Source organism: Solenopsis invicta, chromosome 5 (genome assembly GCF_016802725.1).
Source record: "Solenopsis invicta isolate M01_SB chromosome 5, UNIL_Sinv_3.0, whole genome shotgun sequence".
Lineage (NCBI taxonomy): Eukaryota > Metazoa > Arthropoda > Insecta > Hymenoptera > Formicidae > Solenopsis > Solenopsis invicta.
This window is the reverse complement of record NC_052668.1, coordinates 3,801,207-3,873,295: the sequence shown is the minus strand read 5'-3', so window position 1 is coordinate 3,873,295 and position 72,089 is coordinate 3,801,207. Positions and strand designations below refer to the sequence as shown.

General features: G+C 33.4%; 2 protein-coding genes across 11 annotated transcripts; both read left to right on the top strand.

The window, feature by feature from the left end:
• Positions 1 to 1,091: 1,091 nt before the first annotated feature.
• Positions 1,092 to 8,832, top strand: LOC105204283. Of its 4 annotated transcripts, none has more exons than XM_039449447.1 (9): positions 1,092 to 1,490; positions 1,582 to 1,879; positions 1,975 to 2,110; positions 3,448 to 6,474; positions 6,582 to 7,064; positions 7,186 to 7,403; positions 7,504 to 7,663; positions 7,758 to 7,872; positions 8,627 to 8,832. In XM_039449447.1, the coding sequence occupies exons 4-9, from the start codon at positions 6,279 to 6,281 to the stop codon at positions 8,661 to 8,663; spliced, it is 1,209 nt and encodes a 402-aa protein (XP_039305381.1). In that variant the 5' UTR covers positions 1,092 to 1,490; positions 1,582 to 1,879; positions 1,975 to 2,110; positions 3,448 to 6,278; the 3' UTR covers positions 8,664 to 8,832. The 4 variants fall into 4 exon arrangements, with proteins under 4 accessions (XP_039305381.1, XP_039305382.1, XP_039305384.1 ...); XM_039449448.1 differs by having other exon boundaries at positions 1,092 to 1,879; positions 3,448 to 3,589; positions 6,247 to 6,474; XM_039449450.1 differs by having other exon boundaries at positions 1,092 to 1,879; positions 1,975 to 2,022; positions 6,247 to 6,474.
• Positions 8,833 to 36,352: 27,520 nt separating this feature from the next.
• On the top strand, positions 36,353 to 64,387 carry LOC105195922 (guanylate kinase). Of its 7 annotated transcripts, none has more exons than XM_039449104.1 (7): positions 36,358 to 36,510; positions 39,023 to 39,128; positions 39,526 to 39,579; positions 42,421 to 42,688; positions 42,767 to 42,990; positions 43,104 to 43,214; positions 62,631 to 64,387. In XM_039449104.1, exons 3-7 carry the CDS (start codon positions 39,546 to 39,548, stop codon positions 62,645 to 62,647), a joined length of 654 nt encoding a protein of 217 aa, XP_039305038.1. In that variant the 5' UTR covers positions 36,358 to 36,510; positions 39,023 to 39,128; positions 39,526 to 39,545; the 3' UTR covers positions 62,648 to 64,387. The 7 variants fall into 7 exon arrangements, with proteins under 7 accessions (XP_025996610.2, XP_039305038.1, XP_039305034.1 ...); XM_039449100.1 differs by lacking the exon at positions 62,631 to 64,387 and adding an exon at positions 46,878 to 50,352; XM_039449101.1 differs by lacking the exon at positions 62,631 to 64,387 and adding an exon at positions 46,878 to 50,352 and having other exon boundaries at positions 39,504 to 39,579.
• Positions 64,388 to 72,089: the final 7,702 nt, after the last annotated feature.

Below are 72,089 nucleotides of genomic sequence, written 5' to 3'. Positions count from 1 at the left end.
CAGTTCTCCTCTACAGTCAGTTTTGACAATTTGTTTATAACAACTAATTGCAAAATTAACTTTGGCAACGGGCTTTTTACGTCATTAATGTTTTTTCATGCTTCGATACTATTTCTAATTGTTGTTTTTTGACTGATTTGGCCATGGGCAGAAACAAGTTTTAATTATTTATATAATTTATATTAAAAATATCTAAGGCTAAATAAACAAAAGGTTAATAAGAGTGTTCGCGCGATACCCAAGACGCCAGTTTTTTCTTGTTCAAATCAGCTTTACTTCAAATATAACTTTTTATTAACAATCTCACAAGTGTACGTTTAGCTCAGTGTTAAGATACTAGGTTATCGTTCCGAAGATCTTAGGTTCGAATCCCGCCGGCGCCGATGCGTTTCAAAAATTTATAAAATAGTACGTAATTGTAATTAGTAAATTAAAATGTTATATGTGAAACAGTGAATACAGATTAAGCTATAAAAATAATAAAATTTGTTTAAAAAAAATTTTTTTTACCGTCCATTAGATGTCCACTGAAGGTCCGAACCTCCACGATACACGTCCATTAATAATCTAAGTAACATCTGCTGAGACTCCATAAAGCCTCTATTAATAATCCACGTGACATCGGTTTGTCATCCACTAAGGCTCTATGAACCCTTTATTAATGATCCACGTAACGTCTAATGGACATCCGTTGTTAACGTCTAATGGACGTCCAATGGACGTGCACAATGCGGAACTGTGGATGTCTAGTGGCCGTCCATTGGATGTCCATGGGACGTCCATTGGAAGGTCCGAACTTCCACGGCAAACGTCCATTAGACGTCCATTGGAGGTTTTAGTTCTATGTGGGAATTGGGATATTTCTGCAAGCATCTTGATTAAAACCTTACATTTGAAAGGTTTTTGCAATGTAATATTTTGCAACATTGCAAATGTAACTTTCAAAGAGATTTCTGAAATGTCTCAACTGATAAATGCGCGCGCATATCATATATTATTGAAAATCAAGCCGTACTGCGCTGCGATCTACTGCGCACGTGATCGATGCCTATAACCTATAACCTTGTAAACGTTGAACTACGTTGAACAAATATATTTTATCTTCGTTTTGACGTGCGGCGGGATTAAGTGTTAAGTGCGTGTGTGCAACCATTCGAAATAAGGCAAGACAAAGTCTTTTTGGATACAAAAGAATCACGCTCACTGGTACGCGGTCATAAAAAAAAGGTGGATATAGGATTGGCGAAAGAAGATCCTTCTTAGTGGTGAGACATTGTTTCAATGTTATCTTTTATTATTATTTCCTTTTGCACGATTCTTAAATACACAGAAAAATATATTTTAAACAATTATTTTATAGGCGAGGAGCAGTTTTGAGAGCAAAATCATATGTTATGCGTTTATGATTATGTATCTAATCTAATGTGTCTGTATGAGTGCCCTGAATTAATTGAAGCTTGGGGTAATGAATTTGAAGCTTTGTATACCAGGTAATTGATATGTATTTCGAATATTATTGAAAATTACACTACTGGAGCTTATATAATTTATGAAAAGAATATATTTCTCTGTCATATTTAGATATGAAAAAAAAAACAGGTTCTCTCATCTGTATTGTACGTCTCGAAGACAAATTAAAGCCAGAGAGTTGATGAGGCTTTTCATTATTCAAATACAATTCAAAACAGGAGTGCCATATATAGTTTTTAAAGATCATTGTAATCGCACATCAAACCATCAGAATCTGAGCACAAAGCTATAAACGAACTCAACGTCCAAATTTTTGAGACTTTATTATGGCGCTCTAGAAGCAAGTTGCGAAATAATTACCGAGAAAGGTCCTTATGAGTCATATGAAGGCAGTCCAGTTAGTAAAGGTGTATGTATCTAAGATAAATATTTTTCAATTATCTATTAATTGTTAGGAATTATTTACATCTGGAACATGTAAAATTCTTTTTGTACATTTTCTAGTACGACATGTGAAACCAACAAATTTATGGAATTTTGGATATTTTGAAGGTAAAAATTGCTAAACACGGAGTGCGCAATTCTTTGTCGGATAGCTTCAGCTCATTTTTCTTCAGTTTATTTTCTCCTGAACTCTATTGTGAGTACTACAATGATCACTTAAAAAAATTATCTATATTAAAGAACGGAGAGATATGCATAAACTTTTGCATGGTAAAATAAATATTTTTATATGATAAAAATAGTACCGTTATTTCTAATAAGTATAATAATGTACAGTATAACAAAATTATTTTACCAATTATACAAGTTATGTTGGTTTAAAGTTTTGCAAGCGAATACAATTTTTTCAATTTCGGCCCTGCAGTGTGGCTAACTTCCGACTCTCATTCTAAAATCAGATGCCAACATGTTACACATCAATCGCTAAAGTGCGGTCGAAACTAAAAAGGAAGTATTTGCTTTTAAAACTTTACACTGACATAACTTGTATAATTTGTAAAATTATTTTAATATATCGTACATCATTATATATTCTCTCTCATTAGAAAGAATTCTACAACTTTTATCATATAAAAATATTCACTATACCATATAAATTCCTCATTATAAAGTCAGATGGTGGTCTCGAGCTCTCAATTTCAAGCTTTCCAAATGTTTAAGTAACTTTCATATTATAGAAATAATATTGTAAGCAACAATTTAAAATTAAATCGCGCGCCCTCAGTATAGTGTCTCACAAGGGGTTCCCCTTGGTAACAGCGAGCGGTCCAAGTCGCCAACAGATGGCGAATGTGGCGTACGGCAGGATCGAGGACGATCGTTCGATCGCTGTTCTTTTTAATAAATATCTCTCGAGGACGATCGTGCCGCGTGGCGACTGACGATTATTGTTGCATCAGTATTATATGAATTAAGACTAAATAAATTGTGAGTTACCACGAGGAAGGATTCTCATAAGAATACGCAGAATAGATTAAGTATTTTGTTAATGCATTGACTCATACACTGACTGCGATAAAATGATATGAACACATATTTCTCTGTCTTCCATATTACACATTTATAGAAAAGATAGAGAAAATGTCGTTTACATTGTCTTTTATCAGTTTTACCCATTTCATAAATGACATTTCGCAAAAAAAAACATGATTTGAAGCAAGTGTTGTTTAACGCTTTTTATTATTTTGGCACTGCATTGACAATGAGTTCAAAGACATCACGTATATTTTTATTTAGAAGTAACCTGTTCAATATGAAAATATGCAGTACTATAATTTTTTTATATACAAATTTTTGAAGTTGGACAAAATTTTCTATTTATTTAAAAATTGAACGATTTATTCTAAAATTAATTAAACTAAATAATTGAAGTATAAACGTATTTATTTTTCTCATTTTTTCAATTTGTCATTACTCTGGATTTTTATTGTTACAATTTTTTTTAAAGTAACAACTTATGTTATATCGTTCCAGGTCTTTATTGTTCTATACAGAGAGTCGATTCAAAGGAGAACAAAAAGTTGACATTTATTGAAACCAAATTTATTATAAATCTATTGGTACTAGTATACAGCATTTGCCGTTTGTGCGTGCCAGGAAAATTTCTCGGAAAAGCGTATGTATAATCACATATTTTCTTAATGGATAAAAAACGGAAAAGATTTTCATGTTACTCTCAAAGACATATTCGAAGATTGATTGCACAAAATACTGCTATAGATGTAGATAGTAATATAGTCGAACCAACACCAGGTTGTTCTTATGTATCTTCCACTGAAAAAAAAATTTCAGGCAAAATATTTCAAAATCAAAATGATAATACAATTCCAAAATCAAGTACCGATTCTGATAGTGACGATGATAATTTTGACAATAATGTTAACTTTAATATTGTTAATAATATAGATTCAACAGAAAATATCGATGATGTACGTTTATCTGACGAAGTTGAAGATTATTTACAGTCAACAAGTGAAGTTGAAGAGTTTGAGTCAGAAAGTGAATCGGCAAATGAAAATGATAATGCAAATGTACAAAATTATAATGATTTTAAAAATGATTTGTGTCATTGGTTTATAAATGATCGTATATCGCATAAATCTGTACGCAATTTATTGGTTATTTTACGGAAACGTACAGGTTTGCCATTTCCTAAAGATCCGCGGACTTTGCTAAATACTCCCAAAAATGTCGAATATATTCCTGCAGAAATGAAGTATTATCATTTTGGTTTTAAGAAAGCTCTTACGAAAATGCTGCGAGAACATGTTCATCAAGTTGGTCCCACTAATATTCTTAAAGTTTTTATAAATATTGATGGATTACCGATTACGAAATCTGGTAATGCTTCTTTGTGGCCTATATTATTATGTTCGAATTCTGTTACGAAATCGGTATATATTGTTGGGGCATACTATGGCGAAGCAAAACCTGCAAATAATAATCTCTTCTTGCAACAATTTGTCGATGAAGCAATTTTAGTAATAAATAATCCATTAATAATGATGACGGACAAAGAGTTGAAATTAAGATCCATGGGTTAATATGTGACGCCCCAGCTAAGTCTTTTATTTTAAATATTAAAAACCATAATGGATATAATAGTTGTACGAAGTGCACTATTCAAGGAAAGTACATTAACGGACGAGTATGTTTTCCTACAGAAAATTTTGCTTTAAGAACTGACGAAGATTTTAGAAATTATAAGTATGATCATCAGATAGGAGAAACAATATTAAACAGTATTCCTAACTTTAAACCTGTAACAGACGTACCGCTGGATTATATGCATTTAGTGTGTTTAGGAGTTGTCAAAAAACTAATTTTACTTTGGCATATTGGACCAAATTCAGTGAAACTTTCGAATTATATGAAACAAATGATATCAGACGCATTAATTAATTTACGAAACACAGTGCCTTCTGAGTATCATCGAAGACCGAGATCTTTGAAAGATTTTAGACTATGGAAGGCAACTGAATTTCGCCAATTCCTTTTATATACTGGTCCGGTCGTACTAAAAAATATTTTAAGAAAAGAAATTTATTTAAATTTTTTAAGTTTACATGTTGCAATGACTATTCTTACAAGCCCAATTCTTTCAAAACATATTGTTAATGTAGACTATGCGCAAAGTTTATTAGAATATTTTGTTAATTCATTTACTCAAATTTATGGTGAGCAATACGTTTCTCATAATATTCACAATTTGTTACATATTTGTACAGACGTTAAAAAATATGGTTCTGTAGATGAGTTTAGTGCATTTCCGTTTGAAAATCACATGACATATATTAAAACACTGATTCGTAAATCAGATAAATCTCTTCAGCAATTAGTAAAATGGTACGCTGAAATAGAAATGTTGGGTTTTAAGACCTTAAATTCCATTAACTGTTATAATAACATGAGTTTCAAAAAATCTCACAAAGCCGGACCTCTCATAGACGGATATAATGTTGTTTCTCAATTCAAAATACTTCAGACTAATTCATACTCAATGCACTGCGCTAATCAACAAAATAATTGTATACTTTTAGAAAATGGAAATGTAATTTTAGTTTTAAATTTTGTAAAATCTGAAGATTCTAAAAAATTAATTATTGGTAAAAAATTAAAACGTATTAAAAATCTGTACTTGGTACCTTGCGAATCAAGTACATTTAATATACAAATTGTGACTGAAGAGAATCGCATACGTGTATGGCCATGCGAAAAAATTCAAGCTAAAATGTGGAAAATGCCTTATAAAAATAATTTAAGTATTGTGTTTCCTATCATACACACGTAAAATTTATTTTATTAATTTTTAAAAAATCTGACTACATTTCTTTAATATAAAATATGCTCATAGTAAATTATTAAATAATGTAGCTAGGATAACATCTAATATAATAATGTAGCTAGGATAACATCTAATATAATATTTAAAATATAATGGATTTCAATTAATTCTACAAATACTTGATAATTAATAATATATACGAAAATTACGATAACATTATAGTTTCATTACATACATTAAAAAACGACATTCTAAAGCTTCTTTTTTATTTTATTTCCTTTTTTTATTTACTTATTTACTTTCATTAACTTTATTTATCTTTTCCTTTTATTTACTACTATTATTATGCAAGATAATTTAAATTAATGTTAAATTAATTCTTTTAGTTGCTCATATTAAATTGCTGTAGCAAAATTCCGACAAGAAAATCCGAAATCAATTACGTAATACGTTTTGTATAGAAAAATGTATTCATTTATTTTAATTAGTTTTTAGGATATTTATAGGATATTTAACAAAAATGTCGGAATTTACAATTGCGCTTTTTGATGACGGACTCCAATTGGTGCCTTCATCGTGGATTTATAATGATAATACAATGTGTCACTGGCCGCCTTATATGAGCGAACAGAAAATTCGGAAAATAATTATCGCAAAAACCAGTCCTGATTGCACCTGGACTACTCATAAAATTCTGCGCATTTTCGGAACGTCAAGTGAGTAAATTTATTTTGCGACAACTTTAATTTACGTCAATAAATAACATATTAATATAATAAAATGTTGCGATTTTATACATTGTATTCTCAATTAATTTTTGCAGGTACATATGAGTCAGGAATTGAAAAAGTAAAACTTGCCCAAGAATATTCCGACTTGGATACTTCCGACATCGACATTTCACGTCACAAACGTACAGCACGCCAAAAAAAGACATTTAAAAATGATAATTTTGTATATCCTTCGTCAGGTTCTGACGACAGCGATCAAAACAATAACACTGTTCCTGAAAAAGAAGTGACTGAGAAAATAAGAACATTTGCAACATCACCGCCGCCGTTGCCGAAATCATTTATTGCTAATGAACCAACAAACACAAAAGTAACACAAAACAAAGATCTGCAAAGCGAAGAACTTTTTTCTAAAAAAAATATGAACAAAGAGTCCTCATCTACTTTGTTAGCCACTCGAGACACTACAAACATAAAAGTAATACAAAACGAAGATCTACGAAGTGAAGAACTCTTTTGTAAAAAAAATATGAACAAAGAGTCCTCATCCACTTTAGTAGACACTCCAGGCAAAAGTTAATACTATACAAAATTATATATTTCATATATTATATTAACACTAACAAAATTACTTATTTTTTATAGTACGATAGCAATTATTATGTATGTATTCAAAAATATTTCTACTTTTTCTAGATATTCAGCCTGAAATATTGAGACGATTAAACCAAATATTGGCAAAATTAAATTCAATAGATGATCGTCTCTGCAAAGTAGAAGAAAATCAAAATATTACCCAAAAGAATAAAGAAATATCAGTTTTGCAAGAACTTGTAACTCTACCCTTAAAAACTAACGAGGAATTACAAAACATGGAGAAGGACCTCGAAAATCAAGATTTTTTCGAACAAATGGTAAATATTTTTCCAACATATTTCTTTAAATGTACACCCAGCATCATTGATTCTGGTAAAATTTTTCAAACTGAGAAGTAATAAATTATAATTTTTCTAGGCAATTTCATTTAATAGAATCGGAGGACGTGACAGTCACGAATTGATTATAAACATTTTAAAAAGATCAATCGCAAATGAGTTAGCAATACAATACAGCTGGGCCGGAAAATTAAAGAAAATGGGATTTAAGGATCTGCTGCTTTCGAAATGTATTATGCGTAAGTTTCGAGATATTAAATTATTTTTAGAGAGAGAGAGAGTTTATTAATACAATATTAAAAATATAAATATGATTAATAAATATGTTAATAGGAGCTGTGCGTATTACGGACGATAAAGTAACTGACAAAGACATGATACAAAACATATCTAAATGGCTCGTACAAGCCACATTAAGATATGAACGCAGCCTCGAACCAAAGAAAACGTAAGTTTTTAGAAATTGGATTAAATTAATAAATTTTTGAAAGATATTGAACAATATAATGTTAATTTTCTACAAATTTGCTGTATAATTGGATTTATTAATAACTTAATATAAAAACGGAGTTTATACACAAAAAATCGGCCTTTAAAAAATATATATATATACACATTCAACCAAATATAAAACTAAAATATATATCAACGTCAAAGTTGACTTAATAATTTAATTTTTTTTTAGTCGATCGTGCTTTTTGATCAATGAAATAATGAACCGTTTATTTTACATTGCATTTTTAAATGTTACTTAAGTAACAATGAAACTTTTATAACACTTAATAACATATTCATATAAAACACATTATATAAATACTATATACATTTTTATATGATAGTGTTTAAATTTTAATTGGTTCAACATCTTTCATCACCATCTTTCGCCGAAAGCGGAGTCGACTTATATATGGAAAAAAAATGATAACATTTACTATATAATTATAATACATTTATATATTTTTTTAAAGGCCGATGTTCGATCTAGAAGTAAAGTGAATATATGAGAAAATTAAATACTGAATCTTTAATTATTTCATTTTAGAAATACAAAGTTATTCAACTTTGTATTTTTCTCATTTGCTTCAATTTTTTACTATCAAGTCTTTTGAACAAATAATAAATTATATATATAAATATATATATATATGTATATATTTATATGGTATCAATAATTTTAATATATTTTATTATTTCATTTTTAGTAAATATCAGAATAAGACGGCAAATGACGACAAATAATATATTTAACTTATATATATATTTTATATATATTTCTTTTTAATTATAAATGAGGTAAGCAATATGCGACCATTCTGCAATAGCGTAGTTGTAAAATATTGCAAGGCACAGTTACAAGTCCATTTTTATTAACGAAAATAGAATAGTATCGTAACTTCCTTATATATTATCAATTATTTGTAGAATTAATTCTACAAATAATTGATAATATATAAGGAAGTTACGATAATATTACATTTTGATAACGTACATAACGTACATAAAAAAAACCACAATTCTAAAGCTTCTTTTTTATTTCATTTATTTAATTATTTATTTAATTATTTTCTTTTACTAACTTCATTTATCTTTCCTTTTTATTTACTACTGTCAATATTATTTACTATCACATTAATTTCATAGAATAATTATTCATATGTTAATGATATTTACGTGAGAAAAAAGTATTTATATATTGTACTATTTTATTATTATATATATTATATTATAAATATTTTATAATTTCATTATTAATATATATATCAATATAAAAAATAAAATCATTATTATTTAATATCTATTTTCTTAATTTATTTTTTCCGTACCTGTAATATTAGAAATGAAACCAAAGACATTGCAGCAACCTTACCGAGACATTCCATAACCAATTTGTAACATTGCAGAAATCTTGCAAGAAACATTATGTAATATTTCAGAAATGTTTCTTGTAACATTTCTGCAATGTTGCAAATGTAACCGAAGCGGACATTTTGACATTTCTGCAATCTTGCAGAGACGTCTCAGAGACATTACGCAATGTTACTGAAATAGTTTCAAGATTTCAATGTAATGTTCCTGCAACGTTGCAGAAATCTTTTTGTGCTATCAGGGTTATGATGACCTGTAAACACTTTATGCTGATATGTGTATATAACTGGTAGATCAGATCAATATATGTTATCAAAAAAAATGAAATATGTATAATTAAAGCTCAGTATTTATATAAACAAATATAAAATTATAGTTTTTTTTTACTAATTTTGCAAATACAGAATAGCATTTGGAATAACTTTTCTGTTATTTGTTTAAATAAGAATGTAATTAGAAAATATATATCAATGTAATACAATAATTAAATTAAATATGAAAAAATTTAATAAAAAATTTTTATTAAAAATACAATTAAAAAATATTGTTTGTTCATTGGGTTATAGATTGAGTTTCTTCATATATGGACCTATTTCGTGTATTGATATAAATATTAAAAAATTATGATATTGCAATGTTTCCGGAATATTACTGGCATATGCCATGAGACATTGCAGGCATATTGTTAATTTATGTTTCTGCAATGTCTCCGTAATATTACATTGCAATCTGCAACATTGCAACATTGCTGCAACGTTGCTGCAATTTTCTGTGCTGTATGGGATTATAACCTACCACCGGCCTACCCAGAAAACATTTTGCGGGTGAACGTCCAGTAAATCACGCGCAAAAGGGACTCCTACAACGCAAGCAAAACCTTATCCAACTGCGTCGTTATAGCGCTAGCAAAACACTAGCACACTTTGTGCGCAATTTCAATAAGCGATATGCACGCAAAACGCTAGCACACTTTGCGCGTGATCTCAATAAGCCGATACCCTGCCGAAAATGTGCTATTAAAACCGATTTAAAAAAAGGTAATCCGAATTGATCGGGATTTCTGCACCGAAAATACGGTATTAAGACCGATTGAAAAATAAGATCTGAACCCAAATAGATTTATTAGAACAGAATACATTAATGTAAACGTAATAAATGTTTAGTTTACAAAAAAAAATATTTCTTGTATTCTTGTCGTTAAAAAAAATTTTATAAAAGATTAAATTTGAATTAAACATTTAATTTGTGCACAAGATTAAATAACAATACAAATTGTTATTTACATGTAAAAATATAAAATTTTACAAACAAAACAAAATAAAAGTTAAGGCTCTTATAAGTGAATTAATTTAGAGAAAAGTGAGCTCAAGAGCCGCGCAGAATGTCGGGTGCAAATAAATAATAAAACTCTTCAATGTCAGGCAAACGTTTCGACCTTTAATAACGGTCTTCCTCAGTGATAATACAATTCTATAAAACAATCGCACTAATTAAGATATGAATTTATCACAATAAACAAATAAAGAACAGAAATAAGAAATGAAAACAAGTTACCAAATAGATAGAGATTGTGCAAAACCGTGGTGTACATGTTATTATAACATCTTAGAATAAAAAAATTATGAAAAACCTCACAGAGCGTGTGCCGAGACAAGAGCTTTGTGAAACCGCATAGTTGGTTGCTAGCAAATAAATAAATAAATAAGAGAAACATATTAAAATGATGACTTTAGAACTTGTGACAAACAACCATAAAAATTAATTGATTAAAAAAGTGAATAAAGGGAAACTCAATAAAAAATTAAATAAATAAATAAAAAAGAATAAGAATGGAAGATGTACAAGTCATTAGATAAAAATTGTAAAAAAACACTTATATAAATTAATGTAAATTCAACAAAACGGGGGAAAAAAGAAAATAAGCTAAAGCGAAAATTATATACAAAATACCTCTAAGCACCAAAACTCGTGTCACAGCCTTGAGATGGGATGTTACATCTCGGTGAGAATAGATACGAATAATAAGGTCTGAAACGAGATAGCCTCGGTGGCCTGAACAGAAGGAATAGAAGAAGGAGGGGTGATGAACCTAAGAAGGGGAAATACGCTCGAGGATAGGAAGATACGCATCCGAGAGAAGTTCCGTGTCGCTTTGTTTATTGAGTCCGTGCATTTGATTTTTGATGTGTAGCATCTCAGATATGGATCTTTTGACATAAGATGGTTCCTTGTCTAAAATTTCAACGTTCTCCCAATCGAATTCGTGATTTTCTCCGATGCGGTGTAGCGAAATAACTGAAGGAGAATTGGCCTTTCTAATGTCTGTTTTATGTTCGCTAACTCTTGTTTTTAATTGGCGTTTTGTCTGTCCCACGTTAGAAGAATCGCAGTCTTTACAGTTAATTTTATAAACTACGTCATTACAAGAAAGACGCTCTATATGGTCTTTGCCAGTAGTTATAAATTTGTTCAGTTTGGAAGGGATTGTAAACGCGACACTGCAGTCAAACTTACATGAGAAAGACGAAAATTTTTCTGATACGAACTCAATGTAAGGGATCGTAAAAAGTCTTCTCACACGTTTATCATCCACGCAGGTGTCATCTTTATAAAAAAGGTGTCTGAGTCTGAAATTTATCATAGAAAAGATAAAATTTAATGAATAGTTATTTTCCAATAAAATGTTAACTAAAATTGTAAAGTTCTTACGGTGGAATTGAGGATGTGATAATAACAGTACTTTGTCAACCATATCAAAAATAACACCCTTTTTATGACACAGGGGATGGTGTGAGAAAAAATTTAAGTATCTTCCTGAGAAAGTAGGTTTGCGGTATTGATCGAAAATAAATCTATTATTCACATTTATAAGCATAACATCAAGAAAACTGATTTTCCCCTCGATCTCTCTCTCCATGGTTAATTGTAAACGGTCATGCATGGAATTAAACGTGTCAAGGATGCTCGATAGCGAGTTAGCCGGGGCTGCTAATATAATGTCATCTACATATCTGCAGTAAAAATGTAGATGAAAAGAAAGAAGTTTTAACGCTTTGCACTCCAGGTCCTGCATGATCAAATCTGCCAAGATAGGAGACAACGGTGATCCCATCGGCAGACTAAAGATCTGTTTATAACAAGTATTATTAAATTTAAAATACGTGGAATCTATTATTAAATTTAAAGCTTTCAGAAATTCATTGACCGGAATAGTAGTGTTTTTTGAAATCAGATCCCATCTGGTCGTGACGCTTTCCATAAAATTTTATGTGGGACAGCGTTTCACACACACGCCATATTTAAAAAGAATGAAAGCGAGTATTCGTCTCGAGGTTACAAAAAGCAGCTCCTAAAAGTGTCACTAAATTATGAGCTGACGAGTCGGCGGCGGTGACGCCTAGATATTACGCCTGTGGCCGCACTCAACTCACGAGAAAATCTCCTGCGGTGTGGCCGCTTAGCGGTGGCGTTAGCACTCACTAGTTAAATCCATTTCAATCTGAAATTACAGAATTTCAACTTGCGGGCAAAACTCACGCAAACCGCTTGCACAGTTTACATGCATAAGACGCGCAAACTTTGCGCGCAAAAAATGTTATCTGGGTATATAGCAAGCACGTACATAAGCACGTTCTGTTTTGCGTATGATGCGCATAATGCATTATTTATTCTTGTTTAATATTTAGTGAACGATAAGGATAAATAATACATGAAACTCATTATGCGTGAAATGCCAAAACGCAGTCTATGTATGTGCAGATTAATGGTATTATAAGTTATGGAATAGATAGATTAATAAGATTAACAAAGAACATGCAAGAATCAAAGTAAATACTATACCTATATATCATATTTATTAGAAAATATACTTACAGATAAACTTCTCGTTTGTTTTTCTAAAATATATAATTTGATCTGCACTCGCAATTAATTGCACACGGCACACGTGGGCACAAGGACCCAATTAGCACACAATATTTTTTAAATGTTTTTTTAATATATATTTAATATTCATTTTCTATTGTAGAATTTATTATAACAAAAATATTTATTAAACATTTATTAAATATTTATTTAACATTAATTAAATATTTAAAATAATTAAAAAAATATTTATTTAATGTGTATATAAATATAATATATATATATATATATATATATATATATATATATATATATATATATATATGAGTGAGGCCTGATTGCGCACATAAACTATCGGACACAAGAGCATTTCTTAATCGGACACGGACCCGTTCAGACACAGACCCAATCGGACACAGTAATGATTGGACACACATCGTTTCAATCGGACACGGAACTGATTGCGCACGGGCTCGATTGCCCACAGACCCAATTGCACACGGACCCAATTGCCCACAGATCCTATTGCACACGGACTCGATTGCACACAGACCCGATTGCACACAACCCGATTGCACACCAACCCGATTGCGCACCGACCCGATTGCACACCGACCCGATTGCACACCGACCCGATCGCCCACCGACCCTATTGCTCAACGATTCGATTGCGTAAGACCCGATTGCCCACCGACTCGAATTCGCACCAACCTGATTGCGCACGGACTCGATTGCACACGGATCCGATTCTACACAAAGAAAAATTATTTTAAAAACAGAAATGTCATCTAACGAAAATACAGTTAAGAAATAATGTAAAGATAAAATTTTTTGGTGTATGTACTTTAAGTATCCAAAATGATTCATGTGATGTTTTAATGCGAATATCAGCTGTTTTATTAATAAACGAAATATTTTTATTACTTACGACAAAAGTAAGTTCAGAATTAATCGCAATGAAGTTTTGCACACATCATCCTGAATATTTAAAGTATATAAATGTTTACACAGAAAAATTGAAACTTTTATATGTTTTTAAACAACTTAATTTGTAATAACAAAACAAAATAAATCGCAAAAAAGTATTATTAAAAAAAAATATTTGTCGTTATTTACATAATGCAATATAATTTATTTAAAATATAAACGATTAATACATTCATTTTATCATGAGATACATGTTTCAAACGTTAATTGTTTAAAACTACACATTGCATTGACAGGAAAGCCATTACAACAATGACTTGATGACATTTCTGTTTGAGCGGCATACAATTTTCCTGAATAATGTGACATACGCCTTTGAGAATGAAAGAAAGATCAAAACAGCTTTTATTATGTTTATTCGACCCAATTAGCTTTATTTTGTGATCATGTTCATTTACAATTCATCAATCAAAATAGTTAAAAGATATGAATAGTAACATTTATATGTTGCAATGTATGTTATTTTATTTATATCATTTACATGAAAGCAACAAATTACTGAATATAAATCAAATGTTTTCGTAAAATTCACATTTCTATTATGTGGTTCTAACATTTATTTCTTTAATAAAAACAAGGGACGTAACCTCATAACCTTACATCTGTCAAACTCCATGAAAGTGAATTATACATGAACATTAGGTGAAAGCTCTCAATGTTAATAACATTGCTTCTATCTAATGTTTATGTATAATTCATTCTCACTCTTTTTCATGTAGTTTGACAGGTGTAAGGTTATAAGGTTATGACCCTTGGTTTAATTAATGAAATAAATGTTAGAACCACATAAAAGAAATGTGAACTTTAAGAAAACGTTTGATTCATATTTAATTTGTTGCTTTCATGTTCCAGGTGTAAATGATGAAAATAAGATAACATACATTGCAACATATGAATGCTACTCTTCATATCTTCTAACTATTTTGAATAATGAATTGTAAATGAACATGATCACAAAATAAAACTAATTGGGTCGAATAAACATAATAAAAGCTATTTTGATCTTTCTTTCATTCTCGAAGGCGTATGTCACATTATTCAAGAAAAATATATACCGCTCGAACAGAAATGTCACCAAGTCATTGTTGTAATAGCTTTCCTGTCAATGCAATGTGTAGTTTCAAACAATTAACGTTTGAAACATGTATCTCATGATAAAATGAATGTATTAATCCTTTTATATAAATTTTATATAAATCCTTTTAAATAAATTATATTGCATTATGTACGAGGTGTGTTCAAAAAGTATCGCGAATTTTGTGTTTTTTCAAAAATTATTTATTTATTCATGAATATCTATTTTGTCCCCTTCAAAGTAATCCCCATGAGATATTATACACTTGTGCCAACGGTTTTTCCAATCTTCGAAGCACTTCAAAAAATCATTTTTTTTTATCTTGTTCAGCTCCTCCTTCGATGCCGTCTTTATCTCGTCAAGCGTAGCGTAACGTCGTCCTTTCATGGGCCTCTTCAGTTTAGGGAACAAGAAAAAGTCACAGGGGGCCAGATCTGGGGAATACGGTGGCTGCGGCATCATTAGTGTGTTGTTTTTGGCCAAAAAGTCGCGCACAAGCAACAATGTGTGAGCAGGGGTGTTATCGTGGTGCAAAAGCCAATTTTTGTTCTTCCACAAATCCGGGCGTTTCTGGCGGATTGCTTCGCGCAAATTGCGCATAACTTGCAGGTAATATTCCTTATTGACCGTTCTACCCTGTGGCAAGAACTCATGATGCACCACGCCCCTGCAATCGAAGAAAACTGTCAACAAAACTTTCACATTCGACCGAACTTGGCGCGCTTTTTTCGGTCTTGGTTCGTGCGGCAGCTTCCATTGAGATGATTGAGCTTTGGTTTCCACGTCATAACCATAAACCCACGATTCGTCACCAGTTATGACCCTCTGGAGCAAATTTGGGTCGTCGCGGACAGAGTCCAACATCTCATTAGCAATGTTCATGCGATGCTGTTTTTGGTCGCAATTGAGCAATTTTGGTACGAATTTTGCGGCGACCCGTCTCATGCCCAAATCATTGATAAAAATCGAATGGCACGAGCCAATCGATATGTTTAGGTCCTCAGCAACTTCTCTAACGGTGATTCGACGATTGGCCAATACCATTTTCTCCACTTCATTAATTTTTTCGTCTGTTGTTGAAGTGCTCGGGCGTCCGGCACGCTCTTCGTCGTTCACATCTTCTCGGCCTTCTGAGAACATTTTGTACCACCGATAAACGTTGCTTCGGTCCAAGGTAGCTTCTCCGTATGCCACAGTCAACATTCGGAATGCATCCGCGCACTTAATTTCGTTTTTCACACAAAATTTGATACAGGTTCTTTGATCCATTTTTTTGAATAGGTAAAAATCGAAGACGATCCAAAACACGTGCAAGCAAAGCAGCTGTCAACAATTAAGTGAACATTCAAAATGGCCGAGCTTGTCGGCATAAGTGAGAGACATGAGTACCAACATAACGCCACAAAAAGATCGAAATTCGAATATACGTAACCCGCGAAAATTCAAAATTCGCGATACTTTTTGAACACACCTCGTAAATAACAACGAATATTTTTTTTTAATAATACTTTTTTACAATTTATTTTGTTTTGTTATTACAAATTAAGTTGTTTAAAAACATATAAAGGTTTCAATTTTTCTGTCCAAACATTTATATACTTTAAATATTCAGGATGATGTGTGCAAAGCTTCATTGCGATTAATTCTGAACTTACTTTTGTCGTAAGTGATACAAATATTTCGTTTATTAACAAAACAGCTGATATTCGCACTAAAGGTGCAATTTCACGCAGCGAGTAAAAGCTGGCGTTTTACCCCCACTCAATCGCAACGCAAAGCAGCGTTAAAAAGCTAAACGCTATCGCCTCTATCCTTTTCATGTAGCGAATAAAAGCTGGCGTTTTACCCTTACTCCACCCAACTCCACCGCAACGCAAAGTAGCGTTAAAAGCGGCAATTGCTAAGTACATAATCTGACATAACCGCAAAAATGGAGTTGGAATATTATAATCAATATATCGAGTATGTAAAATATTATAAATGCACAGTGGCGGTTATAGTTGAAATTAGAAGACGACGTATAACTGCTGCAATTGCTGCAATGTATTTGTTAAAAAAAAAAAAAAGAAATAGATAAAAAAAAGTTTTGGGTAGCTCCGATTTTTGTAAATTGTAATGAGCACAGTTTCTTTTTTGCATCGGGCCGAAATTGTTACTAATGTATTTACCGCTTTTAGGATAAAAATAATATGAAATTTTATCTATGTAACATTCATCTCTCCATACAAGAGTGCCGATATATTTCTTCACTTTCTTGGTACAAACAATTGTTTTGCACACACCACAAGTATATGAGGGTATAACAGAAGTATAACAGAATTTTCTACAATATAAAAAACACAGTTATTAACACAATATAACAAATAAAGCTATCTAACATAAATAAAAAACAAAAAGCAACCTAGCCTAAAAGTATGCTTACTATATGTATATAATATATATTAACTTCGTTTGTATTTTCAGATGATGTCGATTGATTTAACCTTTCAGTCATAATTTTTTTCTTATATATTCACTTTTGGAAGGTAATTAATTTGGAATGTAATATTTAAATTTCAGCGTCGTTTTGCTAAAAGTTGGACTGTGTCGAACTTTGAGCGTTTATCCTCTGAATTTGCCAAATTGATGAAAATTGGTGGAGAAGGGGTAAACGCCAGCGTTTAGTCGCTAAAAGTTGAACTGTGTCGAACTTTGAGCGTTTATTCGCTGGATTCGCCAAACTGATGGAGAGGGGGTAAAACGCCAGCTTTTATTCGCTGCGTGAACTTGCGCCTTAAAGCGTCACACGAATCATCTTGGATACTTAAAGTGCATACACCAAAAAATTTTATATTTATATTATTTCTTAACTGTATTTTCGTCAGACGATATTTCTGTTTTTAAAATAATTTTTCTTCGTGTAGAATCGGATCCGTGTGCAATCGAGTCCGTGCGTAATCGGGTCCGTGCGCAATCAGGTCGATGCGCAATCGAGTCGGTGCGCAATCGGTTCCGTGTCCGATTAAAACGATGTGTGTCCGATCATTACTGTGTCCGATCGGGTCTGTGTCCGAACGGGTCAGTGTCCAATAGGGTCCGTGTCCGATTGGGAAATACTCTTATGTCCGATAGTTTATGTGGGCAATCGGGACAGTCTCATACACACACGCACACGCGCACGCGCACACGCACACGCACACACACACATAAAGGTACTTTATTCCTTGCGTAGTACACTGCGGACCTCCGCTCCGCTTACATAGTTTCAACATTTTATTCTTCGCATCCTTTACAACGCACGAGAGATAGAGAGAGAGAAAGATCACTCATCCATTCATACCTCTACACTCATTCTCTGAACCTCCGTTTCCGCCGCATTTTCCTCTCTTCCTTCCACACTCTCATTCATACCCAGCCACCCTCCTCCCTCCCTCATTTCCTCCAATTTCTTCATCCAAATCTCTTCTTCCCTTCTCACCTAAACCATTTCCTGCCATCCCTTTTCCGTCCCCCAATCCGTGCATTCCTCTCATATATGTTTCCACGTTTCCTCTCCCCATCCACATATCCTACACTTTCTTTCCTCTTTCGTTTCCCAGTATCTACCTCCTCTCATACCGTCTCCTAACCTAAACCTCGCAATCCTTTTCCATCTTTCCTCCTTCCAATCCCTCTTCAAGTACTCCGGCACTCCCTTTCCCTTCACTCTGTTATACCATCTCTTGAACTTTGAGCTCCTAATTCTTTCCCACCTTTTCTCTTCCTGCCGCCTCTTCTCTCTTGCTACCACCTCTTCCCCCCTTAACCATCCCTCTTCACTCAATTTTTCTATCTCCTTGATATTCCAGCTCTTTTCTTCATAGAAACCTCTTCTTTCTTCTTCCCATTTTCCCATCACCTTTCCCTCTTTTGCTCTACCTCTTATCTCCTCCCAACACAACCTTGCCAAATCCCCCTCTTCTCCTTCTCCCAGTTTTTTTTCATAACTCCATGCCCTCATTCCTGCCTTTCCCCTTAATTTTTCTCTCTGTATCTCCTCCCTTACCATGTACCCTGGTGTGTACCTTTCTACCCCTATTACCTATTTCAAATATCTGTTCTGTATCCTCTCTACCCCTTCCCTTTTTTTCCACCTCCAAATTTCAGCACCATAGCTAACCACTGTCCACACCAACCTATCAAATAACCGCATCCTTCTAGCCCAGTCCTTTCCGAATTTCTTCTTTCCTATTCCCCATACCTCTCTCATCACCACCGCTCCTTTTTTGACTCTCTCCTCTATATGCTCTTTGTGTTCCCCATTTACCATCATCATGTACCCTAGATGTTTATACCTTTTCACTTCCTCTATTTCATTTTCTTTCCATTTCCATATTATCTTTTTCTGTCTTCCACCCCCTTTTCTACACCTCATCACTTTTGTTTTCTCCACATTTATCTCTAATCTTTTCTGTTCTATATATCCTTCTAAGGTTTTTATTAACCCTTCCATCCCTGCTTCATTCTCTGCCATCATCGCCACATTATCCGCATACGCCAGGTAATAGATTTTTCTTCTCTTCACACTTAGTCCCCCCCAAACCCCTTTTCTAACTCCTTATCTAAATCCGCTAGCAGTAGTGTGAACATGCATGGGCAAATATTTATTTAATATTTATTTAACATTTATTTAACATTAATTAAATATTTAAAATAATGATTTGGGAAAATATTTATTTAACTTTTATTTAATATTTAATTCACACTAATTTTTTATTTGAAAAAACATTTTTTAAAAACATTAATTTTTTATTTGAAAAACATTTTTTGAAAACATTAATTTAGCGTTTATTCAACATTAATTTAAAATTTATTTTACATTAATTTTTTATTTGAAACAACAATTTCAAAAACATTAATTTAACATTTATTGGACATTAATTTAATATTTATTTAATATTTATTTTAATTTTTTTTAAATAAACGTTTTTAAACATTTAATATTGTTTAAGTATTTATTTTCATGAATTATTTAATCGAAAAAATGATTTTAGTAAGCATTTTTTAAATGTTTATTTAATATTTATTTAATGTTTATTTGATATTATTTTTTTATTTGTTTTTCATCTCTATAAAATTAGGTTTCTTTATTATTTATTTAACATTTAATTATTTTCAATTATTAATTTTAAAATTTGTTTAAAAAATGTTTCATTAACATCTATGAAAATCAGTAAAATATTAACTTAATTATATATATATATATTTATATAAATAATATACTTTAATTATATATATTTTGTCTTTTTGATAACATGTATTGACCTGATCTATCAGGGATGTACACGTATTAGCACAAAGTGTTTACAGATCATGACGAGGGATCAGTTCGCAGCGATCACAAAAGTCGAGCAATGTTCACCGGGGTCGCAACTTGGATGGGTGACCGCGTGGAAATTTTCGAAAAAAAAGTTCTTAAGAAAAAACCTCAATATTAAAAAAAAAATTTGTTTAATGTTAAAAGAGATCCACTAATTTTAACGTTTTTGAAAAATTTTTTTTTGCAAAAATTTTTTAAATGTTTTTTTAAATATTGTTTTGCTAATTTATGCTTTTGAAAAAAAAAACGTTTCTTTAACGTTTAATAAACGTTTTCTTTAAATGTTTAAAAAACGTTTTTATAGTATTTACAAACATTTTTTTAAATATTAAAATAAACATTTTTTTAATGAAAAAAGGGCACTTAACACATTATTTTTAACGTTTTTACAAATGTTTTTAAAAATGTTTTTTAAATGTTAAAAACATTTTTTAAATATACCGTCTGTTCCTGAACTCCCTAAATTAGTGTACACTTAAAATAAAATAGATATATATTTGAAAGTTAGTGAAAGCAAGAAAGAACGTTCCAGTGCAGTCTAGTGCAGAAATAGAAAACAAGCCTATTGTGTGTTGATTGGGGACGAGCAACGTATAACGCATCCAATCGACTTTCATGGAAAGTTGACCGAGCGTGCGCAGTAGCATTTTGCTGTGACTAATGGAATACATGCATATACACACAAATATATATATATATATATATGTATAAATACTTGTAAAAATATACTTTTTTTCTAATAATTTTCAAGTAACTATTGGTGAAAGTTCATATTGCCCTTACGTGTGATTATCACATTGTGCGTGTGAGAACGCCATCATATTGCTTCGTATTGTCTCATCACGCGTGATTGCACAGTGGTATCATTGGTCTAGTTTCCACCATTAGTCCGCATTAATCCGCATCCAATCCGGTGTAGAACCAAATTGAAGTCGATGGAAACATGTCGGATTGAGCTCACTTTACTCCAAAGAAGTAAGAATATCAGGAAGGAAGCTTTCTAGTAACCTGTGAAACGGAAATAGCCCTCCTAAGATCAAGGTCCGTGGATTGGCGTTGGAGGGGAAGGAAGGTCGTTGCATCCACTTCAACGATGTGGAACGAAAATGGCGGCGGCCATACTTTTACCATAGACATAGGATCTATAGACCGAGCATTCGAGGAGTGGGGGTAAAGTTCTCGCGTGAAAAACTAGAAAGAGATAGCCTGTTTTGGACCACTATTTTGTCTTCGTCTAATGACGCGCGTGGGGGTACAGTAAAGGTAATGAAACTCTCGATAAGGTTAGGGAAAAAGAAAAGGGAAATGTAAGTGAATGTGAAAAAAGAATGAAGGGGAATTGAAAAGCATTGGAAAAAGTACCAAAATATAGAATTATATATAATGTAAAATTGTGTATTAAAATTTAAACAATAAAGTATTGAATAAACATTTAAAGCACCTGGCATAACAGTAATAAAAAAATTAACTCTGCTGATCTTTATATATATCTATATATATATGTTATTGATTTTTCAATAAAATGAGTTTTGTGAATTTAGATCTTATTTGTCTAATTTTGTTATTCTTAGAAGCAGCATAATGATGTATACAAAGAGTGAAAAACTTTTCTAAGAGAATACAAATCAATTGATTTCTATGATCCATCAATGGAGCTTGATTAAAAGCATGTTTCTTTTCAGTAAATAAATCATTTATTCTTAGTTTTATTAATGTTAAATTTATCAGTTTCTTTATTATCTTTGTAGACGTCAAAATATAAAAAAAGAAACAAGTGAAGATTCCCCACGCGCGTCATTAGACAAAGACAGAATAGTGGTCCAAAGCTTGCTATCTCTTTCTAGTTTTTCACGTCCCCACTCCTCGAATGCTCGGTCTATAGATCCTATGTCTATGACTTTTACTGCACACTTGCTCACTCATGCAACTAATAGCTGTAGTACCTATGTACACTAACATTGACTCGCTGTCTCGAAAATGGTGGCTATGCAACGACCTTCCTTCCCCTCCAACGCCAATCCACGGACCTTGCCTAAGATGGCTGCCAAATCGTTAAACGCCATTATTTGAACCTCTATTCTCGTGACCTCTACACGAGATTTATATGTAGTAATATTGAAATTTTTAAGTTGTACAAATATATATATATATATATATATATATATATATATATATGTTTGTATAACTTAAAAATTTCATGTTATATGTACATTACACAAATAATCAATTAATTTTAGAGGACAATGTATATTCTGTAAAAATAGCATGTATTGTACAGATATATAGTCCTGTTCATTACAGCTGCGACACTTTTTCTTAGATGCGTCTCTGAACACGCAACTGTAACACGAGCTGAGAACATGATTGGTTCTTACTTGTGGATCCAACCAATTACGTTCGCCGCTCGATGAGCAAGGCTACATTCCAAAAACCATCGAAAAAAAGTGTCGCAACTATAATGAACACGACTGTACATTGATGCTACATACATCATAACTGAAAGTTAAGCCTGCCGCAGACGATACGTTTTTTCTTACTGGATTTCTAACTGGATTTTCTTACTTGCTACCGTACGGACAATGGTACTGGCAGTGCTACTGGCCGTGGCTTCACACGGTGTGAGTTTTCGTACGGGCTGAGCAACTGAAATTTGTTTCATAGAAGCGGCACGCTTAAATATGGATGAGATAGATGAGATGGATGAAATTATTGCAACAGTTATACATTGTCGTAAAATTGCTATTGCATTATTTTTAATTATTGAAAAATTGCGACAACAAAATAAATATCGTCGACGTTTATGGAGTCGACAGTCAATACGTTCTTTAATGCCTTACTTTTACTGTGCTTATTATGGTAATTTGGTGTGTTTATCGCAAATAAACATGGTTCCTATTAGTAGGCCTCTATTAAACATAAAATACTTTTTTTGGACTATTTTGAAGTTTTTTCATTTTTGCACGACGTCATGTTTGTGAAGTGAATTCACGTTTGAACTTTGACAACACTTCGACAGTATAACCTGGTATAACCCAGTATAACCTATACAGACTGCGTCCTGATTGGCTTTCACAATAAATCAGTACAGAATCACGTAAGAAAAATAGGACATGATCTATTACGAAAATCCAGTACGCGAGCCAATAGCGTAGCCCGTAAGCTACCCATTTCCAGTACGGGAGCACGTAAGACTGCCAGTATAGGAGCACGTAAGCAATCCCGTAAGAAAAAACGTATCGTCTGCGGCAGGCTTTATATGAACCATAAGAATATTGTTAAATAACTGAAATAGAAATGTGCGTTTTTAAATTACTTTAATTATTTATACTAAGAAAGTAATGTTTGACACATTTGTAATTTCAAACGCAGAACTGTTAATTTGACAAATATATACTTATTATGTGTCAATGAGTCATTAACAGATGGTAGTAAATTATTTTTATTACTTTTAACATGTCAGCGTTTATCTAAAAAATATAAGTTTTATAAATAAATTTATAATCAAATTATCAATTTGTAATACATATTAATAGATATACACATTTGAATCGATTAATGTGAATTTATGGAATGGCATACAATAGTAAAAAACTATCTCTATAAACATTTTAATATATGTAATAGAATATGCAAAAAGAATAAGTAATACTTACTTATGAAACGTAACATTTTCAATTTTTTTTGTACAGCTACACACACAACAACTCACCATTTTTTAATAATAATTTTGATAATTTTTAAAATTATGAATGAACTTTGGAGTATAGGCTATATAAATGAGATTATGAACGACTATTGCAAAGGCAATCGGCAATCTAGAAACGAAAAATCTTCATATTTACTGAAGTTATTAGAAGGCTTCTTCCGTTTCAAGCGTAACCATGGGATTCTCGCCAAATGCTTCTTCCTGATCTTTTTACTTTTTTGCTTTACTTTCACTCATGATGGAAGGGATAACATGGCGTGTGCAGTTCAGGGGGTCGATTATGAAACTTTTACCCTAAAGGGCCTCGCACATAAAATGCATAACATAACATATGCACAACTTAAGACCGACGGACCAATAAAAATGTTATGTAAATCAATATGACAACTTTATGCTGGATGCTCATTGGCCCATTGGTCTTATGTTATGTTATGCATTTCATATGCAAGGCCCTTAAGGCAGAAACGTGAAAAGTGAAAAATTTCTCCATTAACTTCAATGGTAAAATTTTCACTTTTCACGTTTTTGCTCTAGGGAAAAAGTTTCATGATCGACCCCCAGCCGTGTTTCTCTAAAAATCTGCTCTCTCCCTCTATCTGTCGATTATAGTTGACCAGACAGCCAACTGTAAAAAGTAAAATTATTTAGCGTTGACTAGTTAGTATGCCGAGTCATCTGTTCTTGTTTTATGCATTTATTTAAGTATCTGGGGGATAATCATGAAACTTTTTCTCTAGGGCGGAAACGTGAAAAGTGAAAATCTTTACCATTGAAGTGAATGAAGAAATTTTTCACTTTTCACGTTTCTGCCTTAGGGAAAAAGTTTCATAATTGACCCCCTGAACTTCTCTTTTTAACGGGAACAGTTATGCACATGAAATGTTAAACTAATTTTTGACCGAAGGTTAGATTAATTTCATCTTCATCGCGAGAACACGTACACAAGCGGTCATTAATGCCTTCCCTAAGGGTGCAGTCCCATGGAGCGTATCAGGCGTATCGCGGATTGCGCGTATCGAAAATCTGACCAATCGCGAACGTTCCGCTGCTTCCGCTGTTCTTGGTTCGCTGCCGTTCCGCCGAAGTTATTCTTTAGCGTATTCAATCGAGCGGATCAGAGCGGATTGAGGTTAACATAAAGAAAAATAGCAGTTTCTTGTAATTGATACAATTAAAACAATTATGAACAAAGGAAATATAAGTCCTGTGAGTAGCATATAGCATTTTAAAATATTATTTTTGTAATACTTATTAATTATAATATTTTAAGGTTAGTTTAGAATTTGACGAAGCATATTTTTGATTAGTCTACACTGATTATTTCAGTTTAATATAAATACGGATATAAATATTGTATTATGAATTGCAAATTACAAATTGCAAATTACAAATATTGGTCTGACCCAATATTTCCGTTTTCCTTTATTCGCAATTTTTCTCTCGTTTTTTAATGCTTAATAATAAAGCGCATAAAGATTAATAATTTTACGATGTATTTCATGCCTGGTAAAAACATCGTAATTTATTCGTTTTAAACGTTTTATTAATAAAGCAATTGAAAGCAATATTGTTTTCGATTTCATTCTGCACCTGTTAAAAGTCAAATGTTTTATTTACTTATACTAAATAAATTAATAAATTAAATAAAATTCACTTTATATATACTGTGAATATTCGACTATTCTTCCGTCTGCTTTTGTTCCTACGGTCCCATGAAGCGGAATTCGCGTAAGCGGATCAGCGGTTCACCAATCACAAGACTGTTTGGATGAGAGAAATAACAAAATTCGTTTCGTGATTGAGCATCCGCTTAATACGCTTACGCAAATTCCGCTTCATGGGACCGTAGGAACAAAACGTTCACGTACCGAAAGCAGCGGAACGTTCGCGATTGGTCAGATTTTCGATACGCGCAATCCGCGATACGCCTGATACGCTCCATGGGACTGCACCCTAAGGAGATTAAGCGCGTTCCAGACACATCCATCGCATCTAGGTTTTCATCATACGCAATTATTAAAGGGCCTCGCACATGAAATGTATAACGTAACATAAGCACAACATAAGAGCGACGGACCAATGAAAATGCTATGTAAATCAATATGGCAACTTTATGTTAGATGCTCATTGGCCCATCGGGGCCGCGTACAGTTTCGGTCGGTGCGGTGCGAGGGCGGGAACTTCGGGATCGGACCGGATAAAGCTCGTCGGTTGGTCAAGTGTCCGTAATGATTATACCCAGTGTTTTAAGTAGCAAAAGATAGAGTACGATTTATTGCTGAACAAAAGAAAAAGAAAAAGCGTTGACAAGATGCATGAGATAACAAAGATAAGGAGATCGCAAAGAGATAATGATAGCGATAATAATATAGAGATCGCAATGAGATAATGATAGAGATAATAATATAGAGATCGCAAAGAGATAATAATATAGCTGGTATTCGGATTACCAGTTGCGCGGCGGAGTGCCTGTAAAGATCTTTTTACGCGGTTTACATCTAAATGCAAGAACTATCTACTTACAAGTTTTGGCTAGACTAGTGAGTTATGCGGACTTGCCCGTACGGTCGGGGAGTCGCGGGGCGCGGCGGGATTGGCTAACGCGGTCGTGTAAGCGTGTGCGCAAATGCGGGTCGTTGTCGGCGCGATCGCCGCCGCGATTCGCCCGAGCGCGCCCCGTGCAAGTGGGGCGCTCGATCGACAGATTGCTTGTACCCTGCCGATGAATGGGTTACGAAATTTGTCGATTCGACAGTAGAGATATTCGGGGACGACGGTGATTAGTCGAGAATGCTCGTCGAGGATATCTGAGACGACTGGTCGAGGATACTCGGCCGAGGATAGCGACGGGAATGCCCGTCGAGGATATCGGAGTGCGACGAGAATGCTCGTCTTTAAGGAGCGATCGAGAATGCTCGGTCTTGTGGACGGGTCGGATAGTCGGACGGATCTGCCTTGTGCGTTCTCACTGCCGGCTTATATATCCGAACGCGCGGCTGAGCAAGCCAATCCGCGCGCTCGGTCGGCTGAGCCGGAGTGGGAGCGTTACGGAACGCCACGCGATCGGCGCGCGTGTCGCCGCGTGGTCGCACGGTGAAGTTCGGTCGTGCGCGCACGTGGTCCCTGGCTACATTCGGTGTTGTCGTTCGGAGGACGGAACGGTGGCGCACGGACGGCGGAGGGGCGTATCGTTACAAGTTTAAGATTAATGTAACGACCAATAAAATCTAGTCGTTACATTAATCATAAACTGCGAGTATGTAGAAAGTGGTGACTTTTCAATTTAGAAAATTTCCTCATGAACAGAATCAAATTCCATGGGTGTACGTGAGAAAAAAATAATAAATTTAATTTGTTTTGCACGTTGAAAAAAAAAGAAAAAAAATGAAAAAATTACTTCCTCCAGAGTAAAGTAAAAATTTATAAATACGCTGCATATATTGTACACCCATGGACTGCTGCAGCAACATTGCAGCAGTGTTGCAATGTTGCAGATTGCAATGCAATATTACGGAGACATTGCAAAAACATAAATTAACAATATGCCTGCAACATCGCATGGCATATGCCAGTAATATTCCGAAAATATTGCAATATCATAATTTTTTAATAAAGTAGTGCACCGACAAGAGACTATTAAAGACCGCTAATTTTACGGGAGTTTGTGTGAGTGTTACATTTTTAATGATAAACTGACAATACAGTACTAATTTTATAATTTATTGTTATCTTGAAGTTTCATAGATATGCTTATGTATTTGTAATTAAAAAATTCTCGATTTTTATTAAAAATTGCAGTTTTAATGTTAACATCCATGTTTGATTATCGATAGAGATAATAACTGATTAAAAAGAATTACAATTTGAAAGCAATAGACAATGATATTATTAAATACAAGTATGCACACTTGTTTATGAAATATTTGTATAATAAAAAAATCAAGATTTTAATAAGGTATTACTCAAATATTTGTATTAACAATCATATAGTCGATAACGTCATCGCTTTTCAATTACCGCCGGGCCTCTGGGACCTTAGTGACGGCCTCGAAAATTTACCCAAGGTTGACGGTCTTTAATAGTTTCTTGTCGGTGGTAGTGGCAATAAAAAATCAAAGCAAAATTAAAACATTAAAAAAAAATTAAAATTAAAATAAAAAATTAAAATTAAAATTAAAATTATTATTTAATTATTAATTTTATTAATTATTCATCGAAATTAATAAAAATTTCAAAAATTTTTGACTTGCATTTTTGACATCGAAACATTGTTTCGACAAACCATTTCTGACTGGGTATATTTAACTTCCAATATTGATAATTATAAATCATATGTATATACAGGATGATTTAGAATGACCTATGTGTCTCTGTAAAGACGTGTTCTTGAATAAATTCTGAGACGATTTTTCCTATACAAAAATTTTGTCCGACGCTTACTTTTTGAATAATAAAAGGATAAAGTTAGCGAATCACGGGCCGTGTACAGTCGTGTTCATTATAGTTGCGACACTTTTTCTTCGATGTGTTTCTGAACGCGCAACTATAACGAGAGCTGAGAACATGATTGGTTCTTACTTATGGATCCAACCAATTACGTTTGCCGCTCGATGAGCAAAGCTACATTCCAAAAACCATCAAAGAAAAAGTGTCGCAACTATAATGAACATGACTGTACACATGGTAGATAAAGGGCCTGAGCAGAATGGCTGACTTATAACCTTAAGACAAGTTTTATGACTTAAGTCTTTGTCTTTAGGAACGCACAATAACTGTCTTATGTCTTATGTCTCAAGCAGTCTCAAGGGGCCAGTGAGGTGTTTATCGTTACGAAGAATATTACGTATTTAAACATGTAATTACTTTACTGCATAATAAATGAATAATTTATAAATATCAGTAATTATATTTAATTTTTTTAAATATGTAAAACGTGAAATATGTTTTATATATTGAAATACATTTCAATAAATGTATATAACCTAACTTCTATGTTTAAGAAGATTTATTTAATGTACTTGAAAATTAAGTTTTTATTAAATTTGAGAAGAATTTTTATTAGTTTTTATAAAGAAATTTAATACATTTTTTATAGAGACTGTTTGCTTTAACGTTGGCATGTTAATCTGTATTTTTCAGAAAAGTTTGCTGTAAATCCTGGCACGTTGTGCAATTGACAAAGTTCGTCCCAGCACCTCGCCAGCAGCAATTCGACGGGATTGGCGAAGGAATTTTCGAGGCCGACGCCGCCTGTCATCAGGAACATCATCAAGAGCTGACTCTGCTTGTTCAGCAAGTTCATAGTGGTTCACAGATAGCAGGAGCGAGAAAAGCAGCTTGTAGTTCTCGAAAAGCGAGCAGCATATATTGATTTTTTTATAGGAAATTGTAAAAAATTTTAAGTATTAAATGAAGAAAGATAAAATATTTTGGTCAATTATTTTATATTGGATACTTTTATATAAATTATTAAAACGTAAAAAAAACAAATAAGATGGTATAATAGAAGATGGCGTGTGAGACCTGTAAATCAAATAAGACATTTATATGGCGATTATGAAATACTTTTTCAACACTTAAAAAATGATGAGACTTTATTTTTTCGTTACACAAGGATGAGTTTGCCATTGTTTAATAAACTAGTTCAATTAACTGAACCTTATTTAAGAAAAAATAGTTATCAAGCACTTCCTGCAGAACAAAGACTGCTAATAGTATTAAGGTAATAAAGCAATTTTCTTATCTGTGTTTGAAAAAAATTACATCCTTTATAAAGTACAAATAAACACAAGTTTTGTAATAGGCACATTTGACAGATAAAAAATTAGTTTAGGGCAATTTTGTTAAATATTGAATTATTAGTATTTATTTTTTTAAGAATCTGTTGATTGGTAAAAAATAAAATAGTATATACTTAAACATTGTGCAGAATAATTAACTATTTGTTTTGAAATGTGCCTTGATAGTGATTTTTTATTATAATCAATGTTAATAATATAGGTATTGAAACAAATGTTTGTTAGATATCTTGCCACTGGAGATCTTCCCTTATCTATTGCTCTAGCTTTTCGCATTGGTGAATCGACAGTGCGTATGTTAATTAAAGAAGTATGTCAGGTTTTAATAAATGTATTACAACCAATATATATGTCACCACCAAATGAAGAAGAATGGAAATGTTATGCTGAAGGTTTTTGGAAAAGATGGAATATGCCAAATTGTGGGGGAGCAGTCGACGGCAAACACATTACTTTGCAATATCCCCCTAATTCAGGAAGTCTTTTCTTTAATTATAAAAAATATTACAGTATTGTCTTGATGGCAGTAGCTAACCATGTATATAGATTCACGTTAGTAGATGTTGGTGCTTATGATGGTAACAGCGATGGCGGAATTTTCAATGAGTCATTAATTGGAGAAAATCTGAAAAATGAAAATTTTAATCTACCAAAAGGAACTGACTATATATATGTGTGTGTGTGTGTGTGTGTGTGTGTGTGTGTGTGTGTGTGTGTGTGTGCGTGTATGTGTGTGTGTAGAATAAATTCAATTTAATATATATATATTTTGCAAGCTCAATCAACTGGTGGATAAAATTTAACTCGAGGTTATGTGACTCTTGAAATTTATCATATTCTTCTTGTATTAATACATAATTTTAATAATTAACAAGATTGGATAATTTGAATTTAATTATATTATTATTTCATATTATATTGAAGAAACAGATGCTCACTTATTTCCTGTACGTCAATGTATGCCTCTCACCCTAATTACAAGCTGCTTTTCTCGCTTCTGCTGTCTGTGAACCACTATAAACTTGCTGAACAAGCAGAGTCAGTTCTTGATGATGTTCCTGATGACAGGCGGCGTCGGCCTCGAAAATTCCTTCGCCAATCTCGTCGAATTGCTGCTGGCGAGGTGCTGGGACGAGCTTTGTCAATTGCACAACGTGCCAGGATTTACAGCAAACTTTTCTGAAAAATACAGATTAACATGCCAACATTAAAGCAAACAGTCTCTATAAAAAATGTATTAAATTTCTTTATAAAAACTAATAAAAATTCTTCTCAAATTTAATAAAAACTTAATTTTCAAGTACATTAAATAAATCTTCTTAAACATAGAAGTTAGGTTATATACATTTATTGAAATGTATTTCAATGTATAAAACATATTTCACGTTTTACATATTTAAAAAAATTAAATATAATTACTGATATTTATAAATTATTCATTTATTATGCAGTAAAGTAATTACATGTTTAAATACGTAATATTCTTCGTAACGATAAACACCTCACTGGCCCCTTGAGACTGCTTGAGACATAAGACATAAGACAGTTATTGTGCGTTCCTAAAGACAAAGACTTAAGTCATAAAACTTGTCTTAAGGTTATAAGTCAGCCATTCTGCTCAGGCCCAAAAGCGGCGCAACTCACCGTCCGACACAGGTAAGCGCCCGCGTCGGACGGTGAGTGGCATCGCCTTTGTCTACCATGTGTACACAGCCCGTGATTCGCTAACTTTATCCTCTTATTATTCAAAAAGTAAGTGTCGGACAAAATTTTTGTACAGGAAAAATCGTCTTAGAATTTATTCAAGAACACGTCTTTACAGGGACACATGGGTCGTTCTGAATCACCCTGTATATTACTTCCCTAATTGCTATCTTAACTAACATTTTAGTATAAAATTCCATATTACACACAAATATAAAACAAATACAAACATCTACTAACCTTTGGAATCTCTATATCTACCTCGGTTATTGTTACAACCTTTCAAATTTTGCTTTTGAAATCACTTTTGCGATGCCGCAAGTGAAGTTGGATTAATCCAACTTCATTTGCGGCAACGCAGGAGAATTCAGAAACCCCTAGATCAAGTTTTATGTGAACTGCCGCGTTGCCGCGTCCATCAGTAGGCACCTTTATGAATTGCGGTACAGTTGTGAGCTAAAAGGTTGCAACACATTTTCTTTAATGGTTTTTGGAATGTAGACTTGCTCATCAATCGGCGAACGTAATTGGTTCTTACCTGTGGATCCAACCAATTACGTTCGCCGATTGATGAGCAAGTTTACATTCCAAAAACCATCGAAGAAAATGTGTTGCAACCTTTTAGCTCACGACTGTACATACACCCAAGGACTTTGATTCTGTCCATGGGGAAATTTTTCAAACTGAGAAGTCACCACTTTCTACATACTCGCAGTTCATGATTAATAAAACGACTAGAGCTTATTGGTCGTTACGTTAATCATAAACTGTAAGTATGTAGAAAGATAGCGACTTCTCAGTTTGGAAAATTTCCCCATGGACAGAATCAAAGTCCTTGGGTGTACAATGCGTCATATGTCGCTGTCGGATGTCATGTCGTAAAAGATGGAATATGCTTATTCGTTCCGAAGGCTACTGCCGACTAGCCGACAATACAATACGCATGAGTCCGACATTTGACAGCGATATACGACGCATTGTAGAACCGGACTTATTTTTGCGTTTTTGACTAAAAAGGGGTTTTAACCACTGAAATATACTCTGGGTGCTTTCCAACAAGAGTGCCACAGTATGACACAGAGAGACACAGTGTAACACAATTGTGTAGTTTAATTGGAACAGATAAGTTACCAAACACGGTCACTAAAGTGCGTAAAAGACTGACTTAGTAAAAAACACAGATTCGAATTGAATCAGAAATCTATCCGTAAAAAATCCAGACCTGTTAAAGAAGGAATTTTACATTATCCGACGTAGGAATAACTTCTTTACAATGCCGATAAAAGAATAAACATGCAAATTAATCCGATGAAATACGTATGAATAATGAATAATCAACGAATGCATTGTTTCTTAGGGTCAATGCACACAGGACGCGTCAACGCGTTACGTGTGGCGGATAGCCAATCATTCTTTTGCTTTCTTATTTCTTTCCATAAAAGCGTAAAAATGATTGGCTACCTCGCCACGCGTAACGCGTTGACGCGTGTTGTGTGCATTGAGCATTAGGCTTATACAATTCTTTAAATAAAAATAATGAATATTGATTACCATCTAAGAATTCTGGGTCTGGTACGTTATTTTCGAACACGAAACATTTTTAGTAAAAATATAAGTCCATTGTGCTAATTTAAAAATGTAGCATGTAAAGATACGAAAAGTTCAAACTATAATTTTAATTTTGTATGTTAAGGCGACGAAACATAACTGAACATGACTAAAATGTACCAGTACCACACTTGAAAAAATAATTTATTTGCCCGATGTGTTGGCACTATTGATGGCTGACACGGCCAAACTTAAGATTCAGCTGTGTTTTGCAGTGTCGCTCTGTGTCTCTCTGGCTGTGTTCCGATATTAACTGCCAGTACTGAAAATGTATAGTATATGTGACGTGAACTATAAATTTTCAGTACTGCCAGTAAAAACGGAACAGCCTCTGTGTCATAATTGAAAAGCACCAATGTAGACACTGTGTTACACAGTGTCGCCTGTGTCTCTTGTTGGAAAGCACCCACTATTAGTGGTTTTAACCCAAGGTTGTCGCCATTTGCCGGAATTGTCCAATTAGAATGGACGATCGTCCGTTTTAATTGGACGATTTTGGCAAATGGCGACAAACCTGAGATAAAGGTTATAACACACACCTTCCATAACCGGGGTGACACTCTTTTGGACGCAGCACAATTGGACACCAACCAATCATCTTGACTTATCTAACCAAACCAACGGAAAAACTCTAGGCATCGGCCGCTGTGAGTGATGGTGTCCAATCGTGCGGTGTCCAATCGTGCGCACCCCCATAACCGTAACCATAAGACGTACCGTAAGAATTATCCAATCACAGTCGAGAATTAAGAAATAAGAATCTAAATTCTCCATTGTGATTGGCTAATTCTTACGGTACGTCTTATGCTTACGGTAATGGAAGGTGTGTGTAAAGGACCAATGAAAATGTTATGTAAATCAATATGGCGACTTTATGCTGAATGCTCATTGGCCCATCGGTCTTATGTTGTGCTTATGTTATGTTATGCATTTTATGTGCGAGGCCCTTTAAGGTTGGTTTATGTAGACCGTAACCGTTAACTTATGCCGGAATCTATAAGAAATTGACAAATCATAGTCGATTATTCTTCTATAAGTCGATTATGATTGGTCAATTTCTTACAGATTCCGGCATAAATTAGCGGTTACGGCCTGCATAAACCAACCTTTAAGGCTATAACACACACCTTCCATAACCGTAACCATAAGACTAGAGTCCCTAGAAGTAAGAGTCTGGCCAATCTTCTAGTTTGATTAAAAATGGAGTATTAGTTACTATAGTTACTATAATACATAAAACAACAACTCGATTTATCAAATTTTAACTAAGAAAAAGTTGTCAGCCAGGACAATTAAATAAACCCTTTTTTAACAACAAAACTATGGCTATGCACTTATTGATTTAATAGACATTTCATTTATATCATTTTATTTTATTGAAAGATATGTCACATCATATTACATTTCATAAAGTAAATATATTTATGTTTATTATTTATCAATATATTGAATGTTTATGTTGAATGTTTATTTATACGAGTCTGTTGAATGTTCATGAACAGTTTAATGATTAATGTAATATTATTGTATGTTTTGTATTATTGTATATTGTTAATGTAATATAGTTCAATAAATCATACTCTATATTTTATTTGTATTTAATTTTTTGTTTTATCAATAAATGTTATCTTCTTATTATGTATTTTGCATATTTAATGATTAATTTTTTTTATAATTCTTTTATTTTTTTTTAATAATCTTTTTTCCTATTTTAATTATTGGCTCATGATATTGTTTTCGATTTATTTTCTTAACCGAAAATAAAAACCGAGGTGCGCACGATTGCGGACACCACCACTCACAGCGGCCGATACCTAGAGTTTTTCCGTTGGTTTGGTTAGATAAGTCAAGATGATTGGTTGGTGTCCAATCGTGCTGTGTCCAAAAGAGTGTCACCCATACAAACCACTCGTCATATGTAAGTATATAAAATTGATTCATTCATTATTGACATGTTCGACACTTATATATGATTAATTTTTGCTTCTGTGAGCAAATAACTTGCCTATCTTTGTTAGGTTGTAACAAAATATATTCTTACATTTATTTTTTACACTTCGGCTTTTAAATTGTTCCGCGTACTCAGTCATCACTCATTGGTTCTACCATTTTCCATCAAACCAATTAAAAACAGGACAAGATTGATCAGACTCTTAAGGTTGGTTTATGCAGAACATAACCACTAATTTATGCCGTAATCTGTAAGAAATTGACCAATCATAGTCAAATTATTCTTCTATAAACTAATTATGATTGGTCAATTTCTTATAGATTCCGGCATAAGTTAGCGGTTATGGCCTGCATAAACCAACCTTTACTTCTAGGGACTCTGCATAAGACGTACCGTAAGAATTAGCCAATCACAGTCAATAATTCAGAAATAAGAATCTGAATTCTCGACTGTGATTGGCTAATTCTTACGGTACATCTTATGGTTACGGTTATGGAAGGTGTGTGTTATAGCCTTTAAAGCCTGTTCTACAATAGCAGTAAACACAAGACATAAAGGTGTAACGTAAGAAATGAAAATTTTTCATTCGCTTACGAGCCCTTAAAACCATGCCTTACAACCTTACGATCTTGTGTTTATGCTATTGTAGAACAGGTTTAATGCCTGTTCTACAATAGCAGTAAACACAAGACCGTAAGGTTGTAACGTAAGAAATGAAAATTTTTCATTTGATTACGAGCTCTTAAAACCACGCCTTACAACCTTACGGTCTTGTGTTTATGCTTTTGTAGAACAGGCTTAAGGGTCTCGCACATAAAATGCATAACATAACACAAGCACAACATAAGACAAATAGACCAATGAAAATGTTATGTAAATCTATATGGCGACTTTATGCTGGATGCTCATTGGCCCATCGCTCTAATGTTGTGCTTGTGTTACATTATGCATTTCATGTGCGTGGCCCTTTATAGTCTTAAAACCCACTGCAGTCAAGAACGCTAAACAAATGGAAAGCTCTGCATATATATATGTTCTCTGAAGAGTCTAAAGCACTCCAAGCACTCTTTTATGTGTTATATGGTGTTATACATATATGCAGTACGATGGTTAGACAGTTGAATTTTACTGTTTAATAACGTTTTTGTCTCGTAATTACGATTGTTTTCTTCTATATAAAAAGATAAAGGTAATGAGAATCATTTTTTGCACTACATACAAGTGATCAGTTAATTCATAAGTATAACTCAAAATAATATAAAGTCAAAGAATTAAAAATACTAATAAGATACAGGATAATTGCGTGTACATACATGTAATTTTATTGATCTAAATGACATATGTTTCGATTCTAGTTTTGGGTCATTTTTAGCGTAGTAGAATAAATATGTGTTACAATAAACTTTCAATGATTATAAGTTAACGAGTTCATTGTGATGAATGAAAAGCTGTGCTTCATTAATTGAATAAAATAGTTGTATAATTGGATCATCGAGTAACTAGATAAATAAAACAAATAATAAAACTAAATGAAACAAATACAAAAAAATCAAATGTCAGTCAATGTACAAAATTAAAAATTGAAACTTATATTGTCAAATGTTTGCAACATAAGGTGACAGTCGTGTGAGAGCAAAAATATTTAAGAAGTTAGTTGGTATTGTCTATGTTGAAAGCAGAGATAGGGAAGAAGCATCAAGTTTTCGTAAATAATTTGATTATACAGGATCAAGCATATCAATTTTATTTTGGACATTTAGTCCTTGTATTTGTTTATGTATATAAATCATTTTAGATATTATATAGTCTTTTCCTTAACAATTTTTTCTTGTCTAATATTTTAATATTAGCCTAATCAAATTTATGTGCAGATTCAATCTAATGCTTGGTAATAACTGAATTGGTATTTCTGTTCATATGGTTTTAATGTTTATTGACTCTAGTTTTTAATAATCTTTTGGTTTGGCTTATATATGATGCATCACAATTTATGCAATCCCTATAAACTACATTTGAGTGAAAGAAGAAGAGATAGAAATGTTCTTGATGAATATGTTCTTATGAAGTCAAATACATTTGCACATTATTGACTCCTGTATATGCCATACATAAGAGAAACTCAATGTTATAAGGTTTCTAAATTTTTCTGTAATCCATAAAACAAATGGGATAGTAAAAAAAGATTAACGAGGGCAACCATTGTTGGGACAAGCTGAATGGTTTCTTTAAGATTCTTTTTATGGACACAAGGATATGATAATTTAAGAATTCTGTCAGTTAAACTCATAATTGTATTTACCTTCTGACAAAAAGGATGATATGAAAAATAATTGAGATAGTATTCATAAAAAGTAGATTTGTGATAAAATTCAAATAAAAAATTAAGAAATTTATCTCTTTTAAAGTTATTCAGAAAATTGAAACAATTCTGTTCTAAGTGAATTTTTTTCTGGGACGAGTTAAAAATCTCTAAACAAGAATTGACTTACATTTTTTGGATATTTATTGTGATATCAACATATCTGAATAAAAATCAGGATTACAACGTAGTTTACCAGAACTATCTACTACATCTAAGATTAGAGTCCAAATTAATAGACTTTTTTCAGATCTCAAATTTGTATTTGTCTTGTGTATGGTAAGATAGTAAACAAGACAAAGACAGATTTGAGATCTAAGATTTGAGAAATGTCTATGAATTCAAACCTAAATCTACCATAATTGGGAACAATGGAGACTGCATGAGTATACTAAGTTTGTTTGTAATAAATGTCCTTAAAAATAAAAAAAATGTAGAATTGAATATAAATTTTAATACATTAATGAATTAATAAACTCAGTCATAGGAAGACATGTGTTTTACTCAATAAGATGCTATCTATTAGTGATATTTTTAATTACCAAATTTAAAAGTACATTTGTAAATAATGACACAATATTTAAAGATATCAAAATGGACTCATCAGAAATTTGCTGATTAGGGATATTTTAATAACAAGTTGGTAACTATTGATGATAGGTTTGTTTGATAAAAGTAAACTATCTTGTATAATTTTATATAAAAAGGACACAAAACTATGGAGAGCATTTTCTATATTTGAGATTATAATGCATAATGGGACACTTATGTATTTTTGCTAATCTATAAACACAAGGTAGGATAGTATTTGATACATTTAAATTATTACACATGGAATTGTATATGAACTCTTGCTGCTTCCATCTTCTTAGTACAGTCTTAGGCTCAGCAATTAATTTGTTAATGGGTTTATACTTACAAGTAAACCTACGGAGGTGTCACTCATCGATTTTAATGAAACTTTGCATATGTGTAGAACTTTGAAAAATATTAGATACATATTTTTTTTATTGGCAATGCTCTACTCTGAAGGGTGAAAACTACCCCTTAAAAGTAAGGGATAGATTTAACATATTAGATGTAATAAATTGAAAATTTTAAAAAATAAAATGTGTTAGGAGGTTTTGGGGGTCACTGAAACTAATAGCATTTTTCACTGGGAAAACTAGTGCACACTGAATGTGTACTAATTTCTATTTTTTTTGTTATTCTATTATATCATGTAGTAAAGTAATTGCTTCTAAATTCAGGAAATTTTTAATTATGAATGTTTTTGATTTGCTTGACAAATTCAGTGGTGGTTTATAATCTGGTTAATTTTCTTTTTTCTCTATTATTATAGGTAAGACTCGCATATTGAGAATAGGAGCGCAAATTACTAATTCAATATGCTGGCTTCAACGTAAATGATTAATCCACAGGGCTGGGTCAACTATTAAAATATTGATGTAATCGAATTTTAAAATACAAAATTAATTGTACCTATAATGAAATTAAATTTTGTGTTGTATTAACAAACTTCATCAGACGCTCGAGTTGCCATAATGTTGTTACAAATTTAATTTACCAAAGCTCGCAAAATTACATTTTTGTATTATTTCACTTGAACGTGAAATGATATTTCTCTTAATTATGCAATTTATTTAGTGTAATTTTTTTTAATACTGTGAAAGTGTTCATCGATTGCTAGTAGAAAAATATAATTATTTACTTTAAAATAATCACAAATTTTTTAACTAAACCTAGCATGTGTGAGTTTGTTTATGTTTTTGCATGATTCTTATGATTGAATTATACTTAATTGGTATGATTGAATTACACAGAACAGTATTTTGCCCTAAGCAGCCAGCATCCTTTTAATCACTATGTCCATACAGTGGTTTAGGACAATAAAGATAGGTATGCAGGATCCCCCTTTTTCTTTTTCTGTCAAGATTTTGCTTGTGTTACTATAATACATACAACAAATTTAAACAATTTAATAAAATAGCATTACATATACATACTGTATGACAGTAATTTAATCATAAAGAGTTTTCTATAAAAACAGGTCTAAAAAGTTAATTTTTACGAAACAAAGAATTAGAAAACGGTAAAATTTAGGTTCCAATATATGAAAGAAATACCTGTAAGAGCCGACACAGATTATTCTTTCATGCGTATATTCAAATTTAATAATATAAAAATATTGTAGAAGTTTTGACCAGTAATTTTCATCAATATGGCACATTAAAAATTACTGAATAGTCATTATATAAATATACGGTCAATTAAATTTTATCGTAATAAATTGCCCAGCAATAGAACGACGATTGATATTTGAATGAATCATTTGCTGTAGACAACTCACATTGTACAAAACACGTATTTAACTATAATTTTAATGATAAGATGTAGAGGTTAAAATTATACAAATAATAAATCATATATAAATTTGTATGTACGGAAAGTAAAAAAAATCTTTTTATCTTCAAACTGTTTATTCTATAAATATAATAATTTTTCTTGAAATATACTTATAAGAATGTATAAGCATAGAAGTGTAGGCTTTAATTTTGATGATTTAAGAGAAAAAAAAATAGTTTTTGCAGAAATTTTATATATTTACTACTTTATTTATCACATATTTTACATTTTCTTTTTTTTCGAACATAAATAACACAGATCTACAAACTTTAGGATGAGTCTTGTACTTTGAATAAGGATAGGATTTTGATGTGCTGAAAACGACTACATTGTCTATTTTTTTCCATTACCTTCCTTTTTTTAAATAATCACAAAAACAGTTTTTTTTTTATTTGATTTTATTATTTCTTTGACTAAAGAAAAAATAGCTGATAGCTAGATCATTTTTACAGTATTTTATACAGAAATGTCTTTACAATACCGAAAATATTTTTTTGCAACTTATGAAAATGTTTTATGCAAACCATAAACAAAATCTGTGATAAAATCACAGCTTTTAAGCTATTGCGATAAATTTTTGAAACCTATGTCGCCATATTAGATTTGCTATTTTCATTTGTATAATAATACACAGCAGAAATCAGAGATTATAAGATCACCAGATATTGATTTTCATGTTATTTATACGCATTTTTAAAATTTTTGTCTTCCATATTGGATCCGCCATTTTGATGTGTTTATTTTTTAAATCGATAACCAAAAAATTATATTTTTACGTTCTGGGGTCCTATTCTTGAAATCGATTAATTTTCATATACGAAAATGGCAAAATAACCAATAGGTGAATAATTTTATTGGTTATTCTTCCACTTTCCTACATGAAAATTATTTTGCATGTTTTCAAGAATAGAGCTCCTGATCTGGGGACTATCCTGTAATAAAACGTGGTACAGAATGGGTAATGCTAAAATCACCTTTCTGTATGTACATTTTCTATTATCACAAAAAGTAAGTAAAAAATTTAAAACAGCAAGAAAACTACACTAAAATCATTAAAATCATTAAAGGAAGCATAATATGTATTTTATTGTTTTGTCATACATATAATATAATTTTAAGTTATTGCGATGAATTTTTAAAATTTATCGCCATATTAAATCCGCCATTTTCAATTGTAATTACACAGCAGTAATTAGAGACTTACAAAACCACCAGATATCGATTTTCATGTTATACGCATTTTTCAAATTTATTGTCATTCATATTGAATTCGCTATTTTGATTTATTCATTTTTGAAATCGGTGACCAAAAAAAAACCACATGTTCTCGTTTAATTTTATAATTTCTTCAATTTTATTTGATGGTAGTCCGTCAGATTCAAGAGAATGTCGTGTGTCGTAGGTGATGCGCGCGGGATGCATTTGTTTTAAATTCAATAACTTTTTAACGAATGGTGAGAAATTAATTTGTCAAAGATTTAAATGAGAAACGTACAGATATAAGCCTAAATAGTCAAATATATTTTAAGATTTTTTCTTTTAAATTACTTGGTTTCACAATTTAACATTTTTTAATCATTATTTTACGGTTTTATCAAAGTTTTTTTGTTTGCAGTTTGCATAAAACATTTTTACAATATAAATTGCAAAAAATATTTTCAGTATTTTGGGAATTTGGGGACATTCCTGTGTAAAATGTAAGCTGATCTTGCTATCATATTTTTTTTTAGCTAGAAGAAAATTATAAATCAAATCGAAAAAAACTGTTTTTGTGATTATTAAAAAAATGGAGGATAATGGAAAAAATGGATAACATAATCGTTTTTATCGCTTCAAAATCCTACAAAAACATCCTTCAAAGCTCAAAGCACAAGATCCCCCACAAGATTTTGTAGATTTCTAATAGTAACGAAAAATATATTATTTAAAATTTTATTATTTTTTTATTTTTTATTTAAAAAATTTCTAAATAATAACAAAAGTATTTTTTTTTACTTCTTTTTACCATAAATATATTTTCTTTATGTGATAATTTTTTTCAAACATAATAAAAAAAGCAATACAAATAAAATTTTAGACTTTAATATTTTGAGGAGTCATTTAAAAGAAAAAAAATAAAAAATATAAATTTCTAAACTTGCGCGGTTTTTGTAGAAATTTTATATTTATTACTTATATTTATTTTCTCATTTTTTGTTTGATTCTTATCAAAATTGTTTACTGTGTAATACTGCTAATGGAGAATGATTTGCTAGTTTTGTTTTTGTAGGAAATCTTTCAGTTATTTGAGTATTAAATGAATAGATTTGAATGGAAAAAAATCTATATTTCCAGGCTATTCCAGTATGATTCACAAAGGGCCACGTCCGTTAGTACTTTGCGGCCCTTCAGGCACTGGAAAAAGTACTTTGATAAAACGATTGTTTGACGAATTTCCCAACACCTTCAAATTTTCGGTATCGCATACGACTAGAATGCCACGGCCTGGAGAAGAGGATGGGATTCACTATCATTTTACAAATACGGAAAAAATGCAAGAACAAATAAAAAATAGTGAATTTATTGAAACTGCTATATTTAGCGGAAATTTATATGGCACGAGGTAAATATAGATACAAAAATTAGTATATAGATACAATAATTATATATAAAATGATACAATCACGCAAATTTATTATAGCAAACAAGCGGTCGAAGAAGTGCAACGTTTAGGAAAGGTGTGCGTATTAGATATCGACATACAAGGTGTGAAACAAATAAAACGCACCGATCTCAATCCCCTTTATATATTTATAAAACCACCATCCATTGTGGAATTGGAGCGACGATTAAAAGCTAGAAATACAGAGACTGAAGAATCCTTAGAACATAGATTATCAATTGCCAAATCTGAACTAGAATATGGTATGTATATATTTACATAATTCATAATTAATATCGCAGAAAAATTATGCTTTTAAACTTACATTATTTATCTTACATTTTTTAAACTTTAACATATACATATTTATTTACAGGTGAAACACCTGGTAACGTTGATGTTGTCATAGTAAATGATGATTTGGAGAAAGCATATGAGATCTTACGCAATTTTATATTGATCAATTATAATCTGCATTGCAATACAGGTAAATTAAAGATTTTTATTTTTTTTTTTTACATTAAGGGAGTATTCTCGCAATAAGTACCATTTTTACATCTTCAAAGTTGTTAGCAGTTAGAGAAATTTAAGAAATAGACAGGGAATTTAAAACTAGTCAGGGAAAACCAGGAAATCTGAGAAAAGTCAGGAAATCAAATTTATTAACCTTAGATAAAATTAAATTATTATAAACCAGATTCTAATTTTTAAAATTTTATTGGAATTAAATATAGTTTTCAAAAATTATTTAAGGAAACAAATATTTTTTTCGATTTTTAAATTTTGCGTTGAACAATTTGCAGAAATCTAACGAATATAAAAGAAAACTGTAATGTATATAAAACTGTATTTTGACTTTTTTTGTAAAGTTAAGATTCAGATTTATATATGTTAGTGACGTTTACAAATTACAGTAAGAAAAACATACAAAATATTAACTAAATGATTTAGTCATTTTATAAATATTTTATGTATTTTTAAAAATACATAAAACAGATTTATTGTGAGAAACGTTTTATCTTTTTTTTATGTACAAATACTATTAAAAATTACGTAGAGTTAAGGTAAAAAATTTTTAATTAAAATAAAAATATAACGTAAAAAAAAATAAAACTGGAAGGTGTAACAAACAGAATTCAAGCTATTTCAGAAATATATGAAAAAACAAATAAATTTTTGTCTTTAATGCTTTAAATACTTTAAAAATCCGTTGAAAATATTATAATTATATTTAATATTTTCATTGTCAATATATTTGAAAAATTTTATTTGTAATTAATAAAAAATTTCAATATTTTTTTTGTTTTTATTAAGTGTTTCTTTTTGACTTTAGTTAGGGAATTTTTTCAAAAAATGACCGGAAAAGCCGAGAAAAGCCAAGAAAAAATTTTTTTAGTTTTGCTAACAATTCTGATAATTTTTTTATGAATTTTTTAAAATACAAACGCTATAAATCTGTATATATAGTAACAAAATTTTTTAATGATATTAGCAATATTTCAACTGAAAAAAAATAAAACATTTCAGAAAGATTTTGAAATGTCTACAATATTTCAGAGATGTCTTTGAGATATCAAAATATTTGCGTTTCTTGCATTTGAAACCTTGCAGAAATATTGCTGAATGGTTACTGAAAAGATCTTTCTGAAATATTGTTGGTTTTAATTTTCTAAATACAACTTTAAACATTATTTTTTAAGTACTTTAAAATTAATGTCACTATGATTTTTCTGAAATATTTAAAAAAAGAATACGTAATGTACACACACCGGCAGAAATGGTGTCCCTTTGTGCTGACGCTCGGTTGCCGTACACACGCGAAGCCGCGCACGTATGTGCTTTGTGGCAGTGCTGCGAAGGTCGGAGTGCGGGCAGAAAGTAGTGGGGAGTGTTACGATAGTACATCTTCGCTCGACGCTAGGTCGAGAGAGAAGACACGAATCGACGTGCTACCATGGAGAAACTTGATGTCCCCCTGCTATGTGCTTATACGGGCGGAATACGGGATATCATGGTTGGTCGCGCGCTGTTTTAATTGCATAAAGAAATTTACTCGGATACGAAGATTCGTTTGAAAAATAATGTAAATAGAATTACGATTTTTAATAATAAATTAAAATTATGTTACCACGATAATATAGCTTCAATTCATGAGACTGTTACTTTATATCGATACATAATTTTAATTAATTAATGAAACTTGTAACGATCTCGCTTTGCGCACGGCAGTGGTCGGGCGGGAACGAGGGCACGAAGGGTTGCGAAGGAATTAGGCTTGTTTTCTAGTTATAACAACGATAGGTGTTTATTCAATAGACATAAAAATGTAATAAAAGAGAACATATAAAGAAATCGTACGACGGTAACAGCAAAGATATTAAACAGAAAGTAAACGGAATGGATAATAACAACGTAATAAGAAAATCTAAGCGCGCGGACGGATAGACGAGACACTTTATATTCGCACACGGAAATAAAACGAAAACGGATCGGCTATTTACAATTCTATTTACAGCCGTAACGGTGTCGCGAGACGCGTTTCGGAGAAGACATCAGTCTTTTTCTGGAACCGTGTCGTCACAAATTCCCGTGCCGGCGGCTGTGTTATTCTGGCCCGCACAATAGCTTTGCGGCGCAGCGCGTACACGGATCTGTGTATGTGTTTCGATATTCAGTCACGCACGGCCCGTCGCGGTTAATACCGCAGGTGTAATCGGGTGGCACTACCCTACGCCAAGTGCGTTTGATGGAGGCACAGAACTCTGTACCTCCTTACGCGTGGTAGTATCGAACTCGGGATGCGATAAGGATCGTCTGAAGTCAAGTGACTTGACAGGGCCCAAGTTATCTTGAGCCCACGGTAGCGGCGAGGATGTCAGAATGGGATATGTCGGATTGGTTCGGAAGTGTCGAGAATCAAGTGGCTTGACGGAGATCGAGGCGCTCTCTTTCTCGACCTGGTGATCTTCATGGTAAACCGGTCATAAGCGGAAAAGGCCAATTTGGTCGGCGATTTCAGCTTTTATATACTCGAGAATTGAGAGGAGGGAATATGCGGAGAGCAAGCGGAACAGTACGGAGGCAGTATTTCCGCCACTTGATCTCGAGCATCTCGGTACAGATCGCGGCGTGCGCGTGGCAGCGAACGGTGACGGAACGAGAGCGCGTGCGTGAGGAGATGTTTAAAACGCGAATGCGTTTGAACGCTTGCTCGCTAGAAAGTCTGGTACATTTATTTGGAGCATAGCGCCGGTTTTTGCCGTCCGGCGGGTGTTTGTCCGGACGGCTTGGACGGGGGACAGTCCGGGAGGGGGGAGGGGGTGTCTGAAGGTGGTTTGTTACAAACTTGTAAAATCTCTTAAACAATTACTTTTTAAAATAATATGTTAACATTAACTGGCAAGCCAGTTTACTTTGTAATTGAGGTAAAACAATACTCTGAGAAGTGACAGACTTCTTCATATTTTGACGTTACAAATTACTGTACGAAATTTAAGAAAAATCAGAATCAGACGTTCATTTGGATCCTCTCAGAGTATTGTTTTACGCCAATTACAAAGTAAACTGGCTTGCTTGATAATGTTAACATTTCTATAAATTTATCGAATTAAAATTATTTTCTAATAAAGATTATTTTAAAAAGTAATTGTTTAAAGAGATTTACAAGTTTCATTAATTAATTAAAATTATGTCTTGACATAAAGCAATAGTCCCATGAATTGAAGCTGTATTGCCGTGATGACATACTTTTAATTTATTATTAAAAATTGTAATTCTATTTATATTATTTTTTAAACGAATCTTCGTATCCGAGTAAATTTTTTTATGCAATTAAAACAGCGCGCGACCAACCGTGGTATCGCCGTATTCCGTCCGTATAGGTGCATAGCAGGGGACACCGAGTTTCTCTATGGTAGCATGTCGTTTCGTGTCTTCTCTCTCGACCCAGCGTCGAGCGAGAAAGATGCACTATCGTAACGCCGCCATTTTCTGCCCGTATCCCGATCTCTGCCGCGCTGTCAAGAAACACATACGTGCGCGACTTCGCCTGTGTGCGGCAGCCGAGCGTCAGCGCAGAGGGACACTATTTCTACCGGTGCGTGTACATACGAAAATAATATTTATTTGCACAACATTCTTGTATTTCTAGATATATGTACTTACAAGGGAAGTTCGGCAAGTGTAAAATTCGAAAAAATCTGAAACTTTATATAAGTTTAGACCAGATGGACCTTTTTTGATACGGAGGGGAAATGCGTTTAAGCATACCTCGGGCTTCGGGGGAGAGCCTGAGATTATGCGAGATTCACTCCAGCCAACGACATGCCGACGGAGGAATACCCGCTAAAACCCCTCCGAGTGTCCTGCCTTGATCCTTGGTGTAAGGGGCTCCAGAAAGCGTGCACCATGCTTCCGGAGAAATTAGATGAACCTAATGATGAAACAATTTTTTTTAGCGGCTGATATTCGGTTTTAGAAGGTGAAACATTTCTTTGAAGAAAATCGGTTTTTTTTTAAAGCTTATATTGTCGAAACTATAAGAGAGAAAAATGTTTAAATAAATAGAAAGTTAAATTGAAGAGTATAACAATGTTAAAAAAATTAAAATTTTTTATACATTTTCTCACTACTTACCTATTTTTTTCAAAATTTTTATTTTTTTTACAAGCAAAATAAAGCTTATTTTATTATGAATTCAATGGTATATGACAAGTTATATTGCGACATTTCCCTTATCCAGAAATAATTAAAAATCTCTCCATAAGTATATGATACGACTATATCTATTAAGCTGACACATCCAATACAGCACGATTGAATGAAATATGAATAGAAATTTGTTGCTTTTTTGTTGCTAATTGCTCAATTCCCAATTATGTTACTTTACCTTCAACCCTTGAAAAACGACCCCAAAAAGTCGTACGTTAGCACAATACAATAAAATTGATAATTAATGAGATATGTTGACTGATTACAATTCTCCGAATTTGTTGCTCGTGATTTTGAACAAATCCAATTTTGTTGCTCCACCCTCGATCCTCCGAAAACTACCTTTAGCTGCCGTACGTCAGTACAACATTCTAAAAATGCAAGTAGTTGAGATATCTCGACTGGTTACGTCTTCCCGATTTCATTGCTGTGATTTTCAACAAATCCGGTTTTGTTGTTTATTTGGAGGATTGAGGGTGGAGCAAAAAATTGGATTTGTTGAAAATCATGAGCAACAAAATCGGGATAATCAGTCGAGATATCTCATTTATTATCAATTTTATTGTATTGTGCTAACGTACGACTTTTTGGTGTCGTTTTTCAGGGGTTGGGGGTTGAGCAACCTAATTGGGAATTGAGCAAGTAATTAGCAACAAATTAGTAAAAGAAGAATCTGTATTGTTTTTTTATTTATTTTTTTAATGGTTATGTAATAGGGAAAAGTATAAAAAAAAAATAAATAAAAAAATTTAACACCGTTATAAAGTTCTTTAAATCATTTAACTTTCTATCTGAACACTTTTCTCTATCTTTTATAATTTCGACGATAAACGCTTTGAAAGAAAAAAAAAATCGATTTTCTTCAAAGGGGGTTTTACCTCCTCAAACCAAATATCAGCCAATTAAAAAAATTGTTTCGTAATTAGATTCATCTACTCTAAACTTATACAAAGTTTCAGATTTTTTTGAATTTTACACTTTGTAACATTACGCCCCTCCACCGTGCCGCCAACTCCAGACCGATCGACCGTCAGACGCATCGCAGCCGAGCATGTGCGTACGCTCGGCTCACGATAGCACGAACACTTAACACCCAGCGCGACCGGCGCGCCACGCGCCGCCTTCAGCAAGCGTTCCCACTCCGGCTGGCTCGACCGCGCGAGCTGATTGGTGCGTCCAGCCGCGCGGAGCGCTATGTAAGCAGTGGGCACCCGAAGAGAGATCCTCCTGAACATCCGATCTCACCGGATCCTGACCAGCGCCGGGCATACTCGGCGCCTCCTAGCTCGGGCATTCTCGAGCACCTCCTCGGGAACGAGCATTCTCGTTCCAGCCATCCCACGATGGGTATACTCATCGTTCCCGAGGCCGGGTATGCTCGGCCAATTCGATCCGCTCAGCGGACGACGGGCATTCTCGTGCGTCCGCCCTGATAAAAAAACCAATAGAAAACAATAAAAAGTATTAGAAACCTGATTCAAAACGATAGAGTTCTATTGTTTTGAATCAGGTTTCTGACACTTTCTATTGTTTTCTATCGGTCTTTTTAATCAGGGCGGCTGATCCGCATGTTACGCCGTGCGGCGGGCATTCTCATCGCACGGACTATCCATTCCGTTCGACCGGACGACGGGCATTCTCGTCGTCCGGCCAATCCGACCAGACCGTTCCATGTGTCCCTGGGCATTCTCGGGGACCGACCGCGCCGACACCGCTTCCGGCATACCGTACGTCACGGGGTGTTCACCCCGCGAGATGAGGCCGTTCCGGCCGACACCGTCGTCGACCCTCGCGCAGCGCGGAACCGTCCGCCGCGCCGCGAATCGTCGATACCACGACCGCTACCGGTCGACCGCACGGGCCAATCACGGCCCGTTTCACGGCACTCAGAGTTCGCCACCGCGTGGCAACTCGGAGCATTGACGCCGTACGTCCAGCGCGCCGAATCCGTCCGTTCGTAAACCGTAGTTGTCCGAATCCGTTCTTCCGTCGGAATATTAAGCTACACCGCGAATTACATTTTGTCAGATTATTATTTAACCGAGCAACTCCGATTGCTACCTCCGAGCGCATAGCGCATAACCCACGTCCGTCCATTACTCCAGTTACTCGAATCCGTTTCTTTGTGTTTAGATATTAAGTACGCCGCGAAGATATTTTTCCGTTCTTTTATTTTGCGCGGGTCCGACTATTGCGTAACCGAGCACTCCGGTGCCGTAACACTACTCGTCTAGTTCAATTCTGTCCGATAAAGATATTGGAACATTATTATTATTTTGTACGAAACCAACGTTTCCAAATACATTTAAGCTGTTTTGTTTTCACCATCAAACCACGGCGTAATCATTTTACACGAACCCGGACATCCGGCGAGCACATCCGAGCAACCGATCCCGAACACAATCCCGTAACCGCACCGAGAAAGTACCAGCGTTACAACTTATCGAACTTTCCTTGTTAGTACACGTTAAAACAGAATTTAAAAATTTTCATTTGTTTAGTTGGCGAAAACAACAAAGCACATTTTTTGCTTGGATATATTAACGTACCCAAGCAGAAAATTTGCTCAAGCTGAATTTGAAAATTTGTTGCGTGTGATAGATTTTCAAAACATTTATATTGCAACATTTTAAATGACATTTTGCAGAATCCTTTCAGAAATGTTACACATGGAATATGAAATGCTGAAATCTTTCTTAAACTCTGCAATAATTGGTGCTATATAAGAATTTGAAATTTTGCATATTTATTCTGTGATGTTTTTTTTTACAAATTGTTTCAGATGTTAGGAAAAATATATTATAGTCTTAGTAATTATTTGCAAATCTGTATGGACATGTTAAAAAGGTATCGGCTCACTATTACCATTTAAGATGTATAAATCATCTAAAATAAAGCATTAATATAAATTCTTATTCAAATTGTAGTTTTTGTTCAACCTTCTAATTAAATTTTGTTGCAAAAACAGTAATTTGGAAAAAATTTTTTTTTTTATCAGAAAATTTTATATTTTTATCAGAAAAATCGTAAAGTTGGAATTTGCGTTTGATTGTAGTTAAATGATAAAAAAACATGTAACTATCTAAAAATTTTGAGCCAGTTGAATTAAAACTTAATGAAATATAAATATTAATATATAATATAATAATTAATATAATAATAGACGGTCAGATTAACGAGTCAAATTAAATAAACGATTTAATTCAAGATTTTAATTTTTGAAATAATATAGTAAACGATTATGTAGGAACGTTTCGGCTCTACTTAGCCTTCATTAGCCTATAAGATTCATTTCAAATTAAAATACAATTAAAATGTTCAATTCTTTTTACAAAAAATTTTTTTCTTTGTTTTACATATCTAAAAATAACAAATTTTTCTTAAACTATGTGAAATTGTCCCCATGTGTCGCATACCGTCTATGATTTTTTTGTTGGCGAACGGGCAACCTTGTGCATCGGATGTAAATTTGCGTGTGTGCGTGTGTGTGCAAGTGTTGTTAATCCGTTCCTTCTTTTGATGGAATGAAGAGAGTCATAATCCAAGCAGCACAATTTTTCTTGCATGATGAACTTGACGAAATCACTCGCGGCTTCATATATAAGTTTATTTGACAAGCGTAGTATTAGCCACGTTTTATCTGTATATTAACGATGGAGTTATTGTTTTACATGAATTATACAAATGTTTGCCTTTGATAAATTAAAAAGCTTACTTGAAAAGATATTCGTACAATAATTATATGAACGTTTGCCATCGTCGACGATCTTATTGCCGAGACAGACGGAGCACAAGTGAGGCAGAACCATTGAGCAAAAGTCAGTAATGTATGTGTGTATGTCTTTGAAGGAGTCAAGTAAACAAAAATAAGAATCATGAAGAAGTTCTGTATTATTTTGTAAGTTTAGTCTTTTTTTTGTTGTTTTATATGATGCCACATATGTAGGGCAGACGAAGAGACAGTTGAGGACAAGAACAAAAGAGCACATTATTAATATTAAACTCGACTCTTCAAAACACTCAGTTATAACAAACTAGAATATTTTTTGATCACTTCTTCAATTGGAAAAAAATAAAAATTGTTGACACTGAAGAAAATTACCATAAAAGATTAATTTCGGAAATGATACATATAAAACAACAAACAAACGGATTAAACTCACAGAATGATACAGAACTTCATGATTCTTATTTTTGTTTACTTGACTCGTTCAAAGACAACACACATATACATTACTGACTTTTTCTCAACGGTTTTGCCTCATTTGTGCTCCGTCTGTCTCGGCAATAAGATCGTTGACGATGGCGAACGTTCATATAATTATTGTCCGAATATCTTTTCAAGTAAACTTTTTAATTTATCCACGGCAAAAATTTGTATAATTCATATAAAACAATAACTCCATTGTTATATACAGATAACAATGTGGCTAATACTACGCTTGTTAAACAAACTTACATATAAAGCCGCGAGTGATTTCATGAAGTTCATCATGTAAGAAAAATTGTGCTGCTTGGATTATGGTTATCTCTTCATTCCACCAAAAGAAGGGACGGATTAACAACACTTGCACACACACGTACACACGCAAATTTACATCCGATGCACGAAGTTGCCCGTTTGCCATCAAAAAAATCACAGACGATATGCGACACATGGGGACAATTTCAGATAGTTTAGGGAAAATTTGTTATTTTTAGGTATGTAAAAGAAAGGAAAAAATTTTTTGTAAAAACATTGAACATTTTAATTGTATTTTAATTTGAAATAAATCTTATAGACTGATAAAGGCTAACAAGGAAACACAGGGAAGTGTCCGCCTCAGATTAAAACGAGTTTTTAATATGTTGTAGTACAGATAAAAATAAGGGACACGTATTTTTTTATACGTGCCCATACGCACTTTAAGAGGATGAAACACCCCTTTGAAGAAAATCGGTTTTTTTCTTTCGAAGCGTATGCCGTCGAAACTATAAGAGATAGAAAAAAATGTTGGTCAATGAAAGTTGAATGGCTTGAAGAGTAATTTATAACAGCGGAAAAAAAAATTTTTTTTTAAAATTCTTTTTAATCCTTTCCCCCACCACTTACCTATTTTTTTTTATTTTTTTTTTTATAAGCAAAATAAAGCTTATTTTATTACGAATTCAACGGTATATGATAAAGTTACGATACAACATTCCCATTTTCCAAAAATAATTAAAAACCTCTTTATACGCACGGTACGCGCACCCGTCCGCGCGTTCGTGCGCTACGGAAGTGACTCCCTCCGATTTCGACGTGCCTTTAATATGTTGTACAGATTAAAATAAGGGACACGTATTTTTTACACGTGTCCTAATACACTTTTAAGGGTGAAACACCCCTTTGAAGAAAATCGGGTTTTTTCTTTTGAAGCGTGTATCGTCGAAACTATAAGAGATAAAGAAAAATGTTCTCAATGAAAGTTGAATGCATGTTTTTCTCGCATAAGATGACAAAAACATTTCAAGGACAGTCTGTGTCTAATATGAAAACGCAGACATTGAGAAAAGCATTTACTACAAAATAAAACGACACTACACTAAAGAATAACAATAATTACGGTGTTGTAAGACATTAATTTCTTGTTTAGAAAATCATATGTAGTTAATATAAGTTAAATATTTATTTACTGGTCTACATGATTCGACTAGAATAGTTGTTTTCTTCAACATTTTACAGATAAGGAGACTTGGATAACAAAAATTATTACTCACACATTCCATATCTTTACTATCTAACGCCAGCTCATCAACTAACAACAAGAGAACTAACATAAAACTAATTAAAAAATTAGTTAGGAATTTCATCTTTTATACTGCATTTATACAATTTAATTAAAGTGTTTATTAAATTCCATTAGTGTAAAAATATGCATAACCATGCTACTGGCGCGTGCACTTAGGGTCATTTCCTTACATACGTAACTCTTGAATCTATACATGTCAATACTGCCGAGACGTAAACATTCTATTTCAAGATAGGAAATGACCCTAAGTGCACGCACCAGTAGCGTGGTTATGCATATTTCTACACTAATGGAATTTAATAAACACTTTAATTGAATTGTATAAATGCAGTATAAAAGATGAAATTTCTAATTAATTTTTTAATTAGTTTTATGTTAGTTCTCTTGTTGTTAGTTGATGAGCTGGCGTTAGATAGTGAAGATATGGAATGTGTGAGTAATAATTTTTTGTAATCCAAGTCTTCTTATCTGTAAAATGTTGAAGAAAACAACTATTCTAGTCGAATCATGTAGACCAGTAAATAAATGTTTAATTTATATTAATTACATATTATTTTTTAAACAAGAAATTAATGTCTTACAACACCGTAATTGTTGTTATTCTTTAGTGTAGTGTCGTTTTATTTTGTAGTAAATGTTTTTCTCAATGTCTGCGTTTTCATGTTAGACACAGACTGTCGTCGAAATGTTTTTGTCATCTTATGCGAGAAAAACATGCATTCAACTTTCATTGAGAACATTTTTCTTTATCTCTTATAGTTTCGACGATACACGCTTCGAAAGAAAAAACCCGATTTTCTTCAAAGGAGTGTTTCACCCTTAAAAGTGTATTAGGACACGTGTAAAAAATACGTGTCCCTTATTTTAGTCTGTACAACATATTAAAGGCACGTCGAAATCGGAGGGAGTCACTTCCGTAGCGCACGAACGCGGACGGGTGCGCGTACCGTGCGTATAGAGAGGTTTTTAATTATTTTTGGAAAATGGGAATGTTGTATCGTAACTTTATCATATACTGTTGAATTCGTAATAAAATAAGCTTTATTTTGCTTATAAAAAAAATAAAAATTTTGAAAAAAAATAGGTAAGTGGTGAGGGAAAGTATTAAAAAGAATTAAAAAAAAAAAAATTTTTTTTCCGCTGTTATAAATTACTCTTCAAGCCATTCAATTTTTATTTAAAACATTTTTTTCTATCTCTTATAGTTTCGACAGCATACGCTTCGAAAGAAAAAAAATCGATTTTTTTCAAAGGGGTGTTTCACCCTCTTAAAGTGCGTATGGGCACGTATAAAAAAATATGTGTCCCTTATTTTTATCTGTACTACAACATATTAAAAACTCGTTTTAATCTGAGGCGGGCACTTTCCTGTGTTTCCTTGTAAGTTGAGCCGAAACGTTCCTACATAATTGTTTACTATATTATTGTAAAAATCAAAATCTTAAATTAAATTATTTATTTAATTTGGCTCGTTAATCTGAGCGCCTATTATTATATTATGTGTTTAATCACAATAGCGTTTTCCTAAGCTTTTTATTATTCAATATAAATAATTATCAACAATCTTGAAAAATATTATTTAAAAACAATATGTTTAAAATTTTGCAAATACTTCATATGTAAATAACAATTTTTGCAAATCTCTTATTATTAATCTTCACTTACTTCACTATTAGAAAAATGTAAAAGAAGTAATTGATTTTTTAAAATTCAAAAACTGTCCTCTTAATCTCTTTGTTGTAATAGCATACAAATATTTTTATGATAATGACGTTATAATTGTTTGTGGACCGGGAGTAACTATAGTTGCTCTTTTGTTACATATTTGGAAACTAGCTTAATTTTCATGAAACTTAATGTATGAGGATTTTTAAAAAGTGGTTTTTTACGATTCTGATGATAAAAATTCGAAATTTAAATTGTAAGCTGAATATGATCGACATTAAAAAGTAAAAATTATTATTCAGTATACATTAAATTTATAAGGGTTTTTGGTGGTGTTCTTTTTGATCGTAAAGTTAAAAATACCAAATTGGAAAAGATGAACCTAAAATCGCCAATATAAAATAATAAATAATTATCTGATACTATCTGATATATCTGGAAAGTTGACTAAAGTGATTATAGTGGTATTGTTATTGAATTTGAGATTGAGAATATGAAAGTCAAAATGGTGAATCTAATTTGGTGGACATAAAAAGATACAAAAATAAATATCATTCAAAATCAAATATCACTCAAAATATTCATGAAAGGATCACGCACGATTTATATGAAGAAAACGTGTTCGGGTGCTTTGCTTGAATTTTTTATATGTATAGTCAGGGATCCGGACCGGACTGAAACTGAAACCGATAACCGGACCATAACCGTTATTTTAGTCACACTGAAATCGAAATATTGTGCAGACTAATGGATCGTAATCGTAACCGTAACCGGACCGAAAATATTTTTTTTGTTTTTTCGGTTAGATTTTTGGTCAGATTTTTGGTCAGATTTTTTTAAAATGCTGTTAAAGATCATACTGAAGATTAGGTATAAAAAGAGAAAAAGCCTGTGCTGTGTAGATTTCTTTTTTTCTCTCTCTCTCTACGAGATAAGAATAAGAAAAAAAGATACATGGCATCTTTTTTAAGTTTAATATGTTATTTTAGAAAGGAAAACTACCATTAATACGAGTAAAAAAAAAAACGACCATTAACGCTGCAAGTTCCTGAGAATGTTGAAGTAAAATAAAAACAAAAAGAGATCTTGAAAGTCTTGGAACCTCCAATGATTTTTAAACATTTTAATATTAAACAAGTATTGTTTACAATAAATAGGAATTTTGTATAATATGATATATATGCTTGTATTATTTTTATACATTATCGTTTTTATACGTTATTAACATTTATAATAGATAATTGTACAGTTGTAACCGTAATCGTAGCCGAAAAAGATTGAAATCCAAACGATTACGGTCACCATTAACAGTAACAAGACCGAAATAAAAAATTGGGTATAATCTCTGACCGTAATCGTAACCGGACCAAAATTTTATTGGGCAGAATCCCTGGTTATAGTACTTGCATTTCTAATGAAAAACCTCAATCTATAGAACATTTCTATGTTTAGTTTCGGAATTAAAAATATTTGAAGGCCTCTTTCATGACATCGGCTCATATATCTACATTAGTTTAAACTTGTATATTTGCTCATATATGTATATCGGTACGTATGAATGTCGTGGATGACTGCGTGTGTGCGCGCGCGCAAAATGTGTTTAGCAGAGATAAAGACCGTGGTGGGAGTAAGCATGGTGTGCGCAAAACTCGAGCGTTTCTGTCTAATTCTTTACCCTCTCGCTTACTTTTGGCGAAAACTTTGTCGTACCAACCTTGTTTAACTCTGTACAGTTGTTACAACTGAATATGATTTTCTTTGTTGCACGCACGTCGTTTTGTATTTTATCGGTCTCTTTTTATCGTATACGTGAATGATCATACGATTGTACTTATCGTATAATTACAATAAAATGTATATTTGACTTGACATAAAAACGTAGAGAAGATAGCGATAATTTTGAAATGAAAATGTTAAGATCTATGTCCACGATTTTATAACTCGGTCCGACTTCTCGGACTGAGAACTGTAATTAATCAGCTCGCCGTAATTAATCTACTTTTCTGTAAAAGCTAAACGTTGATTGACTACATACTTTTAGATCTGAGACTTTGACTGATTTCTATCATCGCGGACAAAAGTTTTTAAATAATCTTTTTTATTGTAATGTGTTATTATGATTTATAAGAGCAATCTCTTCTTTGTGACCGATTCAATATTAACTGTGATTGATAATTTTTGGTCACTTTTACTCAACGGCAACTGCGATATACAAATAAAAATAATAAATGACTTTTATTTATATAAAAGAAACTCATATATATTTTCATGCAACAGTCGAAATAAATTATAGGGGAAGGTCGGGTAGTACCGGACAGCGGGTAGTATCGGACAAAAATTGTTTCAAGCTATTGCCCCTGAAGACAATACTTGTGAAACAATCGGCTTATTGACTGACGAAGGGGGGTACGGCTGACGCCATATTAGAACAAACGGCCGTAGTTTTGACAAGTTACAATAAACTTTGTATTGTACCATATACAGCTGTTTTCAGTGAACAAAGATAATTTCTGAGTGTTTCAGTGAACAAAGATAATTTCTGAGCTTGTCTGAAAGTAAGCATAAGTAGGTTTTTAGTTTATTGTTAGAAACAACGTTTATTATCCTTTAAGTTGTATGCTATAAATCTCGTTAGGCTTACTAATACGCAAATAACAGCCAATTTTTCATTGCGTGCTGTTCGGGTTGTATTGGACAGATGAGTTGCAGGTTGTATCGAACAATCTTTACGGTTGATAAAACTTAAATTCTTACAACGTTTTTTGTATTACACAGTAATATGGGCAAATTACGTCATAAATGATACGATAAAAGAATGAATAAAGTCATAGAAAAAATTAAAATTAAGAAATGACTATTAGAAAAAAAATGTTAAAAATATTAAAATATTGAATTTTTTAAAATTGTTTATTTTATTGACTTGTTACGTTAAGAAGTATTTATTTTCATTTATTGACTTATGTTACACAGTAAAAAATAAAATGTACCAGAAAGTCCATTCTAAATTTTATGTTAAAATAACTCGAAAGTTAAGTTAAAATAACTCTCATTTTAAGTTATTTTATCTTAATTTTTGAATTATTTTAACAAAAAAATTTAGAATGGACTTTCTGGAACATTTTAGTTTTTATTGTGTATATAATAATAATAATATACATATATAATAACATATAATGTATAATAATAATATAATTATAATAATAATAAAGTTGTTTATCACACCAAAAATGATTCTTTTCTCATACATTATATCATGTCCGATACAACCCTCCACAAACAAGCAGGATAAAAATGCAATGCCTAAAAAGAATAAAAAACAATTGATATTTTTATTTTAGGAAAATGAGTTTCAAGAGATGTTTTGGTATAAGAATGAAGTTTTGTATGATATAGAATATGTTCAAATTTAGCTACTTTAAAAAAAAAAATTTGTGAAAAAGCTTAGGTGTCCGATACTACCCGACCTTCCCCTAAATATCTTACATAAATCAATGCGTGCCATAACGTAATATAAAACGTGATTACACCTGTTAAAGATACAGATTATAATTTATTTACAATTTATGTTACTCTTTTTGCAAAGCTGGAAATAACTTTCTTTATTTTTTTTTCTTTCTTTCATCATTTTGCACATATTGTTTTTTATTTATTTCTTTGACTCGTATATAGTACGAGAGTTCATACCAAATATTGTAATACTTTATCGGGAATGCATTGATAGTATTCGGTATTTTTTTTAACAAGTGTAATCACCTTTTGTATTACGTAATTCTCTTGATGAACGTGTACATGTGCGCGCGTGTGCGTGTGGTCGCGTGTGCGTATGTGTGCGTGCGCGGCATATGCGTGTATATGTTCAGTAGAGATAAGGATCCCACAATTTGTTATTTCCACCCATACGCACTCGCGCGCGCGCGCACACACATATGCACGCACGCACGCACACACAATATGCACACGCAGAGAGGGTTTAAGGTATTAAATACTACGGGAGTGAGAAACCATGGTGTCTTTATCTCTGCTGAACACATTTTGCGTGCGCGCGCACACACACGCCTGCGTGTGCACGCACACGCAGTCATCTACAAACATTTATATGTATCAATATACATACGAGGTGTGATCAAAAAGTAAGGTGACTTTTTGAATTTCGCGCGCTCTGTACACTCTAATTTCAAAATTTTTTTTTTGTGTTGGTACACTCGTCACGATCATATGTTCACAGTTTTGACTATAGCATGTGTTGTTTTTATGTGAGAGGCATAAAGATTAGACTCGTGTTTGCGTGCTCGGCGATTTTTTGCTGTTGAAAATAATGGAGCCGAGAGTTTGTATTAATTTTTGTGTAAAAAATGGTATTAAGTGTTCAAAAACTCTTGAAATGTTGACAGTGGCGTACGGTGAGTCAACTTTGAGCAAAAAAAAATGTTTATAAATGGTATAAGTTATTCCAAGAGGGCCGAGAAAATGTTAACGATGAACCTCGCTCTGGAAGCCCCAGCACGTCAAAAACCGACGAAAATGTTCAGGAAGTGAAAGAAATTGTGTTGAAAAATCGTCGAATCACGATTAGAGAAATAGCTGAAGATCTTAACATATCGTTTGGCTCATGCCAATCAATTTTAATGGATGTTTTGGGTATGACACGTGTGTCAGCGAAATTCGTTCCAAAACTGCTTAATTTTGATGAGAAGCAGCGTTGCATGAACATCGCCCAAGACATGTTGAACGACGTCAATGATGATCCTGATCTGCTCAAAAGGGTTATAACTGGTGACGAAACATGGGTACATGGTTATGACGTCGAAACCAAAGCCTAATCATCCCAGTGGAAGAGCCCAGGAGAGCCAAGACCGTAAAAGGCACGCCAAGTTCGTTCGAATGTGAAGGTTTTCTTTGATTACCATGGCGTGCATCAAGAATTCCTACCACAAGGTCGTACGGTAAACAAGGAGTATTACCTTGAGGTTATGCGGCGTTTGCGTGAATCAATAAGAACGTCCGGAAGTGCGGAAAGAAAATTCATGGATTCTGCACCTGCGCACACGTCGTTACTAGTGAATACTTTTTTGGCCAAAAACAATACTATCATCATGTCTCAGCCACCGTATTCACCAGACTTGGCTCCCTGCGACTTTTTCCTCTTCCCAAAATTGAAAAAGCCTATGAAAGGACGAAGATTTGCGACGATTGAGGAGATTAAGGCTGCATCGCTGGAAGAGCTCAAGGCAATACCCAAAAGTGCATTTCAGAAATGTTTTGTCGACTGGAAAAAGCGCTGGCACAAATGCATTGTATCAGAGGAGGATTATTTTGAAGGGGATAACATAATTTTAGATGAATAAATGAATATTTTTTTATAAAAATGAAAAGTCACCTTACTTTTTGATCACACCTCGTATGAGCAAGCATACAAGCTCAAACTAGTGTAGGTGTAGGTATACGAACCGATGTCATGAAAGAGACCTTCAAATATTTTTAATTCTGAAACTAGACATAGAAATGTTTTAAAAATTGAAGTTTTTCATTAGGAATGCAAGTACTACAATATATAAAAAAATTTAAGTAAATTGACCGAACACGTTTTTTTCATATAAATTGTGCGTGGTCCTTTATTATCTTGAATTTTGTTCTTTTTAATCTTGAAATTTAAAATAGCAAATTTAAAATGTATTTTCAACGGATGGGAACGCAAATAGCACAAGATTGAAAGTTATGAAATATGAGTTTTATGAAAATCAAGTAACATTTGGCATTTATATATCTTTTTATATATCTGTTATATTGAATCTGTCATTTTGAATTTTGCATCTAAGATATATATCCAATACTGTTACAAACATCTTAATTCAAATTTCATGAAATTGTGACAGTAACTCCTTTTCCGCCATACTGGGTTTGTCATTTTAAGTGTCTCAGTTTTTACTTCAAAATCAACTACATCCTCGTCAAAGCATCTACAGGTCAATTTTCATGAAATATGATAGCATAATTTCTGAAATAAAAGACGATATTCACAGTCAGTTATTTTTTTTTTACATCCATCACATTCGATCCGTTATTTTAAATTTTTTAATTTGGAGGTCAAGTTAGAATTTAACGACCCCAAAAATTCCAATAACATTAGCTTCTTCGTAACTGATTCCTTTAACAATTTTCGGTCCTCAAAGAATTAACAATGCTATAATATAATACATACATTAGATAGCACACAATATTTATGATATAGATATTTATTACTAGTTTTATGTATATATCGGGGAGATCGGGGCTATTCGTTAGACCTTTTTTTCTTTTGTGTCTCCTGATTCCTATATTTATTTAATAAAAAGAACATGGAAGGTTTGAAAGATTGAACTTTCCCCTTTGCAATGCCGGTATAGATAGAACATGGAAGTGTACTTGCTTTGAAGTACATATAAAAATATCGACCAATGCCAAGAATTACGAATAGCCCCAAGCCCGGGGTAATTTGTAACTAGTCCGGGAATATCCCGAAATTTGTTTTAAGTTGAAAGACTGTAAAAAAAAAAACTGTTATTAAGACTTTCTTTTATTTAAAAAAGGATATAGGTATACAAAAAACAAATGCAAACAGACACGTTTGCATGTCTTTTTATGCTATCGGTGTGACAGATTTTCTAACCTCACATGTGTCAATTTTTATTGCTTTATAACTTTTTACCTGCTTGAGAGCGATGATTTTATATTCATATTTATGTTCTATCTACTAAAATACACAATATTATCAAGTTTGAACTAAATCAATGAAGAACTTCAGTTTACCTTAATGCTTAAGGCGTAGCGTAGATGTTTGTAACGCAGTCAACGTAAAGTTAGGGTTACCCATGGGCACTGCAATCAGTATTAACGAATCGCTCCGGTGCTCGGTATTACGAATAGCTCCAACATCAACTGTGCATTATTGCGTATGATCGACAAAAATAGACATGACACAGCTAAAAGTAAACACGAAATATTTCAAATACATTTAACTGGACACGATACATTTAAAGTTTTCAAAAAAACCTTATTATCTTACTTAAATTTCATAGAAATGCTGACTATCAGAAATTAGTTCAAACTGTCGTAAAACACATTTTTCACTACTACGACTTCAATATGACGCCGTTGCCAACAAAACTTTGTTAACAACATCGTTATATTAGGATGTGTTTACAGTGTTTAAAGTAAATTTTTAATATGTACTCATAAAAAGATATTTCCAATTATTGAATTACTCTATCTAACGATTTGCCTCGGTCTCCCCTATATATATATATATATATATATATATAATATTATATACTTTATAAATATTTTATAGATATTTTATATACACGAAGAGAAGAAACCATAAAATCTTTATGTCAAATGTTATTAAAATATAGACTATTTTATATAATATTGTTATATTTTATATAACATTTATGGCATAAGTAAAAAATTAATATTTATTATGATGTTTTATACTAGTTTTATAAATATCTTTATGTGTTACCGATGATAAATTTTTATGTATGATCTGTTCTACACAAGATTACAAAAATGTTTATGAAATATTTCCGTTAATATTTATTAAATATTCAAATATTTGGCGCGAGAGTTTACCATGTTTTTTGATAATTATTATATATACTTTGTCAATCTGTCATAAATATTGCGTGCTGTCTTGGTAATACTTCTAACGATATATTCTAGAAATTAATATTTAAAAGATAAAGATATCATGTATTTTATTGGAAAATATTTTTTAGACGAGACAACAAGCTAGTCCAGAAAGAAAATTTAACGGATTCCCTTCTTGGATTACGCATGTATCTGGGCACGAATTACGAACGATTTTCGACAAAATGTTTGAAAATTCTTATTTCTAAGATAGATGTTATCAACACATAATTAAAAGATAATCGCACGATGTACACAAACTTTGCAAGTTGAAATTAGAGCTAATGCGGATTTATGTATATCTTTACATTCTCGTACATCTATATTTGCTGTATTTTTCATTGTAGAATCATTTTTTATTAGTAACAGTAATTGCAATAGTTACATATTCTACGCCGTTATTATATTGAGCTTAATGTGGTGATTTTAAGGTAAGCAAGTGATAAAAGGAATATTTTTAATTTTTTGATCAGTGTTAGCGTATCGAAGCGTGTCAGCTGATTTTCTTGTATCAAATAAAAGATCCAGTTTTTTATATGGATGCGAAAAGGCTTATTTCGCCTAAGATAAGAGTTTTAGTTTAACAGTCAAGAAGTAATTTAAAGAAATAAATATAAAATCGTAGATGTAGCTGACTGAGACTATTCACCAAGAAAGGTTGTGTTCCAGTAGAGTAGGCTATCCGTATGAAATAAATATACTTGCGCGGTTTCATTTTTATACTTATCTTCATAATTGGCATAAAAGCGCGAAACGTAGTTTTTCCTGGCTTATATTACAAAACCTCAAACTTCATACGAGCAAATACTTAAAATTAAGATATGCAGAAGAATTTACCTGTAAACATTCCTATAACTTCTTTATAATCAATAAATAAATATTAGGTTGTACAAGAAATATTTTCAACATTAGATATATCTCTATGCTTATTTTACTCAAATGCATACAATCCAAAACTTGTAATTATTTGTAGTTGAATTTAAAATTAATAAGATTGTATTATAAAACATATTTGCCAAATTTGTATGATTAAAATAGAAAAATCCTGATTGAATCGTTAGGCTAGTAATTGTATTAATAATATGATTGAATTAAATTCGTCTGCTTATAAAAATGGCATATTAGTCAATGTTAGAGTTTTTTTCTTTGCTTAGAGAATTATCTGATAAAATTAACGAATTGTAAAGAGATAAATTTTATATAAAATATTTTATTGTAAGAACGTTATATAAAAAATATATAATTATTGCATGTATATTCAGTGATGTATATTCAATAAATAGTTTAGGAAATAATTCAATCTGTCAATATTAATATCATATGAAATAGCGAAAACTTATATAGTGTATAAATCTAATAATTATCATTAAATCAGTAAGTATAGAAAGGGAACAGTTACATTTTTGATAATTTTTCAGTTTTAATAATAAAAACTAATTGTAGTTTAGGAAGCGATTGTTCCATCGACCCATAACCTTTCTCTGATTTCGCTAAAGAAGATAATTTAAGAATCATACGCGACAGCCGAGCGACGGCGCCAGCGTACAGTCAAGTGAGTCGCGACGCGGCAAAGAGCGTTGCGCGCATCGGTTCTCGGAGCCGGAAGTACTTCGATCTACGAGCTTTTCGGAGCACACGAGCCTGCTTCTTAAGTATTTGTTTCCAGTGCGGAGACAAAGGAGACACTCTCTGTCGAGCCGGCGTACAGGTTTGATGTCTCTATGTGAGAGTCAAGCAGAATTGTTTATAGTCGTTTATAGTCGTAATTCTAGTCGTAACATTAGTTAGTCAAATCAATTGTAACGTCGAACTATCCTGAATAAAGTCATAGTTACTTGTTCTAAAACAAAGTAGTAATTTCAAACCTTGACTAGTCCCTTTACAGCGCCACATGTGAAAGTACCGGTCTGACAATGAGCCGAGTCCATCGTCTTGAGCATGCGGTCAAGAAGGATCCGTGCAATCGGAACATTGAAGGATATTATCGGTCGGGAAAAGTTGTGTCGGAGTACAAAAATAAAGACGTTCGGAAAATTAACATTTATTACCTGACATTAATATTGACACAATTTGTGAGAAAGTATCTGTCGGTTACAATTAAATTCAAATACCATCTCAGTATTACTCTCTTTCTCTTTCAATAATTAGTACTGAATTTGTGCTAGAAAGAGACTTTTGAGAGCAGTAGCAATTCAGAATCTAACAATATATTTATTCGCGAAAAAGCATAGGCGGCACCCAGCAGGGGAGAGTAGAGTAGACAGTGTAGTTGTTAAGGTTTAATAATAAATAAAAGCTAGGTTTTTATAATTAACGAATCTATCTTAACTTGTATAAGTACTTCTTGGACATTTATCTTTTATTATAACTACCATTAAAAAAAATCTTTAGAGAATTCTAAACTGTATTAGGGAAAAATAAGAAAAGAGGTATTCTTCCCATCTTGCTCTACGAATAAGGTAAGACAGGGTATCCCCGTGGGTAAGATGTAGTGTTGCCAAGTCAGTAGGAATCCTATTAACTCTAGTAGTTTTAAATTTACAAATGTAGGAGAATTACGCTGACTGTAGGAAAGCTAGTAGTTTGTTGCTTCTATGATGGGAGGAAAGAGATTAAAATTGTACTGTTTATTAGGCGTACGTTGGACTGTGGCAGGCTCCAGCATGCGCCTGATTCCTGATTAGTCACCACTTGTTGCAGTTTTTTTTTAACATAGTAAAATTTTCATGGATACCCCCCCCCCCTTCGCCTCTCGGGAAAGAAAAACAGATTATGTCGAACTCTTACCGGCTAAAATCCTTTGGTAGTCCTATTCGAACGAGGAGGGTGGGGCGTCCCGGGATTGCAATCATTTTCAACCAACGGACGCCCCCGAGTTTTGGCCGGTCCCCTGTTTTTATCACCGCCTGAGGGGGGGCGGGGAGGACTCTATTCTAAACTCCGGAAGCCGTTGCGAAACCACCACGAAACGGTCTCCCCTTCTCGTGAGCTGCGTGCAATGGCGGACGTCACCCGCAGCCCACCCACCACGGCTGAAAGAGCTCATAGCTCCACCCCGCCAAGGTCGTTGAATTACGGAGCCCGGGCATACACTTGAGCTCTTTTTTCTCTCCTTTTCTTTCTCATAGGAGGGCCTACTGCCGCCTCTCTTTTCTTTTTGGCGTCTTTCTTCCGCGAGATGACTTCTTCGCAGAAGGAGATTGCTGCGATCTATTTCTCGTTTCCGGAGAGCATGGCCCAAATTACACTCTTCAGAGACAAGATTTATTGTCCAGGTCGCCGTTACGAAAACAGCTTCCCATGCTTCCTCACCCATGCGGGTACACGCACACACATCACCGCATCTACTATCAGCGAAATACAGCGCTACCCCGAGAAGGGCAATAGAAAAATCCAGCTGCGCCCGCTTGGCGATGTAAGCGGGAACGAGCAGTTTAGCCGCTGCACGCGTACTATTGTGCGTTGCACTTTTGGACACGCGCAGCGCCCACGGGGAACCACGGGGAGGCCTGCTCGTTAGCGTTCCGCCTGAACGCTCGCTCTGACCCTGTTTAGGTGGGAGAGTAGGGATTTTTGGTAGGTTTGCTAAATGGTAGAGTTTGGTGTGATGGGAAATTTTGGTGTGGTGTTTGTGGTTTGTCTATATGTTTTTCTTATATTGTTTCTTTTTCCTCACAGCTTTTGAGCCAGAGTGTTTCTCTGCTGAATTCGTCAAGCAGTTGGAAAGCCTCTTGGTTGTTCACAAGTAGGTGTGCCGCTTCGGGCTATTCCCATTTTTCTGTTGGGATTATCTCACGGATCGCAACTCTTTGGGCTTTGTTTATTGGGCATGTTAGTAGAAAGTGTTCTGTTGTATCTTTAGCCCCGCACTTGCAATGGCTTTTATTTTTTAGTCTGAAAGAGGCAAGCTTCTTGTAGAAGTTACCGTGTCCTGTTATTATTTGTGTGCACCAGTGGTTCAGCTGAATCCATTGGGCATCAAGTCTTTCTCTGATGTTGTGGAAGTATGCATAGGTTGTACGTCCTTTGATGGATTTCGTCCATCTTGTTTGCCATTCCTCTACAATTTTTTGTTTTATGCGGTCTTCTGCCTCTTCATCACACTGTATTATGCTGTTTAGTATTTCTATGTTTTTACCTTTTCTGCTATGATAGAGCGCTCTTCTTTCTGCAAGAAGGAGGTCTACGGGAGTTACTCCTGCGGTTACGCAGAGTGCTTCCCAAGACGTTGTGTGATAGGCGCTAGTTGATGATATAAGGACTTGGCGCTGTAATGTTTTCAGAGTCCTGATGCCTTTTTCTGTACATAAGTCTGCCCATCCCGCAGCTGCGTAAGCGACCGTGGGTGCAAATACGCCTTTATATATCGTAGACAGCGTTTTTCCCTTTATACCCCATTGGGTTCTTGATAGCGTTTTTAGTTGTTTAAATAATGTTGCAACTTTGTTTTGTAGAATTCGGCAATGGGACTTTACCTTCATGCCTTTGTCAAAGTGTACACCTAGATATCTCACCGTGTTTTTGAATTTGATTTTTGTGTTGCCTATTTTGAGTTTAGGCGGTTTGTTTTCAAGATATGATACTTTCTTTCTTGTTTTTCTTTTCCTATCTGGGCGTCTTTGAGCTGTTTGGGCCGTCCTTATCTCTTGGCCTTTAAGCACGATTGTTTCAGCTTTACGTTCTGAGATTTGGAGCTTAGCCGATGCGCACCATTCTAGGATTAGGTTTATTATTTTCTGTCCTTCTTTTTCTAGTTCGTTTCGGGAGTTGCCATTTATAATGACAGCTAAGTCGTCTGCATATGCGACAAATTGTTTGTTTGATTCTTCTAACAGTCTTAGTAAATCATCAAACATTATATTCCAGCATGTTGGGCCTAGCACCGAGCCTTGCAGGCAGCCTCTAGTTGCTTTTTTGCTGATTGTAATTTCTCCATATGTGATTTCTACTTACCGATTGTGGAAATAGTCTTGCATCACTTTGTATATATTTTTAGGGCAGTTTCTTTTCTTAAGGCCTATTAGGACCAGCGGCCACCACACATTGTCGAAGGCTCCTGAGATGTCAAAGAGGATTGCTATTGTATATTTCTTTTCAGAGGTTTCTACTAGTTCTCTTATTTTTACTATCGCATCCTCTGTTGATCTGCCGGTTGTGAAGCCATATTGCCTTGTCGACATGTTTGCCGGTGCCGCTGGTTCGGCTTCCAGCCTTATCCTTACTAATTTTTCAAGGATTTTTCCAAATATTGGGAGAAGGCATAATAGTCTGTATGATTTTGGATCTTTTGGGTTTTTGTCTTCTCCCTTAGGGCTTTTATAGACCCTTTTTTCCATATTGTAGGGAAGAGGCCCCATCTTAGACATCCATTGTACAGTCTTATCATTTGTTTAGGTATTGTCTTGCATGTTTCTTTGGCTACCATGACTTCGACGAGGTCTGGTCCTGGTGCCTTTTTGTTTTTGAATGTTCTAATTACTGAAATCATTTCTTTTATTGTAAAGTCCGGATCGTCTTCCGTGTCCGGTGCTGTTTGTGAGCTGTTTCTTATATCTTTTTGCTCATTTGTATCTTCGTTTTTCCGGTCGTCCGGGATATGCACATTTAGTAGATGCATAGCTGTTTCTTTTATTGTTATCGTATGCTCGCTGTCACGTCTGAGTGTGTTCAGGACTTTTTCAATTTTTAGTTTGTTATTTTGTTGGTGATAAATGTATCTCCGTGGTTCCTTGTTTCCATTGTCTGTGACAAATTTGCGCCAGCTTACTACTTTTGCTTTTTTTATCTTTTTATTGTATATCTTTTGTATATGTTTGTATTCGCGTTTTATTGTTTCGTTTTGTTTATTTATCTCTTTTGACTTTTTGATTTGTTGTACCTGTCTTCTTAGTTTGTTTGTCTTTTTCTTTAGAATAGTTAATTCTTTTTCCCACCACGGGTTTGATTTTTTGGATTTGTATTTCTTTAGCATAGATGCCTCGCATGTTTCTAGTATTATTTCTTGGAGCGTTTCTGCCATTCTTTCTGTTTCTCCGCTTGTGTCTAGATTTATGGTTTCTAATTTTGTTATCGAGAGATTTTCTATTTTCTCCCTGAAGAGAGAAAATTCCAATCTGCTCGATTTACGTCGTATCTTATTTTGTTACTTTGGACTCTTCAGAGACAATGTCTCGTTCTCGTTAAGTCTTAGGTCATTCGTCAGGACTCAGCGAGCACCCTGCTAAACCTGACTCCAGGAGAGTGTGAACCGCCGAGTACCTCGAGTCGCCACAATGGTGATACTCGCTGGTGGGCTCCCTTCTGTGCAAATACTCACCAAAGCACCCGTGCCCAGTGAGCATCTGCACCAGCTTAAATGTGAGGGGACCAAATTGCTGCTTTTCCGTCCATTCCCCGAGAACAGGACCAATAGCCCCGACGATGTGTACGCCTTCCGCGTACTCGCCGAAAACAAGCGCTTCCTCCATACTTTGATTTTGTCGGATATGGAGCCGTCACACCTCTTCATCCTTGCGTGTCCCGCGGGATTCCTGCGGCGGGCAATTTTCTCTTGGTCTCTACGTATATGACTGCCACGAGATTCCAGAGCAATGACCCGGCCACGACGGTCGCCGCCACATAGAAGATACTCCTGTGCGGCCAGGATGGCCAGTCCTCTCTGTACTCCCTGAGGAGAGTTTGAATGCGACGACTGGCCACCATCTCCGGGTGTCACCGGAGGCTCAATACATCACCATGGATTAGACAGGTAGAGGCGGCGAGCCTCTTCCCACAAGATCCTCCTAGATTGGGCATCAGCCTCCTCAAGCTGGAAGTCGACGCCCGCAATCGGGGAACCAGCTACCAAAAGTACGGCTCGAAGTTCCACCGGTTATCGAGAATGGGAAGCATCCATTTGGACACAGCCAATCACAGTGACTGGTGCCTAGTAATTTTCTTCTGTTCAAGCGCTGTGAGTGGCTTGTGTCCAATTGTACTGTGTCCAAATGAATGCTTCCCATCGAGAATGAGGCCCATTTCATTTGGGTCCCAATCTTAACACCCCCTTGATTGTCAACTGAACCCAACGAGGCAGTTTCTCCACTCGAGACCCGACGAACCAGACGGCCTCGGTCTTTTGGAGAGTTACCAGGTCTAGTGACCTGATCACAGCCTATTAGGTGTGTCACCCACCACCTACGCTAAGCGGATGGTACTTCGCCCCAGGCAGAAACGCGAGATCGGATAAACGTCTGTTAGATGTTTATTCGACCGTCTAAGGTAAGTCTATAGACGGATCAAAATAGACGTAAAAGTGTTATCTTTTAAACCTCTAATATACAGGTCTAATAGACGTGTCTACAAGATGTCTAATAGCGGCGGGTTCCGATAGCGCACATCCCGATAGCACACAAACCACTCACAATGGCAGATCTAACCCAACCTAAAGATTTTCCGTAGGTTGCGTTAGATAAGTCAAGATGATTGGTTGGTGGGCTATCGGGATGTGCGCTATCGGAATTCTCCCGTCTAATAGACAGGCCCTATAGACAAGTCTAATAGCCAGGTAGAACATGGAATCATAATAATGTGCGACTAAAACCGATTAAAAAAAAAGTAATCCGAATCGATCAGGATTTCTGCACCGAAAATACAGTATGAAGACCGATTGAAAAAATGAGATCGGACGGAACCCAAATAGATTTATTAAAATAGAATACATTAACGTAAACGTAATAAATGTTTAGTTTACAAAAAAAAATATTTCTTATTTCTTTTTATTAAAAAGGATTTAAAAAAATTAAATTTGAATTAAATATTTAATTTATGTAAAAGACTAAATAACAATACATATTGTTAGTTGCATGTAAAAATATAAAATTTTACGTGGAACAGTGTTCCACACACACGTCATGTTTGAAAACAAAGAGAGTAAGTATTCGTCTCGAGGTTATAACATACAGCTCCTACAAAGCCTCACTGAAGTACGAGTTGGGGAGTTGACTGCGGTAGCGCCTATGTATAACGCCTGTCGCCGCACTCGACTCTCGAGAAGATCGCCGCGGCGTGGCCGGTTAGCGACGGCGCCAGTACTCACTTGTTAAATCAATTTTATCTCTCATTATATGCCAATATCTCATCCATCGATCACAAATAAAGTCACATATTTTAATTTTTATTTATAATTGTATTTTCTATTGTTTACATTGTTTTAACGATATATTAAAACAATATAAGTATTTTGGAAACTATAAAGAATGATTTCGTTTATAATATAGTGTATGATTCTTTTTCATTTTTAAATAATTTTTGAGTCATTTTTTATCGGTGATTTTTAAATCATTATAACTTTTGTGTTCTACCTAAATACGAAGTGTGATCAAAAAGTAAGGTGACTTTTTGAATTTCGCGCGCTCTGTACATTCTAATTTCAAAATTTTTTTTGTGTGTTGGTACACTCGTCACGATCATATGTTCACAGTTTTGACTATATAGCATGTGTTGTTTTTATGTGAGAGGCATAAAGGTTAGACTCGTGTTTGCGTGCTCGGCGATTTTTTGCTGTTGAAAATAATGGAGCAGAGAGTTGGTATTAATTTTTGTGTAAAAAATGGTATTAAGTGTTCAAAAACTCTTGAAATGTTGATAGTGGCGTACGGTGAGTCAACTTTGAGCAAAAAAAATGTTTATAAATGGTATAACCCAGATAGCCAAATGATTGCAAATTGTCGGCAACTTGCCACAAATATCGCTCATAAGTTGTCAGCAAAGCAACAGAAGGGGGTATCCTCTTTTCAGTATGTTTTTGTCAGTAACAATTTTCAAAATATATCTAATAATGGCAAGTTTCCAACAATCTATTGGCAATAGACTTTAAACTCAGTTTTCAGCAACTTGCTGGCAACTGGCGCGCAACACGTCAGGAATCCTTAAAATCTACACAATGGGTAGGAAACAAGTGTTGCTGTTAGGTTGCCCTCAGATTGCAGACAATGCAAGAAACTTGTCGGCAATCTGATGACAACGATTTTCAGCAATTTGTGAACAACTGACGTGCAACATATTGTGTTTTTAAATTGCCATCATGTTATAAACAACAAGTAAAAAGATTTTTAATCCTTTTCATATCCCTTCTATAAATACCATATAGATCTTGTTACAAAATCTGTGTCATATCAAGACTTATGTTCAACAGATAGAGCAGATCGGTAATTCGAATCAATCGGGATTTCTGCACCGAAAATACGGTATTAAGATCGATTGAAAAATAAGATCCGAACTCAGATAGATTTATTAAAACAGAATACATTAATGTAAACGTAATAAATGTTTAGTTTACAAAAAAAATATTTCTTGTATTCTTTTTGTTAAAAAAGATTTAAAAAAAATTAAATTTGAATTAAACATTTAATTTATGTACAAAATTAAATAACAATACAAATTGTTATTTACATGTAAAAATATAAAATTTTATGTGGAACAACGTTTCACTCACACGCCATGTTTCAAAAGAATGAGAGCGAGTATTCGTCTCGAGGTTACAAAAAACAGCTCCTAAAAGTGTCACT

Excerpts from the sequence above, each read along its gene's own strand:
- LOC105204283 (XM_039449447.1), top strand. The coding sequence starts at position 6,279 with ATGTCGGAATTTACAATTGCGCTTTTTGATGACGGACTCCAATTGGTG. Across the intron at positions 7,664-7,757 it reads GCTTTCGAAATGTATTATGC|GAGCTGTGCGTATTACGGAC; the intron begins GTAAGTTTCGAG and ends ATATGTTAATAG. Across the intron at positions 7,873-8,626 it reads AGCCTCGAACCAAAGAAAAC|TAAATATCAGAATAAGACGG; the intron begins GTAAGTTTTTAG and ends TTTCATTTTTAG.
- LOC105195922 (XM_039449100.1), top strand. The coding sequence starts at position 39,546 with ATGTCCATACAGTGGTTTAGGACAATAAAGATAG. Across the intron at positions 39,580-42,420 it reads GTTTAGGACAATAAAGATAG|GCTATTCCAGTATGATTCAC; the intron begins GTATGCAGGATC and ends CTATATTTCCAG. Across the intron at positions 42,991-43,103 it reads CAAATCTGAACTAGAATATG|GTGAAACACCTGGTAACGTT; the intron begins GTATGTATATAT and ends ATTTATTTACAG.